Source organism: Arachis hypogaea, chromosome 15, assembly GCF_003086295.3.
Source record: "Arachis hypogaea cultivar Tifrunner chromosome 15, arahy.Tifrunner.gnm2.J5K5, whole genome shotgun sequence".
Classification (NCBI taxonomy): domain Eukaryota; kingdom Viridiplantae; phylum Streptophyta; class Magnoliopsida; order Fabales; family Fabaceae; genus Arachis; species Arachis hypogaea.
In genome coordinates, this window is record NC_092050.1 from 104,192,755 (window position 1) to 104,264,843 (window position 72,089).

General features: G+C 35.8%; 2 protein-coding genes and 2 long non-coding RNA genes across 4 annotated transcripts; 3 read left to right on the plus strand and 1 right to left on the minus strand.

Moving 5' to 3' along the window:
• The first annotated feature begins 11,578 nt into the window (after positions 1 to 11,578).
• On the plus strand, positions 11,579 to 18,165 carry LOC112750455 (heat shock protein 90-5, chloroplastic). Its single transcript, XM_025799190.3, has 19 exons — positions 11,579 to 12,030; positions 12,483 to 12,556; positions 12,859 to 12,984; positions 13,092 to 13,185; positions 13,285 to 13,368; positions 13,477 to 13,620; positions 13,925 to 14,041; positions 14,523 to 14,570; positions 14,660 to 14,740; positions 14,846 to 14,950; positions 15,039 to 15,179; positions 15,486 to 15,578; positions 15,730 to 15,807; positions 15,890 to 16,144; positions 16,368 to 16,470; positions 16,571 to 16,745; positions 16,843 to 16,948; positions 17,398 to 17,487; positions 17,574 to 18,165. Exons 1-19 carry the CDS (start codon positions 11,752 to 11,754, stop codon positions 17,781 to 17,783), a joined length of 2,403 nt encoding a protein of 800 aa, XP_025654975.1. The 5' UTR covers positions 11,579 to 11,751; the 3' UTR covers positions 17,784 to 18,165.
• A 1,101-nt stretch (positions 18,166 to 19,266) lies between these two features.
• LOC112750457 (uncharacterized) lies at positions 19,267 to 31,573 on the plus strand. Its single transcript, XR_003175833.3, has 3 exons — positions 19,267 to 20,044; positions 20,158 to 20,357; positions 31,023 to 31,573. It is a non-coding gene; the product is annotated as an uncharacterized lncRNA (long non-coding RNA).
• On the plus strand, positions 22,079 to 24,223 carry LOC140178957 (uncharacterized). Its single transcript, XR_011872137.1, has 2 exons — positions 22,079 to 23,156; positions 23,233 to 24,223. It is a non-coding gene; the product is annotated as an uncharacterized lncRNA (long non-coding RNA).
• On the minus strand, positions 26,838 to 43,206 carry LOC112750456 (amino acid transporter AVT6B). Its single transcript, XM_025799191.3, has 5 exons — positions 42,337 to 43,206; positions 31,859 to 32,011; positions 28,590 to 28,793; positions 27,698 to 28,163; positions 26,838 to 27,181 (listed from the first exon to the last, which is right to left on the minus strand). The coding sequence occupies exons 1-5, from the start codon at positions 42,770 to 42,772 to the stop codon at positions 27,055 to 27,057; spliced, it is 1,386 nt and encodes a 461-aa protein (XP_025654976.1). The 5' UTR covers positions 42,773 to 43,206; the 3' UTR covers positions 26,838 to 27,054.
• Between the last annotated feature and the right edge of the window lie 28,883 nt (positions 43,207 to 72,089).

Sequence of the window (72,089 nt, forward strand, 5' to 3'; positions counted from 1 at the left end):
ATAAAATTGGGGTTTATCAAACCTCCCCACACTTAAACCAAGCATGTCCTCATGCTAAACTCAAGAAAGAAATAAAGGGTATCAACATTTATTCAATGCAACTACCTAGATGCAACCTATCTACATGCAATTTATCTAAATGAATGCAACCACTTGATCAAAATAAATCAAATTCTAAGAGTACATATACAAGTACAAGGGCTAAAGCAATAGCAATCAAAGCAAACCCACAATTGAATTGAGTTATTGAAAAGATTTTACAAACTTGCAAGAGAAGATGATCATAGGTGAAAACATGTAATTGAGCAATCGAACCCTCACCGGATGTGTATCCGCTCTAGTCACTCAAGTGTATAGGGCTGATTCACTCAATTCTCCCCTAATCACGCTTTCCAAAATTTATTTTTCATCTAACAATCAACACTTATTTCATGCATGCATACAAATATCATGAGGACTTTCCTATAGGTTGTAATGGGGCTAGGGTCAAGGTAGGATGCATATGGTTAAGTGAGTTTGAAATTTGAACCTTTGATTAACTTAAACTTCCCACCTAACTTATGACAACCTATACAATTTCGAAGCTAACCTAACTACCCATTCTTCATTTTTTCACACACTCATGCATTCTCTTTTTGATCACCATACATATGCATTGATTTTTATTGAACTTCATTTTGGAGCATTTTTGTCCCCTTTTTATTGCTTTTCTTTTTCTATTTTTTTCTTTTATTTTATACATTTTTTTCTTTTTATTTTTCTCATTTTTTTTCAAACTAAAATATATACAAAAATATCAATGCATATTGTTTAACATTTAATTAATACATGAGTATGTACCCAATTCCCAAAATTTTGACAAAAATACAGAAACACGCTCTTACCTCACCCAATGTTCCCAACTCTCCTAAAATCAAATGATAAACACTCTCACTAGCCTAAGCTAATCAAAGATTCAAACAAGGGACATTTATTGTTTTTCACCTAGGGCTTGTAATGTGCTAAAATTAAGAAAAAATGAGTTAAGCATAGGCTCAAAATTGGCTAACAATGGAAGATAAGAGGTAGACTATTTGGGTAAGTGAGCTAATTGAAACAATGACCTCAATCATATAAGTGCATATATACACAAAATAATGGACATAAAGAATCAAACAAATCAAAGATTACAATCATAGAAAGAGAATAATGTACACAAGAATGAAAATAAGTGATCATATGATGTAACCACATAATTAGGCTCAAAACTCACATGCTTGTGTTCTTAGCTCAAAAATCATGTTTCACAATGTGTATAATTCAAGCAAGTTCTAAAAAAAAAAAATTTTCAAATCAATTGGGATGCCCTATAGATAAATTTCTTAAAAAATTCATTATTTTGACTAAGCTTATTATATATAGATGCAAAATAAGAAAATGCAACTAAAATCCTAAAAGACCTAAAAAATGAAATGCAAAAGTGTTGGGATTAGAAAATTGTCACCCAAAGATGCCGATTCGGTCGGACGACCTCCCCACACTTAAAAGTTTGCACCATCCTCAGTGCACTCAAAGATGAGCAAGGGGGTACGACGACTTTCCGAATTGCCACCTTCAGCTGGTGGATCAACCGGTTGCTGCGTGTTCTTTCTCTCGCTTTCCTTTTTGCTTATGGTGCATCAGTCATGAAAATAGAAAATAACACCGTAAGATGAGAAAATACAAAAGCAAGGAAGCATATATTATTGGACTGAGGTAAATCACTAGAATAGAGTGAGTGAATTTGTATGACATTGATGAAAAATAGGTGTGCGGGTTCTAAGTTGCATGCGGTTTAGAATACATACCCTAGTATAGAGAGTTATGTCACAATTATACAGAAGAAGCATGCACTTCACTCAATCTAGTGTGCTTGAAATACTTTAAAAGACTTGTAGGTTAAGATACAAACAAGTAGTGAAGAAGCGTAAAAGTATTCAAGCAATTAATCAAGAAATTGTGAATTGGATATTGAATGGTCATTGATTGATGTGGAAGTAAACTTAGAGAACCAAATGAAATATAGGGCTCACACATCAAACAATGACACATGTTGAAGTTGTTGCAACACCTAAGTGACATAGAATTGGAACACATGGATGCTATGGAACTTAGAACAAAAAAGATAGAGTTGAAAATCAATCACATTGCAAGCATGGTCCACAAAGCTTAGGAAGCTCAAAAATATGTCACTAGGTAAGCTTTCAATCCAATTCACAATTCCAAAATTTCAATGCATGGAATAGGTGATGTAAATAAGGGTCAATTATAAACAAGCATCACCTAACAAAAAATTGCATCGATAATATATAATTTGCCATATCACAGATAATGAAATCAAATCACATGATGGCTAGCTACAACATGCAATTTGAAAGCTATAGAGAGCTTGAAGGCAATGTCACATGTACTTGGTATTCAAAAAGGTCAGGCATGAAAAATTCAAAACTAAGTAACAAAATGTAACCTCAACAAAGAATCCAACAATGAATAATTTCAACAATGATGTTAAAATAACATCTTATCAATAATCGACAGCAATAGATAGCAAACAAGATCACTAATCCAACATGTATCATGAAAAATAGAAAATTAAACAAAAAATTCAAACTAACTAGATAACTAACAATCTAACTAACTAAAGGAACTGGTGATAGATGGTGTTTGGTAGTGTTGGACGATGGTTGAAGAAGGGAAAGAAAAGAAGAGAAGAGAGAAGAGGGAAAGAAATGGAAAGAAGAGAAGAAAAGAGGAGTGGTGAAACAGAGCAACCCACACGTACGCGTTGTGTGACGCGTAAGCGTGGAGGGGAGAAATGAGGTGCGACACGTACGTGTGATGGGTTATTCAGAGAGTCGACGCGTACGCGTGAGCTGACGCGTACACATGGGTGGATTTTGTGCTAGAGGCACAATTCCAGCCCAAAACTCGCACAACTCTCTGGAATTTGTATAGGGGGTAAAAATTTTGGATCCACGCGTACGCATGGGTGGTCGAAATTCTTGGTGTCACGCGTACGCGTGGGTGACGCGTACGCATGGCATTGTGCTCTGTTTTTCAAAATTTTTCTAAGTTCTTGCACCAAACCAAGCATTCCAAACCTCCAAACAGCTACCAAAATACCATAAAACCTTATTTAACATACTAGACTCCCAAATAAACTCAACAAACTAAACAAGACATGAAATTAAACCTATTTTACCAATATTTACAAAAAGTAAAAGGGAAAGATGTTACCATGGTGGGGTGTCTCCCACCTAACACTTTTGTTTATTGTTCTTAAGTTGGACTTATGGAGAGCTCTTCATCAAGGTGGCTTGTGCTTGAATCCATCCTTGAACATCCACCAATGCTTGGACTTCCAATAAACTCCACCATTCAAAGTCAATATCTCCAAGCTTTGATGGAGTTCTTCACAAACCATGGCTCCCAAAGTTAATCCTCCTCTTGTAATCTGTAATCCCACACTTTGTTTTGACACCCGTCTTCTAATTGGTCATCATTGTTCCATCCGGGTGGTGAACACATAGAATTCTCATTGGGACACCAAATTCTCCTCCTAGACCTATACGATTTAACACTCTTCCAACCATGGGATCTATGCCTCGAGGGTCCAATCCTAATGAGCCTAACATTATTTTTCCAACCACTACACAACTCCCTCCTACTCTTAACTCCACAAAGAGCTCTAAGTTGACCATCATTTTCAATCAAACCATATTCAAGTAAGAAAGTAAGGCTTAGGGATAAGAAGTTTACCCACTTGAATGTTATGTTAGATGGTGACTTAGGAAGGGGTGGTTCCAATGATCTTGCAAGTTCCACTCCCTTGTGCTCTTCCTTGACTATCTCCATCGACCTCTTTGCAAGCTTCTTCAATTTTAATTCCTTGCTCACCAACTTCTTCTTTACATCCCTCATTGCTCAAACCATGTGTCAGAGGTTATGCACGGTCCTCCTTGTCATCAAGTTCATAACACAATGAAAGAGGTTCATCAATTTCAAAAGACACATTAGTTGATGTGGAATTATCTTCAATGATGGAGCTTGCTTCTTGCTTAACCTCTTCCTCTTGGTAGCTTCCTTCCAATTCAATCTCTTCTTCATTGCTTACTAAGGGTATGGGAGGTTGTGCACACCCTTCTATTATCTCAATGTCAAGTCCAATGGGAGAGGATTCAATTATAGATAGGAACTCCTCAATGATTGAATCCATCTCTTGATCAACCTCTTTAAAGTCTTCAATTATGATATGCTTTGGAGGTTGTACACCCTCCTCAATATCAATATCAAGCTTCTTGGAAGAGGGCTCTCTAATTCTACATTCTCATGGACTTCCATCATCTCCTAGGTCTTCAACCACTCCTTCTATTTTAATCATCTCTACCTCCCCCTCTTGTTGCACTCCTTGTCTCAACTCCGCTTCTCCACCTTGAAGCTCCAAACTCACTCCCTCACTATGCTCCTTGATTGATTCTCCACATTCAACAATGGGAGTGCCTTGATCGCATAGACTTAGGCGGGAGAAGACCTTGTTGCGAATGACTTCCGCCACGGTGGCAAGCACGCCTTATATCTTCTTGAATTCCTTTTGTGTCTCTTCTTGCATTTAGAGGTAAGAGCTAATATCTCTTTATTGTGCTAGCTTAAAGGCATGGAGAGACTCATCCATTGGAGGTGGTGTAAGAGAGGGTTCATTGTTTGGGAGAAAAGGTTCATAATTGGAAGGTGGTCCATCTTGATAAGGGTATAAAGATGGTGTATATGGAGGTGGTTCCTAGGAGTAGTTGTGTTGGAATTGTGGTGGCTGAGTGGCTCCATGTATGATTCATATGGCTCATAAAGTGGTTGGTATGGTGGATAAGGATTAGGGTCATATGGAGGTGTTTGGTGGTATAGGGCTTATGAGTAAGGTGGTTCAAAACCATGTTGAGGAGGTGGTTCATAGGCATATGGTGGTGGTTGTTGACAACCACAATGAGGATCACCACATCCATTAGATTGATATGCATTAGGAGTGGAATTATACCTATAAGAGACTGGAGGAGGTTGTTGCCAAGAAGGGTGATCAATTCCTTGAGGCTCCTCCCACCTTTGATTGTTCCATCCTTGATGCACATTGTCATTGTAGTTCCCATTTCCTACAACATAATTTGAGCCAAACTCATAGCCAAAGGGGTGAGAATTCATAGTAGCAAATAAAAGCAAAAGCTAACAAATAGAAGTAACAAAGTCCTAAACCTAACAAAAGCAAACAAACAAGTAAAAGGCAAACATATTCACATATTCACAATAGCCAATAACATAACACCATTGTAATTCCCTGGCAACGGCGCCATAAACTTGAAAGAGCAAAACCGTCAGCTAAGAATTTCTTCTCGGTTAGAGGAAATAACTTCGTTGCAAGTATAGTTCCCAACCGACAAGCAATGCTCAATCAAAGTTTAATTTGGTTGTCACAAGTACAAACCCCAATGAAAATTAACCGAAGTATTTAAACCTCAGGTTGTCTCACAAGGAATTACAATGAGGTGGTCAATTATTGGCTATGAAGATGCAAGGGGGGTTTGATTTGATAAAAAGGGCAAGAAAGTAAATGGCAAGAAAATAAAGAAAACAATTAAAGAAAGTAATTAATAAAGAGAGACATTCATGGCAAGGATTGAGAATATAGGCTTTCTATCCTAGTCATTAATCATAACACAATAATTATCAAGAATTTATCCTATTTTGTCATCCCTAACAATGGAAGAAGGTACAATGTTATCTTCACACGAGAGAAAGTCAAATAAGACTAGCTAATCTCAATCCAAAAGTCCTAATCAACTTACTAATTGAATTAGCAAAAGATTAGCGTTAATGGAAATAATATTAGCTAACAACTCCAGATCACCAACACGAGTTGGGTATTCATAACTCAAGATTGCCTAATTCCTCTTTCCAAGCCAAAGAATGCTCAAAAAGCTACTCAAACATCCAACCAAGCATTTTGTCAAACACTTGAAAGGCATAAAAGGAAAGCATGGTAAATTGAAAGAAAGAATAAAATCTACAACTACCCAATTACAAGGAAACAATAACAACAACTCAATTAAAAATCAAAGGAACATAAAACATCAATTGCATTAAAGGAACCAAATCCAACAAGAGTTCATCAATAAACTAAAAGAGGCATAAAAAGTGAAATTACTAATGCAAACTAAGAGAATTAAGATGTAGAAACAAGAAATTACAAGAAAAACTAAAGGAAAACAAGAATTGAACCCTAGATCTAAGATGCAAAGTACCCTAAGAACCCTAATTCTAGAGAGAAGAGGGAGCTTCTCTCTCTAGAAAACTAAACTACATGATGATAACCTAAAACTAATTGCCCCCCTTTGCCCAAGCTTGAATTCTGCATGAAATAGCCTTAGGAATGAGTTGGATTTGGGTCTGGGCAGCTCAGAAATCGCCCCCCAACGTTTTCACTTTAATGAGGTCACGTGCGAGATGTGACGCGCACGCATGGGTCACGCGTACGCGTCGTCTAGCTTTTTCTTCTCACGTGGACGCCGGGATGCGTCATATCACGCGTACGCGTCGTCTGGACGACCTCATCTTCACTCGTGCGTGTCTGTCACACGTGCGCGTCGATGTATGCACTCCAAATCCTTGTTTTTCCATGAATTCTTCACTTTGCATGCTTTTATATTCACTTCTTTGATCCATTCCTAGCCTTCTCAACCTAAATTCACTAACAATCACATCAAGGCATCTAGAGGAATCAAAGGTGAATTAAGATTACCAATTTAAGGGCCTAAAAAGCATGTTTTCACACTTAAGCATAAATTTAGGGAGAATTACAAAACCATGTTATTTCATTAAATAAATGTGAGATAAGTTGATAAAATCTCCTAAAATAAGCACAAGATAAACCACAAAATTGAGTTTATCATAGAGTTTACTACATTAACACTACTTTGTTGATGTTATTTATGATTATGATTTTTGGCTAATTGGCCTTAAATGGTCTAGACGAACATGTGAATGGATTGGTTTTTGTGGTTGTACATGAATTTTCTCTTTTGAAACCAAAATATAAATGAAAGACATTACATGTCTAAAATAAAATAACAGTGTCAATTGCATTATTTCAAGAACTTTTGGACCCTGTCCAAAAAAAAAAAAAGAACTTTTGGACAGGAGAGCTCTTTTTCTCTCAATAAGAGAGTACTCTAAGAACATTGGATTCTTCTCTAATAGGGAGTTTTTCAACCTGTAAAACTTCACAAAATATATATTTATACAATTCTCATACCATCTGAACCATCAAAGCCACCTTGAGACCTGAAATATACAGCGACCAAAGGATTAGAGACCTACAAAATGAACAATATAAAAGGAAACATCATCAAACTTAACAAGACAGGAGAACTGGAGTATAAGAAGGATTGTTTGAATATGGTGGGAAAGATAATAAGTGATAAAGAGATGAGCTTCAAAACATATAGGAATGCTTTATTGGGAATGTGAAGAAACCTAAAGGAGTTGCAGTTATTGATATTGGGTTGAAGAAAATGCTGTTCAACTTCAAAGACAAGAACAAAGAGCTTCAGATTATCCAGAATGGTCCTTGGAATGTCGAAGAAATATAGTAAATCTCTAATTATGGATGAAGGGAGAATAAGTTTTTGAAGTCGATCATGGCTTTATAGAGTTCTGGATTCAAGTTCATGGCATTCCACTTGATCACATGAATAAGAACACTAGAATCATTATCAGAGGAATGTTGGGAGTTTTGGCTGAGGTTGAAGACCTAAAAGTGGATGGCGTTCTTAGAATATCATTTTTAAGGATCAAAGTTGGCATCAATATTACCAAGGCTTTTCCTACTGGTTTCTGGTAAGAAAGAGAGGAGCTGCCACCATTGTGGGTTTTCTTTAAGTATGAAAGGCTACCGAAGAGCTATTGTTTTAATTGTTGAATAATAGAACATGAGAAGAAACACATACAAGAATTTAACAACCATGACATGCTAGGATCCAACCAAGAAGAAGTACTCACCAAGACTAGGAATAAGCCAAGTTCGACCAATTTTAGCCATGGAAGGAGGAAGAAGTTCAAAACGACATGGATGGAAAGAAGAAGAGGAAGAGTAGGCGCGTGAATAACAAAGTCTTAGAAGAGAGAGTGGTGAAGAACAAAGCACTGAAGAAAGCAAGATTAAGGCTGAACAAATTCTGTAGCGTGAATTCAGGAAGAAAAGTGTCTAGAAAAATCTAATAAGGTGAGAAAAAGAGATGGCTGAAGCAGGGGAGTAGGTGAGAGAAGTACAAAAAATCTTTGATTTTTAGGGATATGAGGATGCAGCATGACCTAAGAGTAGCATACAAATTTAGAAGTCTCATGAGGGAGATAAGATAGAGGAATAATGAATGGGCTTTCACCATACAAGTCCAAAAGAGAAAAAAGTGGCAGGAAGATCAAGGGTTGGGTAAATACGGGCCAAAAAAGGATGTTGGGCCCAATATTTTGGTTGATTAACTACAAGTTTGGAAGGGTAAGGAAGACAATCACAAGATAGATGGGCGGGCTAAATAAACACAAAAAAAAATAGAAGGAAGTTGACTAAATCTTTATACAACAAAAGAGGTGGAGGTGAATAGCTACAAAGAAGAAGATTGGAAGTTTAGCCAGGAAAAATAAATAGAAAGGAAAAGTATAGGCCAGGAACTAAAAAGACTTATGACAACTAAGAAGAAGGAGAAATATGAAAATGTTGACTAAGAAAGGATAAATGAATCATGAAGATAGAAGTGGAAGATGGAAAAATCAGGAAGCTGTCCATGAAACTACAGGGCAGGAAAGATGCATTAGTGGAGCAGCAAGAAAACTTGGGTGAGAACACCTACTATGTTGAACAGGTGAGCGATGAAGATGAAGATGATAGAAGGAGGAAACCTACCGAATGGAAACATAACTAGCAAAGAAGATGGAAACAAGTGCTAATGCTTACTAATGAGGAATGGAAGGAGGAACAAGAGGACATAGAGGACAAAGTGGCTAAGAAAATGAAGAACAATAGTAATGCATTAGATACAGGGGAGTATGACTTATCTCTATATGCTTCTAGTGGTCAGCCATGAGTATCAATAGCTGGAATTGTTGGAGAATAGTGGCTGCCTCGACAATCTCTGAATTGTATGATTTATGTAAAAAAAGTAAAGTCGCTTATAATTTTTCAAAGAGTAAAGTATCGTTTTGTCCCCAACGTTTGGGGTAAATCCTATTTGTGTCCCTAACGTTTGTAAAAGTGATTCAATGTTATCCTGCCGTCAATTACACACCATGAATGCTTTAGTTTGAGTTTTAAAAATTTCTTCTTGAAGTTAGAATACAAATGTCTGGGATAGAATCGATGATCCACTCCGAAAAATAGCTCATCAAAAGTTGAAACTAATTCCTACAACATTTACATAATTCACTTTTCTAGGGACATAATTGAATCTAAACACAAATAGTGGGTATAATATTAAAATCGAACACATCTAAGTGAGACCTAATTGAGAATGAATACATCCAAGTGAGAATAATTGATAAATATAATCTTATTTGTTAGTATAATTGATAGTAGGATAACATTGAATCACTTTTATAAACGTTAGGGATACAAATATGACGATTTAAACGTTAGGGACACAAATAAGACTTACCCCAAACGTTGGGGACAAAAACGATACTTTACTCTTTTTCAAATGGAAACAAGGGCTAGACAAGAAAAAAATGTTTAGGATATAAAGAAGGTTTCATTTTGATAATATGTTTTGAATAGAACCTCGAGGCTTGTCCGACGGGCTATATTTGTTATGGAAATCTAATGCTAATATTAATGTATATGAGTGGTTTGATAATTATATTAAAGCTAGTATTAACATTAATAATGGGCAGATTTGGCAGTGTAACATCCTTAATATCAAAATGTCACGCTTTCAGCTACACTACTCTGATAGAGCAGATATTACGATGACTTCCATACATGTATAATAATAAAATATGAGTCTTTAACTCGAAACTGTATCACTATTTTCTTTAAAAAACTGGAAATACTTTTTCTTTTATTTTATAAGCACGCACACACGCACGCACACATACACACATATACAAAGATCTTTTAAACAAGTAACTTACAAGTATTAATCATCATTACAATCATGACTCCTATCCCTCCTTACAAAAATATAAATCTCAATAATAAGGCGAGGGAAAAAACATCTATGATAATACAAACCATAAAGCGCAAAAATCACGTCATAGGCTTTCTCGTCCACTTCATGAAAAGAGAAGTCTGTAGGGGGTGAGAACCTAACCACACGGTCTCACCAAAAGAGTTTTAGATTGTCATAAAAGGATACGTATAACGAAAAAAATGGATTTTAACTGCAGTGATTATCACTCGTCTTATGAATCTTTTTAAAAAAAAAACCAACAACTACCCATTAAAAACCCAAATTCATACTTCCATTATAAAATCTTAAAAGTTACTCAAACTGTATGAATGACCAACCTGTTCCAAGCATAGGTTCATTAAGTCTATGTTAAACCAGTTTGATTTTTAATACTTTACTAAACTTTAAACATAAATCAATCACGGCCTCCGGCCCATTATATAATCAATCATAGCCTCTGACCCAAGTAAAATCAATCAACACACAAACTACCACAAATCAATGCGCGTATCAACCTTTACCAACTTACCAAATTACGGCCTTCGGCCCAACCAGTCACGGCCTCGGCTCAAAATAATCAAATCTTGGCCTCCGACCCAAAAGAATATCATATCTCGGCCTGTAGCCTCACATATAATCGCTTACACGCCACCACACTCCAAATCAACAAGTCCCAAACTCAAGCAATGAAACAGACAAGCAGAAAATCACACATAGGGAGCAAGTACGACAAGTAGTACAATTAGTAATTAACATGCTGTCAGTTAGGCAAGCCAATTAATTATGCAGACACAAGAAAATGCAAACAAATGCAGTATGATACATGCCTGTCCTATTGACCACGAACTCACTTGTCAGTTACAGTGCTATAATCCGACACATCCGATAGCTAATCCGAACATTGTCTCTCCGTTGTATATCCCCAGGAGGAAACATAAACGAAGAAAAATGTCTTTTCCACCTTCTCCTAGAGGTATTATGTAGGAGTGTACCTTTTCATATAAAAAAAGTGTGTCTTTCCACCTTATAACTAGAGAGAAATATGAAAGAACAATACGAAAAAAAGTGTATTTTTATCTTAACGACCTATTCAATGGTTTTTGAACGGTTTGAAAATTGACGGTTTTAAGAGGAGGACCGAACCGTTTTTCACGCCGATCCCGGTTGATGTCCAAAGGTAAAGTGCACCTTGCATACTAACCCTTGTATAACTATACTACTAAACATGTGCAAAGGTAAAGTGCACCTGGCATAATAACCCTTGAGAAACGGTAACCAACGGATAGAGATGGCGTGGTTGCTGACTTGGCAGAATCTGAGCCTTACAATAAAACACAAAAGCTGCCAAATGAAATGACAATTGCCAGGTTTTCTAGAACCATCTCCTACACTCTCCTTAAACCCTTCCAAGGGTTTTTAATCCCCTTACTCTCCACTCTCTGCACCTACCAACTCAAAGAGATAAGACCCAAACTCAGTTTTCTCTTTTCTCTTTTCTCTCATTTCTCTCTAAAAGCGCTGAAACTGAATGGCTCCAGTTCTCAGCAGAACCGTGGTTACCGCTTCTTCTCTTGGATGCTCGCTCCCTTCTCCGTCCCCTTTCACACCCAAACGGGCTTCCCTTATCACAAGCGCTTTTCTTCCGCCGCAAAACGGTCTCAGAAGGGCCTTCTCTCGTGCTGGCCTCACATGGAAGCAGCAGCAACGACAGAGGAGCGACAGCTTCACCGTTCGCTGCGATGCTGCCGTTGCTGAGAAAGAAGAAGCTACTGATGTTCCTGGTGAAAAATTTGAGTACCAAGCCGAGGTAGGTTTTCTTCAAATTCATTTAAAAATTGCGCCTCTTTATGCATTTTCAAATTTTATTTTTTGCGTGTTGAGAGGATTGGAAGTTGGAACGCTCAATTGGGAAATGGCTTGTGTGCTTTTAAGCAGTGAAATTGTTGATAATTTGTTTTAGTTTTTATCATTTACTGTCTTTTGATGTATTCTAGTTTAGATGTGTTTATTGTTTCAAGAGCACAATTTTTTCCTCAGTAATTTTGGATTAATATATTTTTTGGAAGCATTAATTAAAATTCACTTCCGGTAATAACTGATTTAAGTAATTAAAAATATAGTTATGGTAAAAGTTTTATTATTTCCGTGGTCATCTTTGCCTCCACTATTAAAATTTTCTGGGTTAGTCCCTGTTTATTGATGTTTTATGTAAGGAAACGAGTTCTATTTTTTTATTTTTTATTTTTTATTTTTTTGTAGGTGAGCAGGTTGTTGGATTTGATTGTTCACAGTTTGTATAGCCACAAGGAAGTGTTCCTTCGTGAACTTGTGAGGTAATTACAATGTGAAACTTGTTTGCATCATAGGCTCAGTGGGATTGTATTTATTTTTGTTTAAAGGTATTACTAGTTAGCTGTTTTTAATGGAATGATTTTCTGTGAAATTATCTTTCCAACTTTGTGTTATATTGATGGCTATCATGAGGGAAAGCTTTTGCCTAGTTAGCACTGATTTTACAGTTGTTTCTTCCCGTCTAGGATTTTTCATGTATGTTTTGCTTGCAACATTTGCATATGTGAGCAGTGTTACCTGATTTTGTTGTATTTTGTCTTTGTTCTATTTTTGCTTTTGTCAGTAATGCTAGTGATGCTTTGGACAAGTTGAGATTCTTAAGCGTGACCGAGCCTTCTTTGCTTGGAGATGCTGGAGAACTTGAGATACGCATCAAACCTGACCCAGACAATGGGACAATTACCATAACGTTTGTAACATTCATTCTGTATTTTTTATGGCTTTTTATTTTGTTTGGTGGCCTGTTTTTGCCTATGTATTTAAGATTACTGAACTTTTGTTTTCTGACCTCTTTAGAGATACTGGCATTGGAATGACAAAAGAAGAGCTCATTGACTGTCTTGGAACAATTGCGCAGAGTGGTACTTCAAAATTTTTGAAGGCACTTAAGGTAACTCGTTATGATTTAGAAATTAGAACTGTTGATCAGAGCAATGATTCGAAGCATCAATCATCCTATCATCTCTAAATTTATCTCCACTTATTTCAGGAAAATAAGGATTTGGGGGCAGATAATGGTTTGATTGGTCAATTTGGTGTTGGGTTTTACTCTGCTTTTCTTGTTGCTGAGAAGGTATGGTAGAAAATTCTTATGCTTACGTTGCAGAATTTTTTATGTTTATAATGATTATTTTGGTTGCATGTCACTAATTGGCTATATGTTCATGTTGTTAACAAACAGGTTGTTGTTACTACTAAGAGCCCAAGATCTGATAAGCAGTATGTGTGGGAAGCTGACGCTGACAGTAGCTCTTATGTGATAAGGGAGGAAACTGATCCTGAAAAGATTCTGCGTCGTGGTACACAGATTACACTCTATTTGAGAGTAAGTGTTATTAGTTTCTTTCTTTAATGGATGTATAATCGTCTTACCAGTGCTTGATACATTGTTCAATTACTCTGATTTTGGTAGCATCTGAAGTAAACTTCACAGATGTAACAGAGAGCTCTTCATTGGTGGAGGAAGTTAGCAAATTCTTAATTTTAGATGAAAATCTTATTTCCTAGTGAATTGTTTTGCAATCTCAAAATCTTTTAGGGAAAAAGTTATAACTAGAGATAATTTTATTGAATTTATTGGATACATGTTGAACGCACTCGAATTCCTATTTTGTTCTTTGCTTATCTAGGCAGATGACAAGTATGAATTCTCAGAGCCAACCAGGATTCAGGGTTTGGTGAAGAATTACTCGCAGTTTGTTTCCTTCCCCATCTATACATGGCAAGAAAAGTCAAGAACCGTGGAGGTTAGATTGCTTGCTCTAGCATATTCTACAGTTATTTGTTGTGTGGCTGCTAGTTTTCCTATTTTCTCGTTGATGACATAATTTCAAACTATTTGTATGCCAGCTTTTAATGATAAATGTGTATGTTACACACAAATGTTTCTTTGGATCATAGGAGATGGATGTTCTTTTCAAAGTTTTCCTGTATAAAAAGAAATTAAGCTTCTTTCCTTTTCGCATTAGTTTCACTTTATTAAAACTGTTTATATAGATAATATTGAATCAAAGAAGTGAAAGTTGCAAAAGAAATTTCATAAAGAGTGTGTGTCAATAGAACTGTTTGTTATATCAAGGTGATTTCATTCTATCTGGATTCAAAATATACACACATGGAATCTTACTTTGCTATTCATAATATTGGACTGTATAAAAAACTAAAACATGCAGCTTGAAGGATTGGCAAATGAAACAACAACTTATTCCTTATTGTTATCCTACACAGGTAGAAGAGGAAGAAGAGCCCAAAGAAGGGGAAGAACCTAAAGCAGAGGTAACTTGTGTGATATTTCTGTCTGACAGGGGTGCTTCTTTCTCAAAATATGTTGTTAATACCAAATGTGTCTTGCACTCTTGTTTCAGGGTGAGAAAAAGAAGACAAAGAAGACAAAGACTGAGAAGTATTGGGACTGGGAATTGGCCAATGAAACAAAGCCAATATGGGTGAGCTGGATATCTGCTTTGCATGGTGTTAGGGTGCCAATGGCATGCATTTAACATATTCTTGATAGTGCCTTTTATATTGACTTCATTAGCCACTTTTTGTAGATGCGGCAGCCTAAGGAAGTCGAAAAGGAAGAATACAATGAATTCTACAAGAAGACTTTTAACGAGTTCTTAGAACCCCTTGCTCATACTCACTTCACCACTGAGGTATTTTGATTTGATGATATTTTAGTAACTTTTGTTAGCACATTTTCTTTAGAGAGCTGTCAATGTAACTGCCTTTCAAACTTTGTAGGGTGAAGTTGAGTTCAGAAGTATTTTGTACGTTCCAGGAATGGGGCCTCTTAACAATGAAGAAGTAATAAATCCAAAAACGAAAAACATACGCTTGTATGTCAAGCGTGTGTTTATCTCAGATGATTTTGATGGTGAACTGGTGAGTTTACTGCCATTTGAAATTGTCTTGTATATTATTTTCATGCCATCTTTTTATATTTACTTATAATGGAAAAAATGAGTAAGATATAATTTCTGTAGCATAGTGATTCATGGCAAAGTTTTAGTCATAATTATACAATCTCATGACTCAGAAGTGTCATTATATGTCATCTGCTTATACAAACCTGCACGAGCTCTAACTTAGGTCATATTTGTTGTGTGCTTATTCAATGTTTCCAGCCCTTTTGTTACTCCTCCCAGTGTTAATTGCTGTAAATCACTAATTTCATCAGTGTCTTCACAGTTTCCACGTTACTTGAGCTTTGTTAAGGGTGTGGTTGATTCAGATGACCTTCCACTCAATGTTTCTCGGGAGATCCTTCAGGAAAGCAGAATTGTAAGTGAACCCAAATTTTGCTGCTAATATTGGAAACTCTTTACATTCTAGTAACATGAATGAACGACATATTGTATGTTAGGAATGATCTTTATATATTTATTTATAGATGTGCTTCCCAAAATGTTGTCTGACAATATTTTAATTGCAGGTAAGAATAATGAGGAAGAGACTTGTGAGGAAGGCATTTGATATGATTCAAGACCTTTCTGAAAGGGAAAATAAAGAGGTTTGTTGCAGTATATTCAATTTTTCTACTTTTAAAATGTCAAGGGTCTTCATTTAATATAGGTGGTTTCATGTGGATCCAGGACTACAAGAAATTCTGGGAAAACTTTGGTAGATTTTTGAAGTTGGGATGCATTGAAGACAGTGGAAATCATAAGCGCTTAACACCATTGTTGAGGTTTTACACTTCCAAAAGTGAGGAGGAGCTGAAAAGCTTAGATGATTATGTTGAAAACATGGGTGAAAACCAAAAGGCTATCTATTATCTAGCATCTGACAGCTTGAAAAGTGCCAAGAGTGCTCCATTTTTGGAGAAATTGGTTCAAAAAGATATTGAGGTATGTGTAGCTGGTCATTTTGAGCAAACAATATAGAAAGAACTTAAGCAATTTGAGCCTGTGTAGGTTTTTATGAGACCCCCCAGTTAATATACTTAATTTTGTTGATTTAGTGAATTGAGATACAATTGAATTGAATGGGTTGCTTGATCAAATTTAGTTTTCAGTTACGTTTTTCCTTGAAAAGTTCACTTTTACTGAATAGTCTGAGTATCATTTGTAGGTTCTTTATTTGATTGAACCAATTGACGAGGTTGCCATTCAGAACTTACAAACATACAAAGAAAAGAAATTTGTTGATATCAGCAAAGAAGATTTGGAATTGGGTTTGTATTTTTCTCTTGAAAGTCATATCCTTAGATACTATATTTTATATCTGAAAATGGGATTCGGATGTATTCATGTCTAATATTTTCTCCAATGCAGGTGATGAGGATGAGGTGAAGGAGAGGGAATCCAAGCAAGAATACAACTTGCTCTGTGATTGGATAAAACAGCAGCTTGGCGACAAGGTTGCAAAAGTTCAAGTGTCTAAGCGCTTAAGCTCATCTCCTTGTGTGCTTGTATCCGGGAAGTTTGGATGGTCTGCAAATATGGAGAGGTTCGCCTTCTCCTTTCCATGTGATTTAACTTGATCACGAGAAATCATCTTCTTTAAGTCATTGTATTTAATGCTGTATTTAAGTTCTTTTCTTCAGATTAATGAAGGCACAAGCTCTTGGGGACAGTTCAAGTTTGGAGTTTATGAGGGGGAGGAGAATATTGGAGGTTAATCCAGACCATCCCATCATTAAAGACTTGAATGTAAGATAATTTAATTTGGTGCTTCCGATTTAAAATCCTATCATTATTAGCTCGGTTTTGGATAATCTTTCTGATAAAAGAAAGGAAAAAAGGGACATCAGGTGAACAAGCATCCTGCATTAATGCAGGGTCTGGGAAAGGGTCCACCCAAAGGGTGTAATGGACATCAGTGGCTATTTCTATGGCTTGAACCCATGATCTTGAGGTTGCACAAAAACAACTCAACCCTTTATACCTCATCTTCATAGTCTTTTTGATAGTCGACACAAAAAGAGCTAAGCTCTTCCTGCCTATCAAATGGCATGCTGGGAGAAGATAATTTGATTAGAAGAAACTGATAAACAACCAACCAAAAGAGCATGATTCTTGAATAGGCAAAAACAATTGGTGCACATGTTTTCTTGTTAGGCGCATACGATAATCGGTTTTCATTTTGTATTCTTTTGCAGGCTGCCTGCAAGAATGCTGCTGACAGTGATGACGCAAAGAGAGCGGTCGACCTATTATATGACACAGCACTAATATCTAGTGGATTTACTGTAAGGATTAGTATTTTGGTTCACCTGTATATTATGCACTGTCTGCAGCTCACTGAACATTAATTTCCTGGATCTCAATAATGCAGCCGGACAGTCCTGCTGAGTTGGGAGGTAAGATTTATGAAATGATGGCCCTTGCCCTGGGTGGAAGATGGGGTAGAGCAGAAGAGGGAGATGTACCTGTTGAAGCTGAATCAAGTAGCGATGCTAATTCAGGCTCGGGTGAATCTTCAGAGTCAGAAGTTTTTGAACCTTCTGAAGTCATAGCTGAGGGTGATCCATGGACAACTGATTAGGTTTCCTGTTGGAATGTCTCCATATATTAAAAAATTTTGGTGCTATAGGGAAGTAGGGAACAATGCATACAGAAACGGGAGTGGAAAGGGAGAGATTGTCACATTGGTGATTTAACTGTGTTAAAGGGAATTTTGCAATCTTCTAAAACTTTAAATGGCTTAATGGAATGTATGGTATAGGCTTTGGCTTTTGAGGATGAATCAGATCCAGTTTTTATGGGTGGGAATACATAGGATGTGTCATGTTTAGTTTAATGGCACGGATTATTTTAAGAATTTAGTTAAAACTTAAATAGAATTGTATTTAGATTTACAATATTTGGATGAAATCGCTTATGTTTGACACGAATTTAATGACCTATATGGTTAGAATTTCATTAAACATTTTGGGCTTCTCTGGTGGGCAACTTTTCTTTTTCTATTAACAGAACGAAATACAAACTAGGTTCTAGACTTCTAGTGAGTAGGGTTTAACGGTTTTTTACTTAACAAAATACTATACTTTTTGTTAACTAATCAAATTTTAAATTTTTTATTATTATATTTTATATTATGATTTAGACTTAGAGTTTATAATTTAGAGTTTAGGATTTAAAAGAATTTAGGATTTAGGATTCAAAATTTAGAATTTAGAGTTAATGATTTAAGGTTTAGAATTCAAGGAGTAATGTATTTTTTACTTTTTTCTTTTGAAGCCCATTAGCATTCTTATTATTTAAAAAACACCAAAAATTATGTTTTATTATTGCATGAAATATTTTTTTTACAATTTAATTACTTTATTAGTCTCTATATTAGCATATCAATTGTTATATCAAAATGACAACTACATAACTATATCAGAGCAAGATATTACTCAAAATAGTATTTAAAGAGAAATACTTGAAAAATTAAAAAAAATTATTTATTTTGTTGGTCTTTATAATTTTATCATATTTATAATTAAATTTTTATATTTTTTATTTTAATTAAATTTTGACACTTTTTAATTTTGTAATTAGTCTATCTTAGTGTCAAAAACATTAAAATTAAGAGAATATTTTTTCCAAAAAGTATGTCAGATTTAATTATGTTCTTAATTATGGATAATTTTAATATGTTGAGAAATATTCCGCTAATTCTTAATATTTTTTATATTGGCAAGGGACCTAATTACAAAATTAAAAGTAGTGTACAGATCCAATTGAAAAGAAAATAAAAAGTATAAAAATTTAATTACAAATTTAATAAAATTATAAAGATCAGTAAAATAATTAAATATTTTTTTTTAAAAATTTTCAAGTATTTCTCTTTGGATACTATTTTAAGTAGTATCTTGCTTTGATGTAGTCATGTAGTTGCCACTCCAATGTAGCAATTGCCATGCTAATGTAGGCTACCACTTCATCAAATAACTATTAAAAGTGGTTTTTGTAACTGCATGAGTGCCTGTCGTGGCTGGCTTCTAGTCCTTATAGTCGTTAAATTAGTCATTGGGGTAATTGGAGGAACCTGTTTCGCGATTCCATTCACTGCTAAAGCCCAAGTAAATCTATAACAAGATTTCACTCGAAACTCACCAACTTGCAAAACAAGGAACAACACAACTCGAGCGTAAGGAGACGGATCTTTCGGGAATTTATTTTCTGTATAGATGCTGTGGAACAGACTATGAAACCATCTGGACTGGAATCAACATAAAAACCTTTGTATTGTTGATATGGAGGATAATCTGTTTCAATCCTTTTTCAGAAGCTAGATTGATGTGATCCGAATTATACAAGGGAATTATTGGTTATTCACAAAATACATTTTTAAGTTTCCAGAGATGGAGAACATGAATAGTCATTGAGAATTGTGATTTCTTTGCATGTACAAGTTTGGATTTAGATTTGGGGACTTGTCTAAGCACAATCTTCATGATGTTGTATTAGATGTATGGTTATTTTATATGAATATAAAGGAACGAAATTAAAGATCCTAAAGTGTGAAGATCTTCCAAATGCAATAATTATTGTTTTTAGAATATTTTATAGTTCATCTAATTTTTTTTAAAGCAAAGATATGCTGTATTTTTTTTTCTATGAGAAAATAAATGAGTGGACCACAAACGGACAACTGTACACGGAATTTTCAAAAGCCGAAGCATAGCTTACAATAAGAAGAAATATCTAGAAGAAATGAAACTTAAAAGAGTCAAAGAAGAAGAAGATTATCTTGAAGATGCAGAGAAAGAGGCGAACTCCACAGCAACGCTCACAGCCTGAGACAGTACTTCCTCAGTTGAGATTCTCTTTCCCTAAAAAATCATTAAATTCCTTGATAGTTAACTTCTCCATATGGTGAATATGAGCTGCATCATGAGTTGCTTACTATGGCTCCTAAATTTGATCAGATTCAAGCTCTCTTCCAATCACATCCATGAGGGTTGATTTTGGTGACCTGACAGAATATGCTGCCAGTCTAGCCTGCATCAGACCTCGGTGGAGACTGGGCATGATAAGAGATAGTGGAATACATTCTCTGATTGACGATGGTAGCGGAGGCAGGCAGGAAAGACTTGGGCCAAATTGGAATGGATTTTCATCATGGTAGGTAAGCCATTGTATTTGATACTTTGGTAGCTCTGAATCTGTGGTCTAATTGCTGTTCATGTACATGGTAGAAGTAAAAGGCTAATTCATATCCTGTAGAAACCGAATAGTGCCCATTAATTTTTTAACTCCAAATCAATTTATTTGCACCATGGGGAGCTCGATAGATTGTTTGAGCCTCTGCTTGGTTGAAGTTGCTGTTTATGATTTGTTAATCCCAATTGTCTCTGTCAACAACTATTTAACCCAAATTAAAGATTGGTCTAGGCTGTTGCCCTAGGTAATCTAAATGGGGGAGTGTCTCCAAACCAAGGATCATCCCTAATTCAGATTAACTCTATTTCCAATTTTTCATTTAAACACTCTCTCCAATATTTTTCTTCCCTCCGAGAGGCTTCTCCAAGCCTAGTATTGGGTAGAACCCCTTAGCTTAGCGATAGAATTATGATGCAACAATAATTGAATAAAGAAATCTGTGAAAATATGTATTGGAAGATTTAGCAAATGCAAAGGTATGATGGTCACACTTCTCCTTTACAATGATTTCTATTTACTTCTTCATATGGTAGTCTTTCATCCAATTGAGGGCCTTTCTCACTCTCTTGCCAACTGGGCCTGCTTCCTTAGTTGATCTAGCTCTAAGTTCTGCAATCTCTTCAATTGGGCTGGTTTGTGGGGCTGAGTTTGGAGTGCTTGTATCAGCTATTAGAGTGCTTATATCAGCTATTCCCTCCCCAGTAGGGTTGGCAATTCATACTCTACCCGCGGGTACCCAACCCGGTCCAACCCGTTTGGGTAGGGTACGGGTTTAGGGTGTACCCTACCCTACCCTATCCGCACCTCAAATATAACACATATTTTATAAAAATTAGGTATATAGTAAAGGAAGTGAGAATTAAACCCACAACCTCTCTTATGTAATGATTTACAATAAGTGAACAACCACTAAACTAGTTAGTTAATTTAGTAATTTAGAGCATTAGTTTGTTATTTTTTATGTTATTAATATGTGTAAAATTTGAAATGATTGATTTTTATATTTACTTTGAAAAAATTTGATATTTCTGCGGGTAGGGTAGGGTAGGGTAGGATTTAGAACTTTAGGGTGCGGGTAGGGTTAGGGTTGAGAGATTCTCAACCCACGGATAGGGTAGGGTAGAGTTTTAATAGAATTTTCAACCCGCGGGTAGGGTTAGGGTATGGTCAAAACCCTACCCTACCCTACCCATTGCCAGCCCTACTCCCCAGACAATAACCTTGCCCTCAAGGTCCAACTCTGGAAACATATGCAACAGCTGGTCGAAGTCCACCCAAGTTGTTTCCTCCTGTGGTAAGCCCTCCCAATCCACGAGGACCTGCTCCACTTGTTTCCCATCTCTTGAGACGGAGCACCTTCCTAAAATCGCTGTAGGTGCGGGTTGAAACGTCGCTGCCAGCACTGGGGTTGCCGTTGGTGGTTCTCCATGGAACTCCTTCAACATGGAGACATGGAAGACGGGGTGAATCGTGCTACCAGCTAGAAGCTCGAGGCGGTACGCCACTTTCCCAACACGGTGTAGGATGCGGAAAGAAGCGCCTGCCGAGCTTTGGATGCTCCCTATGGAAGAGGGATATTTGACGGTAAGGCTTCAAGTTGAGCGAAACCCAATCCCCCTCTTTGAATTCCTTGTCACGACGATGCCGGTCTGCTTGTTTCTTCATGCGGGTTCTTGCTTGGTGTAGGTAGAAACCCAACTCATCATTCAATATCTCACGAGTCCACAAAAAGAGATCGACCTCTAGCATAGGGGACGTGCCAGGGCAGTAGCCAGGGGGCAAGTTCATGGGAAAACCGTGCAACGCCTCTTGTGGTGTCATCTGTATAGCGGAGTGAAATGAGCTATTATAGCAAAATTCAGCCCAGGGAAGAAAGGCCACCCACTGTTATGGCTGCGAATGAGAGAAAGCACATAGATATTGCTCAAGGGAACGATTAGTGACCTCAGTCTGGCCGTCACTCTGCGGATGATACACCGTACTGTGTTGCAATTGGGTGCCGCCGAACTCAGAGGCTGCGCCAGAAGCGACTGAGGAAGAGGGGGTCTCGGTTAGAAACAATGATAGAGGGAAATCTGTGTAATTTTACCCCCCCCCCCCCATGCAATAAAGACCTTTGCCACTGAACTCGCAATGAAGCCAGCTCTCAGGGGTTCAAAATGAGCAGGTTTGCTGAAGCGATCAACCACCACCATAATAGCAGTGTAACCTGCTAACTAGGGTAACTGAACAATACCATTGAAAGTTCTGTCCATGGTCCATACGGCACAGAAAAAGGATTGCGGAGTCCCTGAGATTTGGAAGTCATGTATTTGGTAGATTGGCATGTGTTACATTGCCGAACAAATTTGTATATGTCCCTACGTAGGCCCGGCCAAAAAAATAATTCATCAACAGCCTTATAAGTCTTAAGTACCCCCGGATGCCCAGCCATAGGCGTCGCATGAAATTCAGTAAGTAGCTGGGTACAAAGGCCCTCAAAATCCGGCACCCATATCTTTCCTTTATACATAAGGAGCCCTTCTTGCAATAGATACTCAGGAGGCAACACTCTCTTCCGATATTGCTCCATCAATAACTGAGTGTCAGGGTCCTCCCTCGTAGCCCGTAAGAGTGATGGAGTCAATGAGGTATTGACAGTAGATAAAGCTTGAAGGCAGGCCTCAGAGGGTTCTTCACCCTGTCTTGATAAGGCATCAGCAGCTAAGTTCGTCTTGCCAGATCGATACACTACCTCAAAGTCGAATCCCAATAACTTTGTAAGGTAATATTGCTGTTCTGGTGTGATGACCACTTGGTTTATGAGTTCACGCAGACCCTGATGATCAGTCTTACTGCAGAACCAATGCCCCAACAAATAGTGCGGCCACTTGGCCACTGCCTGGATAATAGCGTAAAGCTCCCGAATATAAGCCGAAGCAGCTGACAAGCGCTGGTTAAGTCTTTTACTAAAGTAAGCTATGATGTCCCTGCTGTGAGAGTATTGCTCCTATGCCATGACCCGAGGCATTCGTCTCAACTGTGAAAGGTACAGAGAAATTAGGAAGAGCCAGCACTGGTGTGTGTGTCTGGGCTGATTTGAGTCTCTTAAAGGCAAGGTCAGCTATGTGGTCCCAGTGGAAGTTGTTGTGCTTGAGGAGTTCTGTCAATGGGGCAGCGAGGTGTGCGTACTTAGTCACCACATGCCCCAAATACTTGAGGTGTGGGTTTGGGCACCTAAGGCGCCATACTTGAGTGCCTAGAATTGGTGGCTCTGGAGAGGAGTTGCAATGGCGCTTGAGGTGCCAATTTGGGCGCCTAAGGCGCCACTATTGAGGCACCAAACTGGTGCCCTGGAGGTAGTGTGTGAAGGGCGTTTGGGGCACCAATTTGGGCGCCTAGAGCGCCACTATTGAGGCACCAAATTGGTGCCTTGGAGGTGGTGGGTGAAGGGCGCTTGGGGTGCCAATTTGGGCACCTAGAGCAGCACTCTTGATGTCCACAATGTTGGTGTCTTGGAGAAGGTTGCAAGGGCGCTTTAGGCGCCACTACAGGTGCCTCCCAAATGGTGCTTGCTCCCTTGTTCGAAGGCGCTAGAAAATTCAAGCACTTCGTTCTTCTTTTCTTCTCAGGCGTTGGAAGCGCCACTATAGGCGCTTGAGGTGCCATTATAGGAGCTCGAGGCGCCATTATAAGTGTCTCCAGGATGATGGTTCGAGCCTTGCTTGCTTGGATTTATGTTGCATGCTTCCTTAACTTTCACTGACTCCAAGACATGCATTCTTCATGTTCCTTACTTTATTAACTTCTAATCCCTTGTAACAAGAAATCAATAAACAACATTGCATCAAAGCATGGCTCATATAATCATGAATAATCCTTAAATACACAAATTCACAATCTAAGCTCATATATTCATGAATGAACCCAAATTCTACTTAATGTTTAATGATTTTCTTCATGTACAAATAAGTGATGATTAGCCATGAAACCACTTAATTATTGAATGAAATTCATGAAATAAAACCCTAAATAATTGAATAACTAACTAAGATGCAAAAGCATAACTAGTACCTTTGAATTTCTTCTCTCCAACTCTCCACCCAAAGTATTCAGACTTTATATCTTCTTGGATTCGATTTTTCCTTTAACTTCAAATTGCTTTCCATTCAGATAAATTAAATTCATTTTGTTGTCTAGTATCTTAGTTGCATCCTGACTAATCCTTGCCTTTACGATTCTGCTCTCCCTTTCCTGCACACGAAAAAAATAAACCTGTAATGTCCCTTCTAATGTCTCCCTTATCTTGTGACCAAGTTCTAGGATTTTACACTATGCTGGTAAACCCAAAAATTAGACCCAAATATGTACTTTGTGTAATCCTCTTCTCCTATTTCCATGCGAATACTCCACCGCCTAAGGTATATGATATAATTCTTAAAGAGCAACGATGATTCTCTCTCAATTCTTATCATATCAGTTTTCTTATTGAAGGAGAATTGATACCTCTATTATGACAACAAAGTAGGTTGAATCTGTCATTAGCCAGAGTTCTCTCACAAGTTTTCTCAGAAGCACAGGTTTAGTATGAGTAACTCCTACAGAATCCAAGCTATTGATAATGATTAAGAATCTCTCAAACATTTTATCAATGATTTTTCTTTCTTTCATAGAGAACATTTCATACTCTTTTCTAAGTATATCAATCCTTGTTTTCTTCACTTGTTGTGTGCCTTCATGTGTGATTTGGAGTTTATCCCTTTTTGATGTTTTGCATCTTGAAACCTTACGAAATTCTTCAAAGCTAATGGCGTAGTACATCATGTTGATAGCCTTGACATTGAGTTCCACCTTCTTTTTGTCTTCATCATTCCACTCGATCTCTTCTTTAAGAACCACTACTCACTCGGTGTTGGTCTTTGTTGGAATGTTCGGATCATTTATCATTATCTTCCATATGTTGTAATCGACAGACTGCACAAATATCCTCATTCTTTCTTTTCAATAGGTGTAGTTTTTGCCATTGAAAAATGGTGGTCTATTGTTGGATTGCCCTTCGGTAAGTGTGTAAGCAACAACATATGCTCCCATGTTGAACCTAGAGAAGGAGGTTGAACCTAGAGTCACTTTTTGCCTTTTTACTTAAATACCAAAACAGCTTTGAAACTTAGTTGATTCCGTCTGCAAAAACGATTTGTCTCATAAAATGTGAACTAAAAAATAGAGCAGAGAAGAGTTTGCACCACCAAATTTACAACTTTGATTTGCAATTTCGCCTCCAAATTTCATCCTTTCTCTCCATCAATTTGATGAACAAAAAAAAGCTTTCTTCTTTGCTGATATTTTTACCCAAATTAATATTTGGACAATGTTGCAGCAGCACATAAGCTTTAATGTTTGTCTAAATTGGTTCAAAAGACTGCATCTTTCTATTCAATATTTGGTCCAATATTCGCTACTGAAGTGCTTGGCCTTTTTGTTATTAGCAAGTCTACTATGAGTCTGCACAAATAAAACATTCATTAAACAAATTTTGGGCTTTAAACCTAACTAAATAATATTTGTTATTATTAAAAATAATATTATTATTTTCTAAACTTAACATTTTACTAATCCATTTCAATCCTACTATTTTTCCCCCTTTTTTTTTATCTTTCTTTTTTATCTCTCATTTAAATTTTATTGAGTAAAATTTTATGTTTTTCTATGTTAGAAGAATATAATAAAATTAAAGCAAACTTACTATAGGTATAAATTTTACAGTTAATTTACCTAAAATCACTTATTCACATAAATAATATTATCTTTTTTCTCTCTCGAGCTCATCAATATATAAAGTAAAAAAAAAAAAAAAAAGAAGCTCCCTGATGCTAATTCAAAGGATTTTCATTCATATAACACATATTTACATGTGTTGAAGGCTTTTTTTATAGACAAAACTGACAACAATTAAATAATATTAATATGAACACATTTGCATGGTGGTGATTAAGTGAGGACAACTTGAAAGAGTTGTATCCAAAGAACACATGAATTGTCATAGTAGTGTTAATCCAAATTAAGTTTGACTTGCCAAATTTTGCGTCTTCAAACTCTCTTATTTTTTTAGCATACGGAAATAATGATAGTTTTTTAAAATTTTTTGGGACTAAAATAAAAAATTTAAAATATTAAAAATTAAATTAAAATTTAACTCAAATATTGGTGACTAAAATAATATTTTATACTAATATTTTAACTTGGGTGTTCAAGCTTATAATTTTCTTTAGACTTCTAAATAAAATTGATTTAATGACTATCAATTATTAAAGGGGATATTTTTGTCTTCAATAATTTTAGAAATGATCGAAAATGTTTTATTTTTTTTTTGTCTCTAAATAAAACAGAAAAATACGATGGCGGCGAGCTGCTGATGGTATATTGTTACAATGCGAATATGGACAAATTGTAAAAGAGGTGATGAAAGTAATTCAATAAATATTTATATAAACATCATGATAGTATGCATTAATGAAGCCAAGTGGTTTTTCAAATAAATCACTTGGAAAAAAGATAAAAGAAAATTTACATTTTACAATAAATCACTCGAGGATAAGATAAAAGAAAATTTACATTTTACAATAAATCACACATTTTACACAAACACCAAATAAAGATCACTCCTTTAATAAGAGGAATGAATCTTAAGATGTTATTCCAGACATGGAAGCTGCATTACTGTATATGGCCAAACTATTTGAGAACACAGCAAGAACAATCATGACAACGGATAAAATCTTATCCTTCTCTGTTGCAATTCCATGAGGGTCCCTGAAAAAATAATGAAAATATACAGGCTAGTCATCATGATAAAAATACCTCTAAAAACAACTAACTTGGTGTAGCTTTAATTTGTACTATTCAAGCATATAATACCAGCTTTGATTAATAGTAAACATTACTTTCCAACACCAATTAACTGTGACATGTTGAAACTAGTTTATTAAAATTAATTTTAAAAATATATTTTTAAAAGTTGTGGTATTTATATTTGATAAACTGAACTAAAAATAATTTTTAATAAACACAAAGAATAATAATTATGTTTAATAAAATAATTTTTAAAAATTATAATGAATAAAAAATTAAAATAAATTTAAATATTTATTAATATAAAATTATATTAGACTTTTAAATTTTAATAACTACAAACTAATTTTAAAATAAAACTTAGATATTTTCAGAAGTATTTTTAACTCGCACCAACCTTTAATTATGTGAACATAACTCTATCACTAATAAATAACTTAATTTAGAAGAAAGGTAAAAAGAGAAACAAAAACTCACCTTATAGATATTGCAGCCGGGAAAACAAAGCCTATGCAAACTGTGGCAGTTGCTCCTGTGAACTGTAGAGCATACCATATGCTAGGCATAAAATTTGCAGCTATATACACTAAAGCAACGAGTACAATGGTGGTAGAAACAAACTTATACTTAGTTGCATTCAAAGACTTAGATGAAGCAAAGATAAATTCATCAAAGTTAAACCGTAGCGAAAAGAAGATAACAGGGAAGACAAGCATAAGGTGGAAGGCATAACTAATGCGAACAATGTCGTTCAGTAGACTGCTGTATGGGATTCCGAGGTCAACGTCGAAGTTGGCGAGAACGTCGTCAAGCGTTGACTCACCAAATAAAAGGAATCCAAATATGGCGGTAAGAATATAGATAACTGAACTCAAAGTCAATGATGCACGCACAACTGGCTGGATTCGGGAAGAATCTTGTAGCTCCATGTTTATTGTATGCACTGCAAAAAATATCCTTTTGTACATCAAACACTAAAAATTACTAAACATCATTGAATATATTGTGTAACCCACACATATACTGGTAGATTCTATATTGATAGTTTTTCTAAAATAATACATCAAAATCAAATTTGACAATTTTAGCATAATTTTAAAAATCATTAGAGAATTGACATATATATTGAAAATTAGTTTTTAAATTAATCATTTTGTGTTTCAAAATATTTACATATATTTCATATACTCTTAAAAGAGTAGTTATTTATATATTAAAATAATCAAACCTTTTTAAAAACCAAAAAGTAAATCAGTATCCTACTATATTTTTGTACTTTTCTTTATATTTCTTTGTTAAATTGATGTAATGAACGAAATAATAGTAGAACATTGAAAATTTAGAAACTACTAAATAGATGATGTCATACCATTGGAATGGCAAACAAATGCATTCACAAGAATTGGAACGGCTGTAAAGAGATTCCATATAGAATTCATGTCTGTAATATTTGGAAGCAACCTCGGAGTAGTTATGCCGCCATTAAATAATTTCATGAATGTGATTCCCACAATTATGACTAGAAAAACAAGTGCCAAAGCTACTGCAATAGCAGAAGTATATCGCAGTGAATCTGCAACCAAGAAAAGTAATGTCATATATTAGTTAGCATTTATTATAGACTATACATTAATAATTATGCTTAAATTCAAAGAGGGTAAAAATATAATATTTCAATAAGATTAAACTCTCAAATTATTTCTCGATGGTTTATATTGTGTCGGAAATAACATCATTTACTATTGAGAATCTTCAAGATCACATACTGCCTGATAAAGCACTAGAGAAATTCGTCACTCCTTAAGCAAAAGCAGCTAGAACAATATTATGTAACTGTTCCTGTTAGGTTAGACCGCGTATATTATACTCTTTAGTGCAATCTTTTTTGGATTTTGTGTTAATGCGGAATACTTATATATCAGACTGCCTTTTTATTTAGAATAATGGGTACTTCAAGATTATAATTTGAGTTCTTGGCTCCTTGTTTCGGTTGATAGTACATTCAAGAATAGCCTGGTACAGTGTTCTTCTGCATTTGAAATTTAAGACAAAATTCAGCAGATTTTCATTTCCTCCACCAAGACTACTATCAAACAGTTGCGCTATCAACTAAAGGCAGTCAATAAACTCAATCTTTCTACCATTGAGCATATTGAAAAAATCAAAACCCTTGTTGATTTACTTCATGCAGTTGGCTACATTATCATCACGGAAGATCATATTTCAGCCATTTGTGATGAATTATCTGAAGAATTCTCTACATACATGCATCCCTAGAATTCAAGCTATGCCTGAATTGTACACTACGGTGGAAATTGAGTCCATGATCAATTTTCATGAAGAAATATTAGAAAGATTTCATCAATCCTGAACCAATATTGCTCAAGCAAATCTGGCGTAGGAAACTTTCAATAATTCAAGATTTTGGCTCAAGGAGAAGGTGGAAGAAGAGGCATTGGAAGAGGTCGATTTGGTAGAGGCTTCTGGCAACAAAAATCTAGACCAAGCTGTCAACTATGCTCAAAGCCTAGGCATCCTGCTCTACAAGGTTTCCTCATATTCAATAAGAACTTCTACAGCTCCTCTTCATATACCTCTCCACAATAATCAACTAGTTCTTTTCAATTTGGTTGACCTCCATCCACCACCACCCTTCTCATTCCATCAACCAACTTTTTATCTGGCTATTCCATCATCATCGTCTGAATCTTTCTGGTGTCCAAATTTCAGACCTAGCCATCATCCCACAAATGATTCATCCAATTTGATCTCTACCTCTGATTATGTTGGTCGAGATTACCTCTTTGTTGCCAATGGCAGTGGTATCCATATATGTCATTCTGGCAATTCTATCTTAACTAACAATTCCAATAATGCTAGTTTTCTTTTAAAAGATATTCTGTTCATTCCTCAATTTGCAAAGAGTTTAATCACTGTGGCTAAATTTAAGATGAGCTGTAAATTGAGTTTCATATAAATTTTTTCAACACTCATCCCATGACAACAAAAGGTGCCACCAAATTGAGGGTACTGACTACTCATAAATATTTAGTGCTATTATCAAACCAGCAACAATTTGTATTGTGTTGTCCATGCATCAGTTTAATAAAAGATTAGGTTTTGAGACAATTTGACTTTAATAATGTTTTTTTGACTGACTGATTTAACTGAAAAGTTTTGATGCAACAACCTCCTGCCTTTGCAAGCTATAATTCTTTACAAGTTTGTAGATTGCACAAAGTCATTTATGACTTAAAACAAGCACCATGAGTTACTTCACTAAGCTCAGTAGCACTCTATTCAAGTTTGATTTTCCTAACACAAAGGTTGATCTCTCACTCTTTACTAGATTCACCAGTTCTTCAATAATCTTCGTCTTATTAGCATACGTAGATGAATAGAGTTAGTGATTTTCTAACACATACTTGTAATTTACTAACACATACTTCTCTTCATATCTCTTAAGCTAAATATATAAGTGATTTACTAACTTGTTTTGGCATGAATAATTCCAAGCCCATTCCCACTACTCCCATGATCTCTTACCTGAAGCTTACTATACATGGCACTGACTTTTTTGAAAATCCAACATTCTATTGCTTTATTGTTGGTGCTTTGTAATATGCCACATTAACTCATCATCCTGAAATTTCTTTTTCCATGAATAGAGTTAGTCGATTCATGCAACAACTACTGGTTCAACATTGGAGTACAGTATAGCTTATCTTGAGATATCCATCAGGCGTAGTCTTACATGGATTAGTTTTTAATCTTAGTATTGATTTTCATCTTGCTTTTTCAGATGCAGATTGGGAGTGATCCTAATGACAAACGCTCATCTAGTGGATATTGTGTATTCCTTAGAAACGATCCAAGTTTTTTGGTCAAGTCGAAAACAATATATTTTAGTAGTTCATCATCTTAAGCAGAATTTAGGTGTATTGCAAACACTGAAAATGAAATCTTATGGATTCAGAAGCTGCTTCATGAACTTAGAGTTCCCTATCCAGCCTCTCTTGTGATCTATTGTGACAACCTTAGTGTTGTCTTTCTTGCAGAAAATCTAGTCCTACACAATCGTACAAACTCTTTCTCTACCTCCATGTTTCTTTAAGAGATAGCTTACTAGCCCTTGAGCTTGAGGGGGATGTAGAGAATAGTAGTACTAGTGCAACAAAACCAAAATTAACTAATTCTATTATGACAACTCAAACAAAATTATCATACACTGATTTACTTAGTCAGTAAGCTATCTCTTAAATACCTATTCTCTGTATTGTAAATCACTTAATAATATGATTCAGATTAGATTGATTCATAGACACAATAATAATTCAGAATTTGAAACTCTCAGATTCAGTATCACTCATCATTTTTTCAATGAACACTCACCATTTTAAAAAAAGAACACATAGTATATATTAATCATACTTCCCTTCTGTTTGTACAATCAAAATGATTAATTTATCATTTTCTCACTAGTGATGATGGTGAGAAAATTTGTACTTTTAAATTTTAGAAGACCTATTTTGTCCTATACTTTACGCAGTCAAAATAGAAAACAAAAAATTGAATGTCCAACACAAAAAATGGTTAAGAACGAATCAAAATGAGAGCTTACTCCTTCGTTAAACATACCTATTTGCTTAAAGAATGCCAGTGGTGCAAGAACAAAAAGCGTTGTCATAAGAAGAACAAAAGTTCGCATAGTCCACCAATGTTCCCCAAACCATCCGTCTAATACACCAAAATGATGAATTCCAGTTGTCGAAGTTCCAGATAGCACATCGCCTGGCAGTGAAATCAAAGTAATTTATGCAAATTAAACTCAGAATCTCTTCATTCTTCAATTTATTTCTTTATATATATTGTTACCATTAAGCTTTAAGGTCCATTCATTTCAACCTTTTTATGTGACAATGAAATTATATATTTATATATGAGACGCTAAATATTGAAAGTACATAAATTTTTGGAATAAGAAAGGAGAAAACATTTCTTTAACCAATGTTCTATTCCTTGCAAATTTTTCTTACTATAAAACCACGAATCAAAACTTGTCCATTCGACTCGACAATACCTTTATAACCACCACTCAAACTTCCAAGTCAGACACAAACCAGCAAATTCTTAAAATTTAGAAAGAGTAATATTACGTGGTCAATGTTTTTAGCTAATATCAGTTAATTATTTTTAAACTGACTTGTTTATTTTAAATATTTTAAATTTTAAATTAAAAATCTTAATTTTAAATTTTAAAATTGGTTGATATTGAGTAACTAAAAGTTAATTTTTTTTTGTACTTGCTCTTTTTAGAGATAATACTCACACGTGTTGGGTATCCCAAGTGTACAACTTTTTTTTTTTTAATTAGAAAACAAACTTCTTGCATCTTCTCTAAACTAAAAAAAATAGAAAGATACACAAAGGCACACACATACATAACACTTATATTAAAGAAAATATACTGTAAAAATTCAGATAAATAATAAATAATTAATTAATAATTAAATCAGAATAAAAAATTATAAATTTTATATTTATAATTCAAAAAAAATATCAGTGAGAATTTAATTTAAAAAATAAAATTAAGTGAAAAAATATAATTAATTGTAGAAAAATGTATACTGGTATTAAAATTTATTTTACTGACCTAAATTTGTTCGGTACTATGAGTGAAAAAGTTAAAATTTTAAAAATAACAAGAAAAATATTTAAAACGCTCTGGATATTTATCTTAAAAATTTTGATCCAAGATAAGATTAAACGAACCAAAAATCATAAACGGGACCATGTTGGACTCAAAACCCAAGTTAACACTTATAAAACCCCTCCATTCAACACCAATTTAGCACTCCATCCTCATTGAAAGAGAGAGGGGCACGGTAGGGGAAGAAGAGAGTGCCCTAACCCTTTTGTTACCTGTAAGGCCCACATCGGTTGGAGAGGGGAACGAAGCATGCCTTATAAGGGTGTGGATATCTCTCCCTAGCATGACGCGTTTTGACGAGTGAGTGTGGGGGGCTTCGGCTAGCATCCCTATCGTCAAAGGCAAAACCGTGAGGCCTTGTGTGCCAAAGCGGACAATATCGTGCTAGCGGGTGGTTTGAGCTGTTACAGATGGTATCAGAGCCAGAACCCGGATCGATGTGCCAGCGAGGGCGCTGGGCTCCCTTAGGGGGTGGATTGTAAGGCCCACATCGGTTGGAGAGGGGAACGAAGCATGCCTTATAAGGGTGTGGATACCTCTCCCTAGCATGACGCGTTTTGACGAGTGAGTGTGGGGGGGCTTAGGCTATCATCCCTATCGTCAAAGGCAAAATCGTGAGGCCTTGTGTGCCAAAGCGGACAATATCATGCTAGCAGGTGGTCTGGGCTGTTACAGATGGTATCAGAGCCGGAACCCGGATCGATGTGCCAGCGAGGGCGCTGGACTCCCTTAGGGGGGTGGATTGTAAGGCCCACATCGGTTGGAGAGGGGAACGAAGCATGCCTTATAAGGGTGTGGATACCTCTCCCTAGCATGACGCGTTTTGACGAGTGAGTGTGGGGGGCTTAGGCTATTATCCCTATCGTCAAAAGCAAAACCGTGAGGCCTTGTGTGCCAAAGCGGACAATATCGTGCTAGCGGGTGGTCTGGGCTGTTACAGATGGTATCAGAGCCAGAACCCGGATCGATGTGCCAGCGAGGGCGCTGGGCTCCCTTAGGGGGTGGATTGTAAGGCCCACATTGGTTGGAGAGGGGAACGAAGCATGCCTTATAAGGGTGTGGATACCTCTCCCTAGCATGACGCGTTTTGACGAGTGAGTGTGGGGGGCTTAGGCTATCATCCCTATCGTCAAAGACAAAACCGTGAGGCCTTGTGTGCCAAAGCGGATCGATGTGCCAGCGAGGGCGCTGGGCTCCCTTAGGGGGTGGATTGTAAGCCCCACATCGGTTGGAGAGGGGAACGAAGCATGCCTTATAAGGGTGTGGATACCTCTCCCTAGCATGACGCGTTTTGACGAGTGAGTGTGGGGGGCTTAGGCTATCATCCCTATCGTCAAAGGCAAAACCGTGAGGCCTTGTGTGCCAAAGCGGACAATATCGTGCTAGCGGGTGGTCTGGGCTGTTACATTACCTATTCATCATCTTTGATTGCTCATAACTTTTGCTATGGAGCTCCAATCGCAGCACTGTTGGGCCACGCGAAGCTTATGGCCTCCTCTTTAATTTTATCCGATTAGTTTGGTAAGTAACTCGAAATTCCAACTCCAGTTTCTCATTCAAAACTAATTTTGTGTTTTGAGCATGGGTATTGAGGATTTTTGGTGATTTTGATGTTATAGAAGTTTTCTAACTTGAGTTTTTGGTGATTTTCATTACTAAATTTAGTGGGTTAAGGTAAGGAAACCTAATTCCTTCATTATCCTTAATTTTAAGTAAGAACTCTAGTATGAATGTTGAAATAATTATTGTGATTAGATTATATGGATTAGCTTGGATTGCTTGGTGGATGTTGGGTGCAAGTTGGGTTTGCTCGGGTTGAGTTGATATGGAGAGATTGCTTCATTTGATTGGTGGAGCTTTTGTTTGGAGGAGGATTGATCAAGCTTGGGTCCATTCTTTTTGGTGAGGAAAGTCAAGTGTTGGAAAGCCTAGGTATGGGTATGGGTCTTAATTTCGGATAGACATTGTATAACACTATGTGAAGACTTAGGTTAATTGCCGCTATGATAGGATTGAATGAAAAATAGTGTACGTTGATGATGAATTATGTGTTGGTATGATTTTGTGCATTGAATTGCTTGGTGTGTAATATGTGTTGATTTGAATGAAATTGGATATGAGATCGTGGATTTATTGCCTATTATGGTGATATGTGTGAAAATTAGATCGGAGGCTATGATAGGGAGAAGTATCCCCCTATTTGGTAAGTTATAGTAAGTTGGATAATTGTCATGTTATGATTTGTTGAGAAATTGGTGAGATTTGATTGAATAAGTACATTGTTGGTATTGATTTAGATGAAAAACCTAGGAAGTGATAAATTGAATTGGAGTTAGGCCCCTGATGGATAGATTGGTTGATTAGATTTTAAATGGCTAGGGAATGAATGGAAATTGGTAGTTGTGTAAAGGTAATGTCTAGAATTGGCTTTGGGTGGTATTGGAATGGAATGAATTGAGAAAATTGGTAAATGAGCGTTGTGCAGAAAATTGGTAAATTGTGGTTTTCAACCAATTTCGACAGGCCATAACTTGATGCTCGGAGTTTGGAATTGAGATATATTTATCTCAAATTAAAGCTAGTGAAAAGACCTTTAAAATCATCTAAATGAATAAGTGCACAAAAAGTTATAGAAATTGAATTTTGAAGGTTAAAAACTGAATTCTGCAGAAGTTGCAGAAAGTTAGGGTGATGCGTATGCACGACCCATGCGACGCATGAGGGGTGTTACAGAAGTAAAATAGTTTCATGCGCATACCATGCATGCGCACAAAGGCCAAATCATGCGTACACACAGCCCATGTATACCTACGAGTTGTATTTTGGAATTGAACAATTTTCGTGTGCATTTCTGCACGTATGCACAAAAATGGATTTGTACGTACGCATGAGGTATGCGTACCCACAACTGTCCTGTTTTTTAGAAAATATTGATTTTAACTGGTTTTGCCTATTAAATTATTTTTTCACCTCTATAACCTCGTTTAAGATCTGAGAACTAATTTTTAGGCTCTGGAAGGCGTAATAGTATATTGAAGGCATTAAATTGAATTATTGTTGGATAAATGCTTGGTTAAATCGGATGACATGTTGCGAAAATGGTGGCTTTATCCCATTTGTGGTGAGGACGGGGATTTCATTCCGCTCACATGTTAAAGAAATTGGAAAACTGATACATGAATGGGAGTTTATAGATTCGAATTGATGAAATGGATAACTAATTGGGGTTAATGAGTTAAATTACTTATGAGATTACTTATGAGATTACTAAGAACACTGATAATGATTGATTATGGTCTGAATGGCTGGATTGGCAAGGTTTAGGTGATATCTCGCTTGTGTATTGACTGAATATTTGTTTGTGACAAGGTCTGGGTGTTATCCCGCTGGTGTATTGATCTGTTATTGCTTTGGCACCAACACCGGACAAGGTCGAAGGTCTCATCCCGCTTGTTCCATGGTTGCAGTGTAGTTGTGGAGACGAAGGTTTTATCCCGCCCGTTGTGAGGATGATGGTGTTATTTCGCTCACGAGATGAAAGAATTAGTAAATTGAATGAGAATATGGTTAATGAATTTAATGATTTCAAAAGCTGATTAAAGACTTTACTGTAAACTAATGTTTTCTCGTGGCAAGGACGGTGGTAAATCCCGTTTGCACATTGAACTGAGCTATGCTAGGACAAGGACAATGATTAATCCTTTTTCGGATAAGGACGGTGGTTAATCTCACTTGCACATTGATTGATATTTGTTTTGAACAAGAACCGTTGGTTAATCCCGCTTGTTCAAGGTACCCAGTAAAGACGGTGGAGAATCTCGCTTACACGTGGACTAATGTAATAGGTCAAATGGTCTTCCTATACTCAACTAAGAGGTCGCGAGTTCGAGTCTCCCTATCTTTGTTTAAAAAAATTGGGTTAGGGAGAAGTTGGATTTTGACAAAAAAAAATTACAAAAATATCCCCTTGCTAAAAAAATACTAAACCTAGCGAAAAATTCCGTCCCACCCTGCCAAAGTTCGCAGTTTAAGTATATATATATATATATATATATTCTATTTTCTGATATCGACGCTTTTACCGTTAATAATTTCGAGTGTGGTGCGATTATTATTTTGTTATTTTTTTTATAGATTTTTAGTTAAATTATATTCTTTTAAATACTATGTATATATTTATTCGTTTTTAGAAGTGGTAATACCTCACCATTTTTGATTTATGATTATAATGTAAGATTTTATTATATAGTATAGGGTGCTACATATCCTAAAGGCCTTACGTCATATCTAATCCACTGAATTATTTGATGCTTTATACATCAGTAGTTAGATTTAAAGTTGTCTTGCTAATTATTATGTCGACAATTTGACTAATAATTTGACGAAGAACAATGATTGATTTTAAATCTTTAGATATAAAAAATTTAGTATTATATTATAAAATTATTTATTTTAACATATAAACTATCAAACAAAGAGATATATAAATTATTAGGGAGTTATTCAAATAAAGATGTTAAAAATATTTTTTTATGAAAATATTTTGTACAAAAGTATAATTTATTTATTTGGCTACACTTTTAAATAAAAACAATACTTTTATAACATCAAAATCTAATTCTACAATTTATCATCCAAGAGTAAAAAAAGAAAAAATTTTCACAGACAATTATAAAATTTTCATTGGAGTACGCACCAAATAATATATTTAGTAAAAATTATATAAAAAGTTATTATTATTATTATTATTATTATTATTATTATTATTCAACGATTAACTCTTATTTTTAATAATTATTGTTAAGTAGTATTAGAAAGAAAGAAGAAAAATGCAGGGACTGTATATTTTTACTATTTGGACTTTTGGAAATTAAATTGATAAATCTCCACAATTTAATATAAAAGAAAACATCAATTAGCTAGCATGATTTAGTCATTTATTAAAGCAGCATCTTTTAAGGTGTTAATATAAAATATATCAAAACTAAATTTCTGAGAAATGTCTTTGTTCAATACAAACATGTCAATTTGAAAGTTTTATAAAGTGGTCCGTCCAAAGAACTCACTAGAAAAATATTAGAATTTTCAGTTGGTTGCAATATTTTCTGCACATGAGAATTGTGTGTCTTTTTATGTGTCATTGCATGTGTTGTTTATATATATTTATCTTGGCAGTATTGAATTCATCATACTTTGTCATGACCTCATTATTGTTCAGCACCATTGCTGTTCAATAATTATAGGTGTGTTACAGGCTTACAGCCACACAAACATGCACTTCAATAATTAGGGAAAACCTTATCTTGTTCTACTCAGGATTCTCATATGCCACTTTTTATCTTTGATGCTAATTAATCGGTATTAAAATATGTTATTATAAAAGAACAATGGAGAACGTGACTTTACTAGTGCTAGACTTGAGTGCTCAACTAAACGGGTGACAAGTTTCTAACATTTTGATAAATGACAATGAACCACGCTATTATTGGTACTTAACATACATGTGACATTGTTAAACAAAAACCGTGATAGAAAGAATGACAGAATGAGAGGCAGGACAAGTATTAGGTTTTATTGTGTCTCTATCTTTCTGAATCTTATGATACCATTAACAAAAATAATATTTGTGTATTAAAATTAGTCATTATATATTTTTATATTTAATATATATTTTATTTGATAGCTGATTTTGGTGTATATTTTAAATGATTATAGTATCAAATATATCTACATGCTACTTTTATATCTAATGGAAGAAACGCTATTTTTAGAGGATTCTTAGGACTGATTGTTAAAGATGAAGAGAATGACAACTGTTCATGTTCAACCTTGTCGGTGATCTGATGGTAGTTTTATTTGTAAAATAATACTATTTCTTATTATATTTTTTATAATTTTCTTTTAATAATATGGATTTTTTTTATCTATTCTTAAGTTTTGTCAATTATTTTTAACATTATGTATAAAAAAATTTGTAAATAAAAACAATAATACATATAGCGTTTTTCTTTGTTTTACACTATTTAATTTACGTTCTATTGCTACTTTTCTGTGATCTGATGTTTAGTTTTGTACGTCTTCCCTTCCTATTTTGCCTGATGAGTGAGTTTTATTTATATAAGATATTACAAAAATAATAAATATAAATATATAATTACACAAATAATTTTTGTATGGTATCTTATTGTCGAAAATTTCTTTGATGAAGAATGAAGAGTTTAGCAATTTTAAAAATAGTATGTATTGCATATGATATTTTTAATTTATTTATTTTTTCATTATAAAAAATATTATTTTATTATTCATTCAATTCTTTTTATTAACATAATATGATTTTGAGAGCAATTTCGATGGAATATTATTTGAATATCATTTCTAGTATTTACGGTAATCAAACTAATTTAAAATTAAAATTTATTTTGAATATAATATTTAAAATAAAACTGATATAAACCATATTATTTAAAAAAAAATAATTAAATAGTATCACTTATATAATTTATTAAATAGAGTAATTAAAAATAATATAAAAATTAAATTAAATATTAAAATAATAAATTTTATATTCAATCTGAAATCAATATTATATAATAAATAGTTAGATGAGACTTTGAAAAGTCCAAAAAGAAAATTGAACTAGAAGGAAGTGTCGGAGATGCTCTTACTATCTTTGTGGTTTGTCTATTTTGGGCGGGTCCCATTGTTATCCATGACCATAATATAGCTTTCATTTTCTGTTTTCAATCTCTGTCAAAGTGGGATAAAACTGACCACCACCACCACCTCAAAAGAAATGCTCAAAAGCGATGCGGACATGGACGCAAGCTTCTGTGATTGGATTCTAATTTTTTCTGTTTATTATCCCTCAGCATCTCATGAGACAATTCCGTGTCACTTTCTATTATTTTTTCTTTTTGTTCAAACATTTATGTTCGAGTCACTATCGATTAGGCCACATCTTTTTCTTTTTCTTTTTCTTTTTTTACATAGCTCAGCCTAGGGGTGATATGGTATATATTAGGAATAATAAGATGAGTTAGATGTTTATGTTGGGTAATTAGAGCTGAATTAAACTTGATCAAACTACTGTATGTGAAATAGTTGAATTAAATTTCAACTTTTTACTGCATTATATTTTAGAAAATAATTATAACCCAATAATGAACGAAAATATTTAGGCGATATGTATAAATTAAGTCTAATCTTGTTCTTAATCTAATATTTAAATGTACGTATAAATTTAAAGTTTTTGTATAGTAAAATCATAAAGCTTCTTCAGAATATAGAAGGAGAACATATATAATATTTAATCTAAAATAACAAAAATACTTTATATTGCATAGTCGTTTTCATTTGAACCTGTTTTAATTTCAGTAACAATAATGATAATTTTAATTCACAAATTTAATTTTAATGTATCGACAAATTAAAAAGATTCATATATGTTTGAAAATTAGTTGTTTTTATCAGGGCGACAATCATATAAAACTTTATACAATGAAAACTAAATCCTTTTACAATGATATCTACAAAATAAAAATAAAAATAAAAACAAAAATATCATTGACGGATACTTTTATTATTCATATATAAAAAGCACACACGTATTTCCTTCATTTCTCTCTTGCACGTTTTAACTTCCTACGTACTATCTACGGTTAGCTGTGATGGTTGTGTTTGTTTTAAACAACAACATTACTGCAATATCTTTGATTTTGCATGCTGTCATTCATATTTTCCATAATTGTTTTTAAGGTAGAATTGTTTAAAGTGTTTGACGATGATTATAATTGACTAAACGTCTTTTTTCCATTTAGCGTATACGCTTATATGCTCAGAACTTGTCAAGAAATTGTAGTAGTAAATGTAGTATATATAAGACTCTTAACAAAAGTCGTGCATCTCTCTCTCTCTCTCTCTCTCTCTCTCTATATATATATATATATATATATATATAATTGACTAATAAACATCTTTCTTCCAATTAGCATATACGCTAAATATGCGCAGAAGTTATCAAGAAATTGAAGTAGAAATGTGCATCTCTCTCTCTCTCTCCAAGTTATTGGAGTATACGGAAAGATTATCCATTAATCAATAACAAGAATTCCTAAGTAAGACGTAAGGAAAGGATTGTGACTTGTGAAAAGAACGTAAACACTTGCTAAATACTAAATACTATAAATCAATCAAGATCAGATAACACACAATACTATTTCCATTTCAAACAACAACAACAACAACAATAATAATAATAATAATAACGTTCTATAATACATGCACATTATTATTAAAATAAAAAATTCATTAATAAAAATATTAAAGAATTATCATATAATTTTAAGTTTCCACTAGTAAAATATTTATTGCATGCTAACGTAAATAATTTTGAATGATAATATATTTTCCCCCTCAAAGATAATAATTGTATTTCAAAAGGTATCTAATCATTAGAAAAGTAATTAATAATGTTTAGTTCTAATAATTAACAGTATATAGAAAAATTTAAACTGTAATTCTATTTCAAATATATTCTTTTATATAAAATTTACATGATTAAATATATCTACTTCATATAAATTTAAAACCTACTAAATTAATTACCTTGACATCAGAAATTAAAAACATTGAGAAATTTAGAAAAAGTATAGTTAGACAATGAGAATGTTAAACAATATGAACAATGAATATGTTGGATGTTTAATTCAATAGGTATATAGATGATTATGTTCATTATTTTTAATTGGATAGTTATTTTTTTTTTATTCGACTTACTCATGTACAGTTAACAATGGCTGGATCTTCAATTCACTAAGTGTACTGTGCAGATGATTACTCTAATGTTAAGGTTTAGGAAGTAATTTAGGGTGGAGTGTTTTTTTACTTTACTGGGTCAATTTTAGAGCCCATTATTTATATTGTTTACAAAAGTCATTGTCTACCTAACAAACAAAAAAATTTAAATATTGAAACAATGATTCCACATAGGAAAAGTATAGGTAAACAATAAAAATATTAAACAATGTGAACAATGAATGTATGGATGTTCATTTTACTAAATGTATGGATAGTTATTCTAATATTAAGATTTAGGCAGGTAATTTAGAGGTGTAGTATATTTTTATTTGATTGATGATTGTTCATATTGTTCAAGAAAGTCATTGATTTACCTAACATTGTCCTTCGACATAATAGCTTTAAGTTAACAATCATGCACAACAAAATCAACGAGTAAAATAATTATTAGTGTAAAATACATGTTAAAATATAAAATACACATTAAAATATAAATTAATACATATATTTATACACAAATAAATTGTAGTTGATTTTTGGTGTATGTGCAAATAATATTATAATTAAATTAATTAATTAATTATTAAAATGGAGTAGTAATAGGAATTACCAATTATAATCATGTAGACAACAAGTATCCCAAAATTGTTGACAAAGATACATATCTGGAACAACCTTCTTCCAACACGTCCAAATGCAGATTCCATGACTTGAGAATATGTTACGGCATTCCCCACTTTGCTGAACCTCATCAGAACATCCAAAGAGTACTCAGCAAGAACAGCAAGAATCGCAATGGCACCAACCCCCAAGGCAAGGCCTAGAACCTTCATGGTTGCCGGTAAGGCCATGATCCCGGCGCCAATGATGGTGGTCGACAAATTGAACACGGCCCCTGTAAATGATGCGGCCGGCGGCTCATTATAGGGGTCGCCGGTCTTTGTCTTTGATATCTTGTTTGGTAGTAGAAGAGGAGTTTGTTCGTTGTTCACTAGGATAGTGGTGTGGTGTTGTTGTTGTTCATTGTTTTTCTTATACAGTGTCATTTTTCAAGAAATCTCTCTTGAATCTTTTTTATGCTGCCTATGATGGCTTTAGAGAATGTTTTTTCTGTTGGTGGTGGAAGGAATGGGAATTAAAGAGAAAGATTGTGATGAGAGTGGTTTGATTTAATTTCTGCCACATATATATACTAAACTAAAACATGTACAGGTAAGAATAGCTTTTTCCATTCATTTTCATTCGTTATTGTTTGGATAAGAAAAGGAAGGCCCGCGCTTGTTCAGGTGAAACGAAACTGAAATTTAATCAATAAAATATACTGTGTAATGTGTACGAAAGTTATATAGAATGAATTTGACCTTGTCATCAAATTAATAAAATGTAATAATATATATGCTTGTTCCCTTTTTCTCTTTTCGTTTTGTTTTGACGATAAATTTAAAAAAAAGCTTAAACCCAACTTAAACATAGTTTAATCGAAATATAATTACATTTATTAAAATCTTAATGTATCTTATTGTTATCAAAATTGGACTGAAGTCCGGTTCAATCGTAAAACCGGTGAAGCCGGTGAAGTTTGAAATAAATTCCAGAATTTCAAGCGTGGAACATGCGCTATAAGTGCATTAACTCCCACTCATCACCTGCCACCGACACAAGCGAGTAATTCTTATTTAATGCCTTAGTGAAACTATAGGGTAATTTATTTACATAGATAAAATATTGAGAATGAATATTTTACAAATGTACTAAAATAAATTATATATATATATATATATATATATATATATATATATATATTATTTGTTACTTTAAGTAAATTGAATTAATTGGATTTAATTTAGTAGGATACATAGTAAATCGACACAAATAAATTTGATTTACTAGTTATTAGCTTCTGGCAATACGCAACTATAGTAAATCGAAGTAATTGAATTCGATTTATAGGAGAGGAATGCCAGTAGTAAATCGATACAAGTTGTTTCGATTTATTGAGAATGTAGCTCCAAGATAAATCGAATCTAATTGATTTGAATTACTAGCTACAATTTACAAATAAGTATTTTGAATTTATTTAATTCGATTTAGCTAAGAGTATGTCTTATAAATACTACCAGAAAGTTTGCTCTTCATCAGAGTGGCACTCATAATGAATAGTGATGATAGCTTTTTAATTTTGTGCACTATAGAGGAACAATTAAGAAAAAAATACGAGAGGTAATAAAATTTACTAATAAGAATCTAATGAGTATATTTATCAATCCTTTTATGAGTTTTGCTCAGCTTTAGAATACTATAATCCAGAAACTGGGAGTTAGTGACATGAAATGGGTGGAGAAATTATTTTATAGGATTTCGATTTCTATTGTTCGAGATGGTGTGAAGTACAACTATACTCCTTTGTAATAAATAATGATAAAGATTTGCAAGTTTGTTTCACTGTTATCGTCAATTTCTAGAGGTGAAAATCCATGAACTATTGGCCAAGCCTAGAGATATGGTTTCTAGCTCAGGAGAATCAAATCAGATTCCTCAATTTGTAGCAATGTCAGAAGCCTCTAGTTCAAGGCCTCTTGTTGTCTCTTCATTTGTGTTTGTCATTGCACCTGAAACAATTTTGGTGGCATTGGTGCAGATTTTATAACCCACAAACTATCCGGCAAGTGCACCGGGTCGTACCAAGTAATACCTCAGGTGAGTGAGGGTCGATCCTACGAGGATTGATGGATCAAGCAACAATGATTGATTGATTGGCTTAGTTAGACAAACAGAAAAGAGTGTTTGAGCAATATAAAAGACATTAAATAATATAAAGAATATTGAAGGAAGGCGAGTAAATAAATTGGGAAGAAAATATGGAGAAGACAATTAAGGTTTCAGAGTTATCTATTTTTCCAGATTACTTTTCTTACTAACTATTTTAATTATGTAGGATTTAATTTATGGCAAACTATATGTGACTAGACCCTAATTCTTTAGACCTTTCTAGTCTCCTTTAAAATTCATTAACTGCCAATTCCTTGGTCAATTAATTCCAATTAGAAGCTGCATGATCAAATTCCAGTTTACATGCCACAAAAACTCTAATTACCCAAAAATAAAAGGATTATATGTCACGTATCCCGTTAAATCCAGATAATTAAAATTTAGGAGAATATGTTTTTAAGCTGTTGTTCAAGTAAAGAGCTTTTTCAAGTTTTACAAGAACTCATAGAAAGAGGGTCATACTTCCGTTCCACCCAAATTCATAAGATAAAGAGCGAAAACAATTCTTAAATTATAAATCCATGCATAAATTAAAATAGAAAAAGCAATAAAATCAATCCATACAAATAGACAGAGCTCCTAACCTCAATAGTGGAGGTTTAGTTGCTCATGGTAAAGAGAAAATAAGGATTGTAAAGTAGAATGGAATAATGTTGTGTTGAGATGGAATGAAAAGTTAACTAATTCCCATCCCCTTTTATATCTACTCCTAATAAATTTAAAATCTCTCTAAAACTAAAAAAATATCTTTTCCTAAAAAAAATAATATTTGAATTTAAATTAGAATTAATTAACAAGTCTTCAGTTGATGGGTGGGGACCACTCGTTTTGTCCATTCTGCAACTTCTAATCTGTGTTTTCTGGACTAAAAACTGGGTCAAAACAGCCCAGAAATTGCCCCCAGTATTTTTTTGCGTTTTTTGCACGTGGCACATGTCACGCGTCTGCGTCGATGGTTGACGATCGGTTTTTTTTATCGGTAAAGAAATATAAAAATATAATCGCGTTGTAAGTATAGCTTCTAAACCAACAGAAAATCCTTTCGTACAAACGTTTTGATTGTCACAAGTAACAAACCCCTTTAAAATTGATAACCGAAGTATTCAAATCTCGGGTCATCTTCTCAAGGAACTGCAGGGAGGTGTTCTTATTATTAGTTATGAGTTTTGTAAATTGGGGGTTTTGAAAGTAAGGAATAAGTAATTTAAATGACAAGTAAAATAAATAAATAACTATAAAATAAACTCTTGGCATGGTATGAGAATTTGGAAGCCCTATCATAGTTATCCTTATCGATGGTGATGAGAATTGAATTTTAATCTCACTTAGTTAACCTTTACTAAAGCAAAGGAAGGTCAAGTGGACTAATTAGTTTGATCCTCAAGTCCTAGTCAATCCCTGTGGGAAGACTAGATTTAGAGCGATTTAGATCAATTAGTAATCTGCTAATTTCAATCACTGCTGAGTTTGACAACTCAAGTGTTACCAATTACTTAACCAAAGCCAAAAGGAAGAAAATATCTAAATTAAATTAAAAGCATCCATATAAATAATGCAAAGCAAAATTAAATATGAAATACCTCAAATCGCATTAATAAAAGAAATCAAATTTAACATGGATACTCATAAATTAAATTGAGAAAATAAATAAAAAGAACATTGAACCTGTAATTGTAGAAGCAATCCTAAAATAAGAGAAATCCTAATCCTAATCCTAATCCTAATCCTAAGAGAGAGGAGAGAACCTCTCTCTCTAAAACTACATCTAAATCATGAAAAGTGAATGATCGAAGACCTCCTTCTGAATGGATGCATTCCCCCACTTTATAACCTCTAATCTGTGCTTTCTGTACTTGGATCTGGGCCAAAAAGGGTTTCAAAAATCACTGGGAGCGTTTTCTGCAGTTTCTGGCGCGTGGCGTCTGTCACACATCCGCGTGGGTCACGCAGTCGCGTCATCTGGGAGTTTTCCTTATCACGCGTTCGCTTTGGTCACGCGTACGCGTCATCTGCGTTCTCCTCAAGGCGCGCGTCCGTGTCAGTGACGCGTTCGCGTCACTGCCTTTTCGCGCTAGGCATGCGGCTGCGTCGTCCATGCGTTCGCGTCGCTGCCAGTTTCTTCAAAAACTCCATTTTGTGCTTTCCTTCCATTTTTTGTATGTTTCCTTTCCATCCTTTAAATCATTCCTGCCTTAGGAGATCTGAAAATACTCAACACAAAAATCACGGCATCGAATGGTAATAAAAGGTAATTAAAATAATTATTTTTAAAGCATAAGAAATATGTTTTTCACATATATCACATAATAAGGAAGGAAAAGTAAAACCATGCAATTTCACATGAATAAGTGGGTGAAGTGTTGAATAAATCACTTAAATTGAGCACAAAATATATTATAAAATATGGGTTCATCAACCTCCCCACACTTAAACAATAGCATGTCCTCATGCTAAATCCAAGATAAAGAGTAAGGTAAGGTTAAAGTGGTGGTATCTCATGCAATGCAATCTATTCTAAATACAACTACCTAAATGAATCATGCAATTCTAATTGTTATTCACTTGTATATAAAGCTTACATGTAGTTAAATTAATTCATATCCTCAAGGAATCATATATGCATAGCCAAACCTTAGATAATGTTAAAGCACTTTTACAATTGAGATGGGTAAAAAATATTTCAAAAACTTGCAAGACAATTAACAATTTAAGCAGAGATATATGGTGATGAGCTATTGAACCCTCACTGGATTTTGTGTTTACTCTCTAGTCACTTAGTGTTTATTGGGTTAATCACTCTATTCTTTTTCTATCCTTATTTTCTATAACTTTGTTCTTCATCTAACCAATCAACAATTATAGAATACAGACATACAAAAATCATGAGGTCTTTTTTAAGGTTGTAATGGGGCCAAGGTAAAGGTAAGGGTATATGTATAAGGCTAAGTGAGCTAATAAGCGAATCCTTGATTAGTCTAAAATCTCACCTAACATACATATTTCATATAAATTAAAGTTACTTAACCTATTTGCCCAAATTTTCTCACTTTGTATTGCAAGCCCATGCATTAATTTTAATTTTTGAAATTTTTCTCCCATGTGCATTGACTCTTTTTATTTTGCATTTGGGGAATTTTTGCATCCCCTTATTTAAATACTGAAAATATATAATTTTTTTTAATCAATACACATGGTAGTTTAATTGTTTTGATTTCACATGAGTATGCTTTCCAAATTTTGTTTTTGAAACAACTTATTATTTTTAAATTCCTACTTTGTTTCTATCATCCCATGTCCCCATAAAATTCCCCACACTTAAACTATATACAATTTCTATCTTAAGCTAACCAAGGATTCAACTTGGGATTTTTTTATCTTATTTTTCTGCTTAAGGCTAGTAATGTGGTTAATAGAGCAAGAGGGGATTAAAAAGCTCAAGGGGGCTAACAAAGGTGATGTAAAAGGTAGGTTAATTTGAGATAAGTGAGGAAAAATTCAAATGATGGCCTCAATCATCTCTTGGTATGTATCTATATTCTATAATTGGACATATAGATTAAAACAAAGTAAAGAACATCAGAATGAAAAAGAAGGGTAAAACACACAGGAATGAAAATTATGGTTTGAATGTAACCATACAATTAAGCTCAAGACTCACAGGCTGTGTGTTCTCTAGCTCAAAAATCATATATCAGTTATACATGTCATGCAAGTAAAAATTAAGAGTTCCCATTATTCTCAATGTAAATCTTAGGGTGGCCCTTAAAATCTTAGTGTTGTTCCTTGATGAAATGTTGTTAACTAACTAACATGGAATGCTATATATACAAGGTGTGTGGATTGTTTTAATTTACTAAGATTTCTAGTTTACTACTTTTATTTTCAATTAAATCAAACTATTATATGCTAAAAGGATAAACTATACTAATGAATCCACATATTCTATAATTAATAAGTTTAGAATTGCAGACTAAACTAAATGGCTAAAATATGAACTAAAGTGCAAAATATGGAAAATAGGGTAGAAATACAGCAAAAGAACAATGTATAAGTACTGAAAAATAAAAAAAAAAATAAAAATACAGGAAAATAACAAAATAAGATAAAAGAGTCTGTAGTGGTTCACCAAAAAGATACGCCAGAGATGGCAACCTCTCCACACTTAAAATAAAGCATCGTCATCGATGCTCACTCAAGTTGGGTGTGAAGGAGTGTCATCAATGGAAGGATGGGCTACTGGAGTCTCTGAGGTGACCTGAGGATCTGCAGACTGGATGAGGGTAGTAGGATCTGTCTGCTGCAGTGGAGGTGCTGACTGGAGAGGGATCTCTGGGTCTGCAGCCTGGATCTGGTGTGGCTCCTCTCGTTGTGACACAGCCTGCTCCGGTCCTGCCTGCTCAGCCTCTCTCTGTGCGTGTGTCTCGTCCTCATGCTCGTCCGCCTCCTCCTTAGATGGCTCTGATGGTGTGTCAGGCTCGGAGGGGATGTCGCCGCCAGATCGGATCATCAACTTGAGGTGCTCATAGCGTTGCTTGTTGCGACGCTCAGATCGCTCATATCGCCCCCGGTTGCGATGCTCCATCTAGTCCATCTGCTGAAATAAGCGGTGCACGAGGTGATAAACGAGCTCTGAGGCAAGTGGAGGTGTAGTGGTGGTAGCTGGGGTAGCAGCAGATGAAGAGGGGCAGCTGAATATGTGGCTGTCTCATCAGGAGCAGTGAGGAATGGAGGTTTGTAATCCAAAGTCTGAAACTTCCTGCTGTGAGGAATAATCTTCTTGCAGTCTGCAGCAGGTGGCTTCTGATCAGCTAGCTCCCAAGGCACGTCAGCTCGACGGCCGAGCTGTGTAATCAGATAAGGGAAAGGGAGAGTGCCTCGGACATGGACCCTGGTCATATAGTACCGGATGAAACGTGGGAGGTACAGATCCTTACCCTCCATCACACACCAAAGGAGGGTGATCATAGCAGCAGGCAGCTCCGTCTCATGAGTACTCGGCATAACAAAGTTGCTCAAGATCTGGTGCCAGAGCCGAGCCTCATCATTCAAATACATCAGCTTGATTCCCTTAGGCATTGTTGTGTTCTTTCCCATGACCCATGGGACAGTAGGTTCAAGGGCTATCTACTGCTTGACAGCATCCCAGTCAAATCGCATAAAGCGCATGTCCTCTTCAGCCTTTTTGTAACCATCAGGCTGATTTGATTTAGGCTGAAGCTGCAGAATATCCTCAATGGCTTCCTCAGTGACCAGTATCTGTTTCCCTCTGAGGTGCACTGCATCTAGGGTAGTCTTGAAATAGTTGCAGTAAAACTCTCTTACCCAGGAAGCATTGACCTCTGTCAAGTTTCTCTCCAAGAAGAACCAGCCTCTCTGTTTTATCTGATCGGAGGTGTACTGCTGTAGTTCTTCTGGAATTTTCAGAGTTCTCTCCAGGTACAGGTTCCTGGAGGTGGCAAACACTGGATACTTCAGCTTACAGTATCTGTTTGTAAATTTTACCGGATCATTGGCAGTGAGGAGCTGGTCAGCCTTCTCCTGCGGGGTAAAGTACTTTTCCTGCCAGGAGTCATCATGCATAATGTCCAGGATAGACATAGAGGATTCACCTCTTTTCTTTTTACCAGTGGTTGCCTTGCCTTTTTGTTGAGGGTCAGACATCCTAAAAAGCAGAAATTCCAGGATATAAATGAAGAATAAAGTAGAAAAATAAGTAGGCAAATAGAATAATAGCAATATAAGCACATAGTGACAAAAGAGCAGTAGAATTATGAGATGAGTTAGGTATATGTGCATTATGGATTGTATTTGAGTTAGGAATCCGAGATGAAAAATCACAATCCAAAATGTAATATAAATAGAATTCATGTTAATTAGGAAAAACCATAATCATGCCTTGAGTTAGAAAGTTAAAGTAAATAGTTAAAAACCAAAAAAGAGAAGTTTGAAAGTTAGATCGGTTAGGATTGAGAAAGAGGTTAGAAAGTAGAAATTAGTGAGTTAGTAAAAAGAAAGTCAGAGTAAGTGGCATAATGATCGGTTTCTAGGTAACAAGAATTTCACAATTATAAGCAACAGTAAACTCATATTCAAGCAAGGAAATCAGGTTGTTGATGATAATCATATAGATGCATGAGTAGCAAAAAATTAAAATCTAATCATCAATAATGCAATTTATTAACCAGGAAATCGAAAGGAATAAGAATGCTGGCCCGTGCATTCATGAATTGGTTTGGTAAAAGTTAAGTAATGCAAAATTCAAAATTGCCAAAACCAACACATGAATGAGAAGGCTAAAATTGGATGTTCCCGGGTAATAAACAGCAAGCAGAACAGTTCATATAAAGTAAAATAAAGCTGCAAATACACATAAGTAATATGAACATGAAAGAGCAGTGTAACAGCAGCATGAAACAGTGAAGAACAGCATATGAACAGTATTAACATCACAGCAACATTAGAATTGCGAAAATTATAAATCAAATAGCAAGAACAGCACAATTATCAGGCCTAAATCCACTAACCACATCCTAGCTACCTAACCTCCTAGAATCCACTACAACATGCATCTCTAACTAGCCTAATTTGAACATAATCGGAACAATAAGTAACTAACTACGAATGATAGAAAAGTGGCATTCGGCAGAACCTGGTATGCGTATGAACTAAGGTAGGGATCAGAGAGATGGCGGTGGTGAAGTGGCGGTGCTGGGAGGGGCACGGCGGCGCGGTGGCGAAACAGGGCGGCGCGATGGTGGAGGAGGTTGGGTTGGAGGGTGGGGTTTGGGTTGGGTGAGGGGTTGTGATGGTGGGAGGGGTGGCGCTGGCGGCGGGGTGGTCGGGGCTGGCCGCGGTGGGGGGGGGGGGCAGTGGCGGAGGAGGGCGGCGGTGGGTGAGTGGGAAGGTTGGGAGTGGTGGAGGGAGAAAAGAAAGAAGAGAAGGAGAGATGGGGTGGTTTTCAGCGATGGGGTGTGGTGGTGGGGGTGGTGCAGTGGTCGGTGGTGGTGGCTGGAGGTATTGGTGGTTGGGTGGTGGAGGAGGGAGGGTTGCAGAGAAGAGAGGAAGAAGAAGGGGGGTATAGGGGGCGCGATGGGGTTAGGGTTCGCGTTACTGGGGGTTAGTGGATTTGAATCCATGCGAACGCGTGTGGCACGCGATCGCGTGACTAGGGTGAAATGGGGTTGACGCGATCGCATGGAATGGGTAAAAGATGGATGACGCGGACGCATGAGGCACGCGATCGCGTCGCTGTAAATTGAGCTAAACGCACAATTCCAGCATCGTTTCAGCTTAACTCTTTGTCTTTATTTAGGGTGTTATGCTATCCACGCAATGCGGACGCGTCGCTCATGCTTTCGCGTGGGATGGGTGATTTGCAAGTGACGCGTTCGCATCTGGGACGCGAACGCGTGGCCCATTTTGTGCTAAACGCACACCAGCCGCACGATTCCAGCCCAAATTTCTGGGCGTTGGATTTTTACGCCGATTTTCAGATCACGCGTTCGCGTGAGTGACGCGGACGCGTGGGAGGTGTTTTTCGCGAATGACGTGAACGCGTTAGCAACGCGGTCGCGTCGCGCACTTTTTTTTTATGCAATTATGCAATTATGTAATTATGCAATTTTGCAGTATGCAATGCTAATGAATAATATTTAGGTTCAATAAAAATAATATAATATAAAAACAAACAACACGAAATAAAAATGAAAAAAGAAACGACCATACCATGGTGGGTTGTCTCCCACCTAGCACTTTTAGTTAAAGTCCTTAAGTTGGACATTGGATGAGCTTCTTATTATGGTGGCTTATGCTTAAATTCATCCAGAAATATCCACCAATGTTTGGAATGCCAACAGCCTCCGGGGTCCCAAACTAGGCATGTAAAGCTGTTGAGCAGCTTCAAACAGGTTCTCAGGCTCCCGGGGTGACGAATGTCAGAATAGATTACAGGATCCCAAACTTTGCTTTTAAATCCGCCTTCATTCTGACCTATATTCTTTGATTCGGGTGGTTTAGAAATTGTATTCTCACCAAGATGACCAAACGTCTTCCGAGACCCATTCAATTGGACTTGATACTAATCCTTGCACTTCGAATCGAAGCGCAGAACCTTATTGAACCTTATACACCAGCTCTGAGTACGAGCCATTTCCCTCTTACTCTTAAAGCCGCAGAGAGCTCTAAGCCGGCCATCTGTTTCAAGCAAACCATATTCAAGTGGAAAGGTAAATATAAAGGTTAAGGATTGTACCCACTTGAAGCTTGTATTAGGTGGTAATGGCCTTGGGACAGGTGTTTCCAGTGGTTCTGTAAGTTCTACTCCCTTGTATTCTTCTATGAATTCCTCTACTTCTTTGAAAAATTTTTCAACTACAACTGCGTCCTAATCCAAGTCTTCTATGTCTTCTTCGTCACTCAAGTCATAAGCTGGAGGTTGAGAGAAATCTACCTCGACATCATCTTCATATTCACTTGGATAAGATTCTTCAGGCTCAAGGAGTTCAGTTGCGGATGTGAGTTCGTGACTAGGAGAGCTTGATTCATGATCATCACTGCCTATGGAATCAACTTCTTGGTCTGTTCCGTCCAATTTTTCACAAGGTATATGCTTTGGAGGTTGTGCACTGTCCTCTTTGGGATCAATTTTGAACTTCTCAACAGAATCCTTTACAGCTCTTGATTCCCATGGAAGTTCAGCATCTCCTAAATCTTCAACCACTTCTTCCTTTACAACTATCATGGCCTCCTCCACTTGTTCCAATACAAAGTCATGCTCCTCATTGTCCACCGAAGTTTCTAGTGTCTCCTTCATGCTACGCTCTTCTTTTGATTCTCCACATGCAGCCATGGGAGTATTTTGAGCGCTCAAATGTCGGGAAGCTATTATATTCACTTCCTCAGTTAAGGTAGTAGTGAGTTCCAATACGCCCTTTTGCATCCTCGCTTGCCCTTGAAGAAGAACACGAAGTTTGTCATTCAGTGGAGGTTGGGGTGGGTGTGAGGGTTCATTGGTTGGGGAAGAGGGTTCAAAATAAGAATGTGGTGGTTCTTGGGAGTAATTGGATTGGAATTGTGGTGGGTAAGGGTCACACGGTGGTGAATGGTGAAAAAGAACTTGTGAGTGTGGTGGTTCAAAGCTATATTGAGAGGATGGTCTATAAGCACATGGTGGGGCTTGTTGGTAATTACAAGGGGGTCCTCCATATCTATCAGCTTGATATGCATTGTAGAGTGGTCCTTGTCTATGATATCTTGGAGGGTGTTATTGCCTAAAGGGTTGATCAGATCCTCTTGGCTCCATCCATCTTTGACTGCTTAGACCTTGATGCATATTCCTGTTATAGCTTCCACTCCTCTCAACAAATTTAGAACCAAACTCAAAGTGAGAGGGGTGAGAATTCATAGAAGCTAATAGAAATGAAAGGGAAAAACAAAAACAAATAAACAATTAAAAGAAAAATATTTACAATAACCAATAATAAGGCACACGTTTGCAATTCCCCGACAACGGCGCCATTTTGACGATCGGTTTTTTCTATCGGTAAAGAAATATAAAAATATAATCGCGTTGTAAGTATAGCTTCTAAACCAACAGAAAATTCTTTCGTACAAACGTTTTGGTTGTCACAAGTAACAAACCCCTTTAAAATTGATAACCGAAGTATTTAAACCTCGGGTCGTCTTCTCAAGGAACTGCAGGGAGGTGTTCTTATTATTGGTTATGAGTTTTGTAAATTGGGGGTTTTGAAAGTAAGGAATAAGTAATTTAAATGACAAGTAAAATAAATAAATAACTGTAAAATAAACTCTTGGCAAGGTATGAGAATTTGGAAGCCCTATGCTAGTTATCCTTATCGATGGTGATGAGAATTGAGTTTTAATCCCACTTAGTTAACCTTTACTAAAGCAAAGAAAGGTCAAGTGGACTAATTAGTTTGATCCTCAAGTCCTAGTCAATCCCTATGGGAAGACTAGATTTAGAGCGATTTAGATCAATTAATAATCTCCCAATTTCAATCACTGCTGAGTTTGACAACTCAAGTGTTACCAATTACTTAACCTAAGCCAAAAGGAAGAAAATATCTAAATTAAATTAAAAGCATCCATATAAATAAAGCAAAGCAAAATTAAATCTGAAATACCTCAAATCGCATTAATAAAAGAAATCAAATTTAACATAGATATTCATAAATTAAATTGAGAAAATAAATAAAAAGAACATTGAACCTGTAATTGTAGAAGCAATCCTAAAATAAGAGAAATCCTAATCCTAATCCTAATCCTAAGAGAGAGGAGAGAACCTCTCTCTCTAAAACTACATCTAAATCATGAAAAGTGAATGATCGAAGACCTCCTTCTGAATGGATACATTCCCCCACTTTATAACCTCTAATCTGTGCTTTCTGTACTTGGATCTGGGCCAAAAAGGGATTCAGAAATCGCTGGGAGCATTTTCTGCAGTTTCTGGTGCGTGGCGTCTGTCACACGTCCGCGTGGGTCACACGTACGCGTCATCTGCGTTCTGCTCAAGGCGCGCGTCCGCGTCAGTGACGTGTTCGCGTCACTGCCTTTTCGCGCTAGGCATGCGGCTGCGTCGTCCATGCGTTCGCGTCGCTGCCAGTTTCTTCAAAAACTCCATTTTGTGCTTTCCTTCCATTTTCTGTATGTTTCCTTTCCATTCTTTAAATCATTCCTGCCTTAGGAGATCTGAAAATACTCAACACACAAATAACGGCATCGAATGGTAATAAAAGGTAATTAAAATAATTATTTTTAAAGCATAGGAAACATGTTTTTTCACATATATCACATAATAAGGAAGGAAAAGTAAAACCATGCAATTTCACATGAATAAGTGCGTGAAGGGTTGAATAAATCACTTAAATTGAGCACAAAATATATCATAAAATATGGGTTTATCAATGGTCTTTTCTGTGAGTCACGCGGACGCGTCAGTTACGCGCACGCATCGCCGTGCAAATCTTCAAATCACGCGTACGCGTCAGTCACGCGCATGCGTCGCCATGGAAAGCTCCAAATCACGCGTACGCGTCAGTCACGCGTACGCGTCGCTCCTCGCTGCCATCTTCTTTGATTCTTGTGCTGCAGAAACTCCATCAAATTCCACTGAATGCTACCTAAGATAAACAAAATTTCAAAATACTCAAAGTAGCATCCATATTGGCTAAAAGATAATTAATTCTTTATTAAACTCAACAAATTAGATGCAAATTCACTAGAAAAAGATAGAAAAGATGCTCACGCATCACAACACCTAACTTGAACTGTTGCTTGTCCTCAAGCAACCAAAACTAATATAAGCTTAGGATGTGAATTTGCATGAGAATGAGAGTTCGATTAAGCTCATGTCTCTTCTTATAGTGGGGTTTACAACTGCAATCCTAAATTGTTTTGGCATTTCACTTTATCCTTTGAAGTTTAGAATTATTGGTATCCATAGGAACTCAGAATTCAGATAGTGTTATTGATTCTCCTAGTTCAGTATGTTGATTCTTGAACACAGTTACTTTATGAGTCTTGGCCGTGACCCTAAGCATTTTGTTTTCCAGTATTACCACCGGATACATAAATGCCACAGACACATAACTGGGTGAACCTTTTCAGATTGTGACTTAGCTTTGCTAGAGTCCTCAGTTAGAGGTGCCCAGAGTTCTTATGCACACTTGTTTTGCTTTGGACCACGACTTTAACCGCTCAGTCTCAAGTTTTTCACTTGACACCTTCACGCCACAAGCACATGGTTAAGGATAGCTTGATTTAGCCGCTTAGGCCATGATTTTATTCCTTTGGGCCCTCCTATCCATTAATGCTCAAAGCCTTGGATCTTTTTTACCCTTTGTATTTTAGTTTAAAGGGTTATTGGCTTTTTCTGCTTGCTTTTTTTCTTTCTTTTTCTTTTTCTTTTCTTTTTTTTTTGCAAGCTTCATATTTTTCACTGCTTTTTCTTGCTTCAAGAATCAATTTTATGATTTATCAGATTATCAATAACATTTCTCTTTTTTTCATCATTCTTTCAAGAGCCAACAATTTTAACATTCATAAACTTCACTATAAAAAATATGCACTGTTCAATCATTCATTCAGAAAACAAAAAGTATTGCCACCACATCTAAGTAAATAGACTACTCTTAAAATTTACTCAATTTCTCATGCAATACATCACTTCTGTATTTTTGATTTGAATTCAAGCTCAGTGAGTAATACATGAGACATCTTTTAAGGAAATTAAGAGAAAACTAATCTAGACCTATGATTCTAATTAATAAAGGATCATGCAACAAACAAAGCAAAAATAGTAGAAAACCGGAACATAACATATTAAAAGCGGGAAGGAATATAGAATGAAAGGAACTCAACCACCTTAATTATCCTAGCGGTCATTTTATTCTTTTGTTGTGCTCCTCCTGTGAAGATGATTCACCTCCCTTTGGTGCCATAAGAATAAATGGAAGACTTCTAAGCGAAGCGTCAACACCAAATTTTAAGGTTTTCTTGTCCTCAAGGAAAGAAGAACTGAAAATAAAAAGAGACAAATATTATGATGAAAGAAAAAGAAAAGGATAAAAGAACAAGAGAGAATTAGGATTGGGAGAGGGAGAAATAAAATTAAAACTGAGCAGCGACCTAGTGTAATTGTGCGGCATAGGGACGCGTATGCGTACGGCACACGTACGCGTGGGTTGCGAGATTTTCTTAATGATGCGTAGGCGTCAGGCATGCGTCCGCGTGCCTTGGGTTTTGTGCGATTCGCGCGAAGCCAGCCGCACGCACACGCAACTCTCTGTTCGCGTGGCTTAGGGACCTATATTTTCATATGACGCGTGCGCGTCATTCACGTGCACGCGTGGATGGCCATTTATGTAGATGACGCGTACGCGTCAGGGACGCGTACGCGTGAATAGGTTTTGTGCTTTTTGCACACTTCCAGCCCCAAGCTAGCACAACTCTCTACCCAAACACATATTTACGTCGAATTCCAAGGTCACGCGCGTACGCGTGGAGTGCCAAAAGTGCAAACGACGCGCACGCGTGATGCGGCTTGTGCTTCCAGCGCTGCTCCCGCTCAACTCTCTGTCATATTTTATTTTTCACACACACCCATCTGACGCGTACGCGTCAGTGACGCTTGCGCATCGTGTGCTCTTTTTTTCGCCTGAGGTGTTTGGTTCCTGTGATGAGATGGTTGCATGATCTGAAAAACAGTAAAAACTTAGTAAAAATCAAATAAGTAAGAAAAATACTACTAATAAAAATAAAACAAAATAAAGCTAAGAATGAAAAGGAATGATCATACCACGGTGGGTTGTCTCCCACCTAGCACTTTTAGTTAAAGTCCTTAAGTTGGACATGTGGTGAGCTCCTTGTCATGGTGGCTTGTGCTTGTACTGATCCAGGAATCTCTACCAATGTTTGTAAATCCAATGGCCACCGGGATTCCAAACTAGGCGCATAACTCCTTCGGGCACATTGAAGCAAGTGACAAGGCCCCAAGAGTGTTGATTGTGAGAATGAATTCCAGGGCCCCAAACCTTGCTTTTACACCCGTTTTCTTGTGGATCACCATTGTTCCCACCGGGTGGCAAGAAATCTGAATTCTCATAGAGACATCCAAACAACCTTCTAGACCCATTCAATTGAGCTCTACACCAATCCTTGCACTTCAATTTGGAGCATGCAACCATATTGAACCTTGCTTGACAACTCTCACCACTAACCATCTTTCTCTTACTCTTAATGCCACAAAGAGCTCTAAGTTGACCATCCATCTCCAGTAGCCCATATTCAAGTGGGAACGTAAAGGTTAGGGATAGGAATTTTACCCACTTGAATATTGTATTGGATGGTGATGGCTTTGGGAGAGGTCTTGGAAGCTCTACTCTCTTGTGTTCTTCTTTGAATTCTTCCATTTCTTTGCAAGCTTCACTAATTTCAACCTCTTCCTCTTGGTAGCTGTCTTCTAATTCAATCTCTTCTTCATTGCTTACCAAGGGCATGTGAGGTTGTGCATCTTCCTCCTTTGTGGGTGCATCTTCCTCTTCTTCCATGTGTGAGGATGGAAAGTTCTCTAGTTCACTGGAGTATAAACTTCTTTGATTGATTTCCTCACTTTCTTCTATAGGATCTTGTATTATATCTCTTGGGAAGGAATTTGCTTACTCCTCTTCCTGTGGTTTGATAATCGACTGCACATGCTTCTCTACATTTTTGACACTTGTCTTTATATCATGTAAAAATTCTTTCATGAGAAGCTCAAGATCTGATGGTATTTGAGATGAATAAGGAGGAGGTGATGGTTCTTGATAAGTGTAAAAAGAGGATGGTTCTTGGTATGAATAGGGAGATAGTGGCTCTTGATATGGGTAGAAAGATGATGGTTCTTGATATGGATAGAGAGGTGGTGGTTCTTGGTATGGATATGAAAATGGTGGTTCTTGATAGTTGGAACATGGAGCATTGAAGTTTCTTTGGTTTTGACTTTGCCAACCAAAATTCAGGTAGTTCCTCCATCCACAATCATATGAATTACTACTTGGGTGGGAGTAGTAATCCATGTGATCTCTCTCCATTATTTTTCCTTAGCACAACACACCAAACAAAATTAAGCGCACCATGTGGTAAACAGGAAAGCAAAGAAGAAAGAACAGAATTCTAAAAATTAAAATAAGAAAAATTAAAATAAAACTAACTAGGAAACACCAAACTTAATTTCAGAAATTAAGAAAAATATTAGTGCTATTTATTTATTTAAAAATAATTTTTTTCGAAAATAATAAAATAAAATTTAAATAAAATTAAAATTAAAACGCCTAATCTAGGCAATCAAACAACTAATAGTTGTTAATCACAGTTAATCCCTGGCAACGGTGCCAAAAACTTGGTGCGGATTTTATAACCCACAAACTATCCGACAAGTGTACCGGGTCGTACCAAGTAATACCTCAGGTGAGTGAGGGTCGATCCCATGAGGATTGATGGATCAAGCAACAATGATTGATTGATTGGCTTAGTTAGACAAACAGAAAAGAGTGTTTGAGGAATATAAAAGACATTAAACAATATAAAGAATATTGAATGAAGGCGAGTAAATAAATTGGGAAGAAAATATGGAGAAGACAGTTAAGATTTCAGAGTTATCTATTTTTCCAGATTACTTTTCTTACTAAGTATTTTAATTATGTAGGATTTAATTTATGGCAAACTATATGTGACTAGACCCTAATTCCTTAGACCTTTCTAATCTCCTCTAAAATTCATTAACTGCCAATTCCTTGGTCAATTAATTCCAATTAGAAGATGCATGATCAAATTCCAGTTTACATACCACAAAAACTCTAATTACCCAAAAATAAAAGGATTATATGTCACGTATCCCGTTAAATCCAGATAATTAAAATTTAGGAGAATATGTTTTCAAGATATTGTTCAAGCAAAGAGCTTTTCCAAGTTTTACAAGAACTTAAATAGAAAGAGGGTCATACTTCCGTTCCACCCAAATTCATAAGATAAAGAGCGAAAACAATTCTTAAATGTTGTGTTGAGATGGAATGAAAAGTTAACTAATTCCCATCCCCTTTTATATCTACTCCTAATAAATTTAAAATCTATCTAAAACTAAAAAAAAACAATATTTTAATTTAAATTAGAATTAATTAACAAGTCTTCAGTTGATGGGTGGGGACCACTCGTTTTGTCCATTCTGCAATTTCTAATCTGTGTTTTCTGGGCTGAAAACTAGGTCAAAACAGACCAGAAATTAGCCCCAGCATTTTTCTGCGTTTTCTGCACGTGGCACATGTCACGCGTACGCGTCAGTCATGCGTACGAGTCAATGGTCTTTTCTGCGAGTCACGCGGATGCGTCAGGTACGCGCACGCGTCGCCGTACAAATCTTCAAATCACGCGTACGCGTCAGTCACGCGCACGCGTCGCCATGGAAAGCTCTAAAACACGCGTACGCGTCGCTCCTCGCTACCATCTCCTTTGATTCTTGTGCTGCAGAAACTCTATCGAATTTCGCCGAATGCTACCTAAAATAAACAAAATTGTAAAAGACTCAAAGTAGCATCCATATTGGCTAAAAGATAATTAATTCTTTATTAAACTCAACAAATTAGATGCAAATTCACTAGGAAAAGATAGGAAAGATGCTCACGCATCAGTGGCATCTCTATCTTTTGCAGTTGATCTAAATTACGTTAATAATGAAGAAATTGGTGATAATCCATCTTTTGGTGAGCTTACAATTGCAATGATAAAGACTCCTATTATGATCCCGATTTCAGGGGAGGGTGGAAAATCCAATTCCTTGGAGGATGTCACTACAAAAAAAGGACATAAAATGGCAATAATATTACGGCGGTTCTAAAAAACCGCCGTAATATTCAAATATTATGGAATTTTTTGTGGTGCCATAATTAACTTACAGGTGATGGTGGCTTTTGTGGATTCAGGCGGTTTTAAAACGCCATTACCACATTGTATAAAAAACCCCAACCCTAACTTAGCCTTCATTTCCCGTTCGATGGCTACTGTGAGAGAACGGTTGAATCTTTGCCACTCGCGATCTCCTCTGTTCACAATCTCCTCCGGCGACGATCCTCTCCGACGATGATCTCCTCCGGCGTCGTCTCCTCACACGAGAGTCTCCTCACACGACTTCTCCTCCAGCAACAGTCTCCTCAAGTGACGTCTCCTCCTGCGACATCTCCTCCGACGCTGGTCTCCTCTTGTGACGTCTCCTCCGGCAACGTCTTCTTCAGTAACGGTCTCCTCTTGTGACGTCTCCGGCGACGTCTCCTCCAACGTCAATTTCCTCCTCCGACGTTTTCCTATGCGGCAATCTCGTCCATCGAGCTACCGTGCGGCGAGTTTCTCCTCCGGCGGCAGACTTGTGAGGTAGGTTCTTCTTCCTTTTTTCCTTTGTTCTCTTGAAAATATTTCATTCTGATCTATTGTCTTAGGCTTGCCTTAGATTGGATGAAAAAAATTAATTAAATTGGTTTAAATCTCAGCATAGTAGTCAAAATAGGTTGCTTACTGTTCTCTTTATTTTGCTTGCAATGATTCTTATTCTTTAGCTGTTTCTTGTTCTGATTTGGCAGTAGATAATGGTTTGATTGGTTAATTTGATGTTAAATTCTACTCTGCTTTTCTTGTTTCGGGAAGGTAGCGTGTGTGACTTCTTAGTTGCATGCTCTTGATTTGTTGTTTTTCTGATTTTTAATGGGTTTCATATGCATGTGAATGGCAATTAGATTGTTGTTTCTATCATTGATCCGATAAGCAATATGTATGGGAAGCAGTTGCTGACAGTGTAATCTTTTCTTCCAACAAATAAGTTGCTGACAATAAGTTGTTTCTGTCTTCTTTTGTTCCTTCTCTCATTCTTTTCTTTCTTTCAGTGTAGTCTTCATGTTTGAGAAAATGCACGATCTTCTTTTTTGTGTTGGTTGAGGATTTTTTCAGAACTTTGAGGTTGATGAGACGCTAATAGACAAAGAGTAAGAACAAGTTGGAGGTGAAACAATGGTGGGACTCCCATTAATGGAAGATCAAGGCAAGTTTCTTCACTTGTGAATGGTGTTGGTGGTGGCCATGATCTTACTGTTGGTAGTGCTCCACCAAGCAATGCTGGATCAGACTATGGCATAATAGAGTTCACAAGAGAGGATGTGGAAGCACTCTTAAATGAGAAAGCCAAAAGAAAAGACAGATTCAATTATAAAGTTAGTGAAATTTAATTGAGCTAATTTGATGATTATAATTATAATTACCTGTTGTGTCAATTGCTTATCTGGATTTCAGATCAAAGGGGTTATTAAAGTTGGAGAAGCAACTGGCAGGTAACTGCTGCCTCTGATAATTTGGCTCTATATGATGGGCTAATTCTTCAGGGGTTCCTAACAACTCATCACATTCTCATACTTTTAGAATTAGAGTTGATCAATTAACCCTTTGACCACTGTAAATATTTTCATTTCTCATGACTCATGATAGACTGATAGTCAGTCATTTGAGGATATTGTGATTTCAATTTCTTTTTCACATACGTGATGTTTCTATTGCATTTAGTGATGTATTGTTACAAGTCATAAACTATTTATCTTGTAGAAATTCATGAGATAAATTACATTCTTGATGCATATGTCTCTCTTGGGAGGTCTGATGCTTTAAATGAAAAAGTCACTGTAAGTTATTGTTCTTATTATGATTGTAGTTATGATTTTGTGCTGAGTTTTAAAATGCATAACCTTCCTGCTTATGATTAGCCAATATACCTTACATTAATTGTTGATGCGCGAACTATAGATTGCATCATCAGGAAGACCGGATGCCATTGCAAAGGCTCAGCCTGTGCTTTCTGGTAATGCATTGAGATCTATTTAGTTATTATAATCGAACTTGACTTTTATGTCTTAAAGAAAAGTGTAATTCTTTTTAATATATTTTTATATTAGCTAATTGTCTCTCTCTTTTTGGACAGTAATGTATGAAAAGCTTTTCACTTTTGAGGGTGAAATTGGTGGTGGCAAGTTATTTCTTTCTTTAGTCTTGCCAAACCTACCTTATATAATTAGATACAATTTTTCTGATAAACTTAGATAATGGTCCTAAATTGCTTTAATAACAAAGCTAACTTCTGTTGTTATAATATTATCTGTCTCACTGCTTTTAGTGACTTTAGGGGCTTATGTTTTTAGATCTTTGATACTTATGTTTGAAAATTTTAGTTGTACTCTAATTTTCCTTTGTTACTCACTAGTTATCATTATCTCCATAAAATCTAAATATCCTTTCTTAGAATACTATTTTATTTATTAATCCTCTAATACCTTTTTCCGTCACACTCACTTCCAACCATCTCTATTTCCATGATCTGAGAAATAATTGATTTTTCAGTCTCAATGGAAGGACTTAAGAACTGATCTAATGCGTGACCAACTACCATGTTTGTTTATCTCATTCTGGATGCTATATATGAACTGTAATTTGTAGTTTTTTTTGGCTTTGTAGTTTCTTTTTTGGCTTTCTTTTTTGTAGTTTCTTTTTTGGTTTTCTTGAATCTATCCGGAGAATAGGGTCTTAGAAGAATATTCTGAATTTTTACAGCAACAGGATAGCTTATCTTTTGGAGAAGGTAATGCATGCTACAAAGCAAATTGCTAGAAGTGATTAGGTGAGCCATATAACTCATGTTTTTGAGAGGCAAGCTGATGGAAGTGTGCCTGGAAATATAACGGAAAATGAGAGGCAAGCTGATCAACCAGAAAGTGAGGGATTAACCGAAGATGATAAAGTCGAGGAATGTATATCTGCAGATAAAGAAGCAAACCTTTGTGTTGATGTTGTTGCTCATGTTTCTGAGGCTTATCATTTTAATGGTTAGAAGTTTTTAGATGGGCTTGATTTTGGTGATTTCATGTGGCCACCATGTATATTAATTAGCTTTATAGAACCTCAGAAGCAAGTTAACTAGTTGCTTTTGTTTCCTATTTCAATATTACACAGGAATGTTTGACTACCAATATGTTGTTCCTATTCCTGCGGAAGTTGCTCAGAGGAAAAAGAGAAATTAGTCAGAACTTGAGGAACCACACTTTGGTGAATATCTTAGTTTCAATATTCTGTTATTTAAACCTGGTGTTTTGATGGCTTTTACCAAGTTATTAGTGTGTGTTTCTGTTCTGTCATAGGTGAGGGTGGTCTTATAGATGTGGATCATGAGGACATTATGCTTATTGTGCCTCCACTTTTTGCTCTGAAGCATATGCCAGAAAATTTTGTGCCTCCACTTTTTGCATTCTTCCACAACCACCACTTATTAACCATTCTCCCACTTTGCGAGATATATGCCAGCCTCATGTCCCCACCCATATTTTGCAAAGGTAATTTCAAGTTTCTTCTTTCTTATGCTCTGCTTAATCATACTCAGTCATTGTTGTTGCTGTTTCAGGATGGAAGAGATTGGATATGTGATGCGTACAGATGTTCAGAGGGAGGCTTTGCCTCATCTTTTCTCCGGCCGTGACTGTATACTTCATGCTCAGATTAGGTTATTCTGCTCTTTTCAATTTGTATGCTTATTGATAGCAAACTTTTCTCTCCTTTTTCCTTGGTTTAGTTTCAACGTGTTAGAAAACTTTTTGATTGATTCTCATATGGCTAAACATTTTTCCTTGTTTACTTATCTTTCCGTGTGTTAGCCTAACATTCAATGTTAAAGAAGTAATACTAATGTGGATCTGTAACCTTATTTTACTTATAATTATCTAGACAGGTTCTGGCAAGGTCACCAAAGTTGCAAGGATGTTGGCAGCAAAGCCAACTGGAGTCGAGGGGGAGCAGAAGTCGTGTACCGTCATGGCTCTCTTGGATGGAGGAACATTGAGAAGACACAAGAGTTGGTTAAAGGTAAAACCCTTTCATCCTCTTTTACAGTAAATTCTGTTTAATTTCTTGTTTTCTACATTTTCGCTGCTATCGATACTAATGGTACACAGTAAAACTAATGCTTTAGCATGTTATATTTTGCAAAATACATTTACTAACTTATATAAGCTATTTCATTAGCATTCTCATATACAACCGCTTATAGTTCATTGATTTGCTTAGCAAATGTGTGTTTAGATAATAAATACTGCACAGTTGTTGTCTAACCTTGTAGAATTGGCCATTTTCTTTGATCAGTGGAAGCATTGAGTCTTATAGAGAAAACCATTTTAATGCTCATTTAGGACACTATGTTATATACATGGATATATAAACAAGATTACTGTTTGGTTGTTCTTAATTCTCATTTTTTGTTTAAATTTATTTTGTGCTCTCCAAGTTAATGGTTTATTTATTTATTCTTTTTTATTTTGTTTTCAAATTATATTTTTGTTGTAGGAATTGGATCAAGAGAGTGAGATTCCATCGTCAAAAGAGTTAGAAAGTAGATCTTTTGAAGCGAATAATAGAGCAGTGTGATTTTTTTTTATGATAGAGACTTGATGTATTAAGAGTTACATACTAAGACTTTCAATACTTTATTTGTATAGGAATTATTATTTTTTATTTCCAATACTAAAAAATTATATATTATGTTTAATATTTTATTTATGAGATGTAATATTTTGTTGATGAGTTATGATTTCTTGTTATTGTGAAATTTTAAACAAAAAATTATTTGTTTAACACGGTAAAAATTATCCTTTTAAACGATAAAAAATGTCATTTTTATCCAGTAAAAAGGGCAGTTTGTAACTGTCATTTTAAACAACATGAAATGTCATTTTAACTAATAAAAATGGCACTGTCAGGGTAAAAACGGTATTTCAAAAATGCCATTTTAACTAACCAAAAGTCACTTTGTCAGGGTAAAAATGGCAGTTCAAAAACGCCGTTTTAACCAACCAAAATACTACTCTGTCAGGGTAATAATGGCGGTTTAAACTGCCGTTTTAACCTATTCAAAAACCGCCATTTTAACCAACCAAAATGCCACTCTGTCAGGGTAATAACGGCGGTTTAAACTGCCGTTTTAACCTATCCAAAAACTGCCATTTTAACTAACCAAAACGCCACTCTGTCAGGGTAATAATGGCGGTTCAAACTACCGTTTTAACCTATCCAAAAACCGCCATTTTAACCCAGAAAATAACGGCGGTTTTAACCGCCATTTTAACCTATTCAAAAACCGTTGTTTTATCCTAGGGAATTGTGGCGGTTTTCAGAAAACCGCCGTAATAACCAGAATGGCGCCCAGAATTACGTCGCTTTACAAAACCGCCATTCTTGGTAATAATGGCGGTTCAAACCGCCGTAATTACCAAAAAAAAAACCGCCATTTTTACCAGATTTTTTTGTAGTGTGTATAGCGGGATGACAACCTAGGAAGGAGTAGTCCAGTTAGTTGGGGTGGGGCATCTAGTTCGGAAACTCAGCAATATCCCCCATACTTTTTGACTTTAAATCTAGAGGCTATGGCATATCAGATGTAGAATCTATATTTGGGGGTAGATATGCACAGGATACAATAGCTTCAGCTGAGTTTCATGTTGGTCAATAATTTCAGAGTAAAGACAATGTCATCCTAAGTGTGAAGACTTATAGCATCCATTATGGGGTTGAGTATAGTGTGCTAGAGTCAGATTTATAGAAATTGAAAAGAGTCATACAGTGAGTTATCAAGATGGGCAATAGGTGCATTGACAACCATGCTAGGTAGTATTGCAGTACTGAAGACGAGTCATGTGCGGGTTGGAGGCTAGGTTGTCGAGTCATCAGCTTATTTTCAATGACTTTTTTAGACATTCCCACTAAGAATCCGAGGCCCTTAGGCATTGTAAGCCACTGGTCAGTATCAATAGGACCCAAAAAGACAAACAAGAAGATAAGAATTCAAACTGAATAAAAAAATACATTAAAATTGAAAAAGAAATAAAAAGGATAGATTGAAATTGAGTACAAAGAGAATCACTCTACTCTCTACCCATTTTCTTGAGGCAACAAGAAAAAAGACTCCTCAATCTAACTTGTCAACGCCATAGTTTGGGAATTGAATCGAAAGGACTCCTCAACCTTCTACTCAATTCTCCGATACAACAAGAGAGGGAGTCCTCAACCTCAATTGTCCACATCAAGGTTTCATCACGAAACCAAAAAAAGAGTTTTTAAACCTCTAAATCATTCTATACTACGACTATCCTAGTTTATGAGGTATTTATAACCTCTTATTAGGTTAAAATATAAAACACTCTAAGTCCATAAACATAAGGCCCAATCTAGTAATTAAATAAACAAAATAAAAATACATCAAATTAAATTAAAATATTATAAAAATGTAAACTAATATCTTCTAAATAATACTTGAACTCTTCATATCTCGAACATTTGAATCACGTATCATTCTCCTCCTCTTCAAAAAAGATTCGTCCTCGAATCTTGTAGGTAGAAAAATAGAATATGAAAAGCACAATAATTATAAGGAAGATAATTTTTTTCTTTTTTTATATATTTCTTTTTTTTTCTCCTTTTTTTCGCACTGTATGTTTTTTTTATATTTTTTAAATAGTAAAATCAATAATGATGACAAAACAATAATGAAACACAAACGGAAAATAAGAACACAAGAACTTAAAGAAAGACGCGACAGACACTGGACTCTTCTTTTATGATAAAAGAACAAATATAGATTAATAAGAATTAATCTAATACTTGAGCTCTAATACTAAATGATTAAGAAATAAAAGACAAACAAGAAGATAAGGATTCAAACTGAATTAAAAAATACATCAAAATTGAAATAGAAACAAAAAGGATAGATTGAAATTGATTACAAAGAGAATCACTCTACTCTCTACCCAATTTCTTGACGCAACAAGAAAAGGACTCCTCAACCTAACCTGTAAACACCATAGTTTGGGAATTGAATCGAAGGGACTCCTCAACCTTCTACTCAATTCCTTGATGCAACAAGAGAGGGACTCCTCAACCTCAATTTTCCACATCATGCTTTCATCACGAAACCAAAAAAAGAGTTTTTAAACTTCTAAATTATTCTATACTATGACTATCCTAGTTTATGAGGTATTTATAACTGGTGCACGAATTCCCAAACTCTGTACAACTGTACCAGCAAGTGCACTGGGTCGTCCAAGTAATACTTGAGCGAGTCAGGGTCGATCCCACAAGTATTGTGGTTTGAAGCAAGCTATGGTTATCTTGCAGGTCTTAGTCCGGCGAATCAGAAGGTTGTTAGATTGAGACAAGGGCAATCAGTAATAGGTATATGGTTAAGCATTGTAGTTGCTTTATCTTTCTAAATTAACTCTGGTAGTACTGTCTCTTTGCCTGTGAATGCCTTCTTCTATGGCAGGCTGTATGTGATCAACGCCATTGCCCGTGGTCATTAATCTCCTCTGCTTCAGATCAAATGCCATTGGTCGTGGTCATCCAATCTGACGGAGGGTGAAGATCTAGCAGTTCATTCTCTTGGCGATCCTACTCAAAATGCCACAGACAAGGTCAAATCTTCGGGATCAGAGAATGCTGCTTCTTTGGGTTCTAGCTTCTACCACAGAGACCCTAATCTCCCCAGAAATCGGTTAAACTAGTGTCTCGAGAAGTCCCCAATGAAGTCATGAATTAGTCGTCTAAGAGATGTATAATCAAGCTGGTGGTTCGCGCTTTCCAGTCACGTATTCACACGAACCCAAGTAGACACCTGTGGTTGTCAGGCGCGCGGTCCTAATATGATGAACAGAGCTGATTGTCATTGGTCATCCTATTCACCATGTTGAAGAACAAGTATACATCTTAGAATTAGATCAAATACGGATCGAAGAGAAATAGTAATACTTTTATTAATTCATAGGACTCCACAGGGCTCCTTCCCTCAACCTAGGAGGTTTAGAAACTCATAATGAAAGGAAATACAATGATAAACAAAAATAATGTGTGTCCTCCCTTTGGGAGAATGTAAAATAACTCTTAAATACTAAACAGATGACTAGTAAGGGTAAAACAGTATATTTAGTGCTAAAATCCACTTCTGGGGCCCACTTGGTAAGTGTTTGGGCTGAGTTTTGATGAGATCCACGTGCTAGGGGACCTCTAAGGCATTGAACGCTGGCTAGGGGGTCCTCTCTAGGCGTTTGGACGCTAGTCTCTGCCCTTTGGCCGCTGGACGCCTGGAAGGAGGCAGGAGGCTGGCGTTGGACGCCAGTTTTAGGCCTTTTAATCTATAGCAAAGTATGGACTATTATATATTTCTGGAAAGCTCTGGAAGTCAGCTTTCCATAGCCATTAAGAACGCTCCATTTGGATTTCTGTAACTCCAGAAAAAATCTTCCGAGGGCAAGGAGGTCAGATCCGAACAACATCTGCAGTGCTTTCTCTGTCTCTGAATAAGACTTTTACTCCAGCTCCTCAATTTCAGCCAGAATTTACCTGAAATTGCACAAAAATACACAAACTCAAAGTAGAGTCCAAAAATATAAATTTAACACTAAAACCTCTAAAAACTAAATAAAAACTAAACAAAACATACTAAAAACTATATGAAAATGATGCCAAAAAGCGTATAAAATATCCGCTCATCAATAACCTCTTATTAGGTTAAAATATAAAAAACTCTAAGCGCATAAACATAAGGCCCAATCTAGTAATTATATAAACAAAATCAAAATACATCAAATTAAATTAAAATATTATAAAAATATAAACTAATATCTTCTAAATAATACTTGAACTCTTCATATCTCAAACATTTGAAGCACGTATCATTCTCCTCCTCTTCAAAAAAGATTCGTCCTCGAATCTTGTAGGTGGAAAAATAGTATATGAAAAGCACAATAATTACAAGGAAGATAATTTCTTTTTTTTTTTGTATATATTTCTTTTTTTCCCTTTTTTTGCACTGTATGCTTTTTTTATTTTTTTAAATAATAAAATCAACAATGATGACAAAACAATAATAAAACACAAACAAAAAATAAGAACATAAGAACTTAAAAAAAGATGCGACATACATTGGACTCTTTTTTATGGTAAAAGAAGAACAAATATAGATTAATAAGAATTAATCTAATACCTGAGCTCTGATACCAAATGATAAAGAAATAAAAGATAAACAAGAAGATAAGGATTAAAACTGAATAAAAAAAATACATTAAAATTGAAATAGAAACAAAAAGGATATTTTGAAATTGAGTACAAAGAGAATCACTCTACTCTTTACCCAATTTCTTGACGCAACAAGAAAAGGACTCCTCAACCTAACTTGTCATTGCCATAGTTTGGGAATTGAATCGAAGGGACTCCTCAACCTTTTACTCAATTCCCTGATGCAACAAGAGAGGGACTCCTTAACCTCAATTGTCCACATTAGGGTTTCATCACGAAACCAAAAAAAAGAGTTTTTAAACCTCTAAATCATTTTATACTACGACTACCCTAGTTTATGAGTTATTTATAACCTCTTATTAGGTTAAAATATAAAAAATCTTAAGCCTATAAACATTAGACCCAATCTAGTAATTAAATAAACAAAATCAAAATACATCAAATTAAATTAAAATATTATAAAAATGTAAACTAATATCTTCTAAATAATACTTGAACTCTTCAGATCTTAAATATTTGAAGCACGTATTAGTAATTTTAATATCATTCCCATTGATTCCGTACTTGCAGAGGGTGAAATTACGACGTCATGGTCATTTTTCCTATGTCACCTTTGTCAGCATGTCACTACTCAGCCGGGTATCTAGTGATATCAGATAGCCATAACAAAATCAAGATTGCTTGGAGGCTTTTGATGGTGGATGGATTCCGCCTAGTGCTTATCGTGCATTTTGTGTCCGACACATTGCAGCAAATTTTGCTTTCTCAAGGGCAAGGATATAAGGAAGTTTCTAGTGAGTGCCGCTTATTGCAAGATTGAGGTTGAGTTTGACTACTAGGTTGACATTCTCTGAAGTGAAAACCTAACAATGTATAAATGGGCTAATAGGATAGAATATGAGAAGTGGACTCAGCATCGGGACCAGGGTCGTAGATTCCGTCAAATGACAACTAATATCTCCGAGTGTGTTAGCTCCGTACTAAAAAATATAAGAAATATTCCAATTTGTTCCTCAGTAAAGTCCATTTATGGGAGGTTGGTCAAACTCTTTGATCGCAAGGGAAGAGAGGCTGAGGAAGAGTTAGGGACAGGACAACAGTTTAGTCAGGCTATGATGAAGGCAATAGAGGCTAACATGAAGGTATCAAAGTGTTTGACGGTAACCTTGTATGATTGGGATAATTCTAACTTTAACATGGCAGAGACTGGTAATTTTTCACTTGGCTCTTATAGAGTGTCACTTAGGGATCAGACATGATTGCGGGTACTTCCAGCCACTTCATTATCCATGTCGTCATGCCATGGTTTGCTATGCACACTCTCGTCTGAGTTGGACAACCTATGTCCACGAGGTGTATTGCCTTACCATTATGTTCAATGTCTACAGGATGGAATTCAATCCTCCTATCCTAGAGGATTTTTGGGCCCTGGTGCACGAATCCCCACACTCCGTACAACTGTACCAGCAAGTGCACTGGGTCGTCCAAGTAATACTTGAGCGAGTCAGAGTCGATCCCACGAGAATTACGGCTTGAAGCAAGCTATGGTTATCTTGCAGGTCTTAGTCAGGCGAAATCAGAAGTTGTTGGATTGAGACAAGGGCAATCAGTAATGGGAATATGGTTAAGGATTGGAGTTGCTTTGTCTTTCTGAATTAAATCTGGCATTACTGTCTTCTTTGCTTGTGAGTGATTTCTTTTATGGCAGGCTGTATGTGATCAATGCCATTGGCCGTGGTCATCAATCTCCTTTGCCTTAGATCAAACGCCATTAGCCGTGGTCATCCAATCTGACGGAGGGTAAAGCTCTAGCAGTTCATTCTCTTGGCGATCCTACTCAAAACACCACAAACAAAGTCGAATCTTCTGGATCAGAGAATGCTGCTTCATTGGGTTCTAGTCTCTACCACAGAGACCCTAATATCTCCAAAAATTGGCTGAACTGGTGTCTTGAGAAGTCTCCAT

What these genes read in the sequence shown, in the direction of transcription:
- LOC112750455 (XM_025799190.3), top strand. Translation starts at nt 11,752, where the DNA reads ATGGCTCCAGTTCTCAGCAGAACCGTGGTTACCGCTTCTTCTCTTGGA. An exon ending in AATTTTTGAAGGCACTTAAG is followed by an intron (nt 13,186 to 13,284) that starts GTAACTCGTTAT and finishes CACTTATTTCAG; the next exon opens with GAAAATAAGGATTTGGGGGC. An exon ending in TGGTTCAAAAAGATATTGAG is followed by an intron (nt 16,145 to 16,367) that starts GTATGTGTAGCT and finishes TATCATTTGTAG; the next exon opens with GTTCTTTATTTGATTGAACC.
- LOC112750456 (XM_025799191.3), bottom strand. Translation starts at nt 42,772, where the DNA reads ATGACACTGTATAAGAAAAACAATGAACAACAACAACACCACACCACT. An exon ending in ATTTGTTTGCCATTCCAATG is followed by an intron (nt 28,164 to 28,589) that starts GTATGACATCAT and finishes TATTTTTTGCAG; the next exon opens with TGCATACAATAAACATGGAG. An exon ending in CCGGCTGCAATATCTATAAG is followed by an intron (nt 27,182 to 27,697) that starts GTGAGTTTTTGT and finishes TTATTTTTTCAG; the next exon opens with GGACCCTCATGGAATTGCAA.